Here is a 72,089-nt window from a genome sequence, read left to right as displayed (position 1 = left end):
CATAGAGAGAGAGAGAGAGAGAGAGAGAGAGAGTAGAGGAAAGAAGAAGAAGAAGACAAAGAAGAAGGAGAGGTAAGAGAAGAGGGAGAAGGAGATGAGAGAGAGAGAGACAGAGACAAAGAGAAGAAGAAGAAGAGAGAAAGAGATAGAGAGAGAAGGAGGAGGGAGAGATTTGGTCACTATGAATTTCTTGTTATGCCTTTCGATTTGACTAATTCACCAGTTACATTCAGTCATATGATGAATCGTATATTTTTGAAGTATTAGAATTGTGTAATTGTTTTCTTTGATGATATATTGGTTTTCAGTAAGAATGAGAATAAGCATTGTGAACATTTATCTTTGGTTTTCAAATTATTGAAAGAGAATCAATTGTATGCTAACCCTAACAAGAGTAATTTTCCCAAACTCAAATTGAATATTTAGGTCATATTGTTTCTTTTGATGGTATTCATGTTGATTCTAAAAAGATAGAGGTAGTTTTGAATTGGCCAATCCCTAAAAATGTGCATGAATTACATTCTTTCTTAGGTCTTGCCAGCTTTTACAGAAAATTTGTGAGAAACTTTTTATTGATTGCATTGCCTTTGACGAAATTGTTAAAGAAAGGTGTTGTATATCATTGGTCTGACAACCAACAAAAGTGTTTTGATTTATTGAAACATGCTTTAACACATGCGCCTATCTTGCAATTACCTGATTTTAATCGACCATTCTTTCTAGTAGTCACTGATGCTAGTGGATCAGGAATAGGTTTTGTCCTCATGCAAGATTCACATCCCATAGCCTATTCTAGTTGCTGATTCATTGAGTAGAAGACCAAGTATCCATAATATTTCCGTTGTATCTTTTGATTCCCTTATTCCTATGAAGGATACTTATGACCATGACCCCAATTTTCAAGTTGATTGAACCAAATTAGTTGCTAATAATTGAATTCCAATTGATTCTTTGTCTTATTATGATGGATTTATGTTTTATGAGAAAAGATTGTGTGTCATTATTCCATTTAGATCCTTTGTGTTGCATGAAATTCATTGTCCTCCATATCAAGGCCATAGAGATATCATTTCTACTTTAAGAGCATTGGTTGAAGATTTTTACTGGCCACAAATGGGATCTAATGTTTCTAACTTTGTTTCTGAGTGTTTAATTTGTCAAAGAGTTAAGTGACACCATGGCAAGCAATATGGTTTGTTAATGCCTTTATCAATTCTTGAACGACCATGGAAACATATTTTAATGGATTTTATAACTGGTTTGCCTAACACACAAGCTAATCATAATATGATTTGGACTATAGTAGATTGATTTAGTAAACAAGCATATTTCTTACCATGTAATAAAACATTAACTGCATCTCAAGCTGCACAATTGTTTTTTAAGATTGTTTTCACTAACCATGGTTTGCCAAAAGTTATTATTTCTGATTGTGATTCTAGATTTTGTAATAATTTTTGGACTATATTGTTTGCTAATTTTGATACTAAGATTGATTTCTCATCTGCTTTTCATCTTGAAACCAATGGGTAAACAGAAGCTACTAACAGTACAATTCTAGATCTCTTGCGTGCATACATAATTTCAAAACCACAAACATGGGATACACACTTGCATCTACTTCAATTTGCATACAATAATACATCACACACAGCTACATACAAAAAGCACCTTTTGAAATCATTTATGGACATAGATTGCCTACACCTGTTACATCATTGTCGAGCAAAGTTAAAGCTCTTGATGATATTGCTAATACGCATGCTACTATTTTTGCTAAAGTCAAAGATATGATTGCGAAAGCCTAGCAATCATACACTAAATAAGCTAACAAGAAAAGAAAAGCCATGAGTTTCAATGTTGATGATTATGTTTGGTTACACATTGAAAAGAGAATATCGCAAAGTATTGAGAAACACCCTATTGTTAAGTTAGCCCCCATATTTTATGGACCTTTCAAAATAATCCACAAGATCAATGACAATGCATTTAAATTAGAACCACCCCAACATTGAAAAATCCATAATACTTTTCATATCAGTTTGTTACGACCTTTTAGAGGCCAATTACATTTCCACCATGTCTATGAAAACTTGCCTTTGTTAGAAGAAGAAACTAAAATCCTTGAACCTGAAACTATTCTAGACACTCACTTTATGACCACTAGAACTAGCCGTAGATATTCTAGATATTTGGTTAAGTTTTAAAATCATCTTGTTCAAGAAGCCCAATGGATGCACGCCCGCATCCTAAGTGCTTACCCCTCACTGTTTGCTCCACATTGAGCTAATAGCAATTGAAAACAATTGCTATCCCACCTGGGGATATGATGCCAAGAGGCATATTCCACAGTGGATTCCATGAGACCACGATGGATTCCGTGAGGTTTTTATTCCACGGTGGATTCTGTGAAGTTTTTCGATGGATTTCGTAAAGCTATATTTATTTGTTGGGGCTTGTCACAAGGTGGATTCCTTATGTAAGAAGTTGACGGGGATGCCTGTCATTTTCGGGTGTTAGATTAATTTAATGTGCACATGGGTGATTCTACAATGAGTGATTCTAAAAAATACATATTAAATTAATGGGTATTTATGAGTCTAGAGTAGTGCACTCGTATTAAATTAAGGTTAGGACAGTGTTTCAATCTATTTATTTATTTTGTAGCTAAAGACTACTAGGGATTCACTTTTGTCGGTTTAATTTTATTATTTTCTAACAATTGTGAATGCTTCAGTTGATGTGTAGAGCAGTCAACGGTGGCGTTGAGAAGCACCGGGCGATGGCATGTATTTAAATTACCTAGAAGAATTATTATTTTTGATGGGCGTGTGCCTTATCATTAAAGGTGTGGTATCAATATTTATTTAAGCGCGCTTATTTATTAAAGTGCTTGACAAAAATTTATTATTTTATATACGCATAGGCACTCGGTTTAAATATTTCATTATTGGACATTGTATTTGGGCACATCCCGATCTTTGGGATACCCAACTGCTTTATTCTTTATTTGGGCAAAAGCAAACACAAAAGCCAAAAGCATGCTAATTATAAATTTGACTATTTTTTAGCTTAGTGATTAATAAATCTATAAATACATGCCTTATAAAGCGCTCACACAAGGCATGGAGGGAGATTGTACCCAATTTGTCTTTTTGCCTCATGTCATGCAAATCTTTCTTCTTGCTTTATGAACTTTTGTAGAGTTCTTTGTTCTTGGGGACCTCCGGCATCCACTACGTGCGCATACAACATCTGATTTGTGCACCAGTAACATCAATCATTATGTCTCGTTGTCCTAATCAACTTGTAATGTGTAGCTCTTCCTCTGAAAGAATTTTGTCATACAAGGGATCAAGTTTAGCCAATTTAGAAATGTTGATACCACGGACAAGTGCAAGTACTTGGAGAGATGTAGGAGCAACATATGTAGAATCATGAATTGAAGTCTGAAGGCCTTTCTTTGCTCAGCAATAGTAATAAGGTGGCTATCATATAGTGCAATTAACCCTCAACTAAAATACCATTTCTGTTCAAACTCACTTTGTTGAGATGGCAAGCTCAACACGTGCAGACATTGATGATGGACCACCTGGCTAGATGGGTCCGCACGTCTACACTTAGCATGTTGGTGGTCATTATGATACTCACATGGCCACTGACTTATCATTTATTATATTTATTTTGTTACACCTACCTACAGCTAGCAAAGACATAGCACCAGTCGATTAGTATAGTCGGTTATGCACTGTTTGACTTAGTAGGCCACTTTCCTTTATGTTATATCTTATCTATACTTTGCGTACATTATATAGTGTGTGAAAGAAGAAGAAGAAACGTGCAAGAAAACGTTTTGGCCTCCATCTCTCTTCTTGTGTTCTTGAGTGAGCTTCCTCTTGTGTATACAGAGTGTGTTTGGCACCGTAGCTCAAGCAAATCTCCCCACCATGTGATTCTTGATATGGTATCAGACCCACACCACTGAGAGAGGGTGATTTCGAAGGCTGAAGTGAAGAAGAAGAAGCAAGGTTTGAGCAAGCAAGCAACGAGTAAGAAGCTCTCCCATTCTTCCACTCTCTCTCTTAGATAGTGCCTGTGGAGGCACCGGAAGCATGGTCGAGTAAAAATCTCAAATTGCTGTGAGATTTGGTGTGCAAGCAAATCACTGTAAATTCTGCATGTTAGCCCCTTTAGGACTTTTTCGCACTTATTTTGGGCGTTTGAGGCCATTTCAGGCCCCGTTTTAGAGCCGTAAGGTTGCGGACAGCAATTTCACGGTACACAGTGATTTCGACTGTATTGAATGAAAGCGGATGCACAGGTTACAGATTGCGAATCAGTAATTTTTGAGGTGTTTGTAGGAAGCAAACATAATGATTATATGCAAACAGGTTGCAAATTACATGTACTATTGAGCAATCAGTGAAAAAGGTTGCTTGGTATAGTGCTGTGGACGTGTTGTGAAAGATTGCAGAAGGCTAGCTTGCTGTGTTGTATCCTTGTTTGTGATAATGGCAGAGAACAATGGGAATCCCATTATTGAGAAGCTCGACAAGAACAACTACCCTTCATGGAAGTTCCATGTGACGAACTTCCTCATTGGGAAGGGCCTTTATGAATTTGTTTCAGGTGAAGAAAAGGAGCCAAAGCTAGACCGACTGCAGATGAGTTAAAAGCATGGAAAGAGTGGAATGCGAAAGACAAAAAGGTGATGTACTGGCTATCTACAGTCATTGATAATACTATGCTGGGACATATCAAAAATGTAGAAACTTCACATGCAGCTTGGACAATTTTTGAGAGCACGTTTTCAATAAATACAAAGGCACGAAAGATTCAACTCAAGCAAGAGTTGAATGCCTTGAAGAAAGGAAAAATGTCTATCAATGAGTATGTGTTGAAGGTGAGGAGCATTGCAGATGCTTTAGCAGCGATTGGTGCAATGCCGGATGATGATGATTTGGTTTCATCCACTCTAAGTGGCCTTAACAATGAGAAGGCATGGAAATCATTTGTTACTTTAGTATATGTACGGAAGCCATTTCCAAATTTTGATGAGCTGATCTCTCTCATGATTACTGAAGAGATCAATATGCAGGGTGATTCGTTTGAAAGAAATGGTGAACAGGTCCAAGCATTTTACTCGAGTTCAAGAAGGGGACGTGGTAGATCCTCTTCGACAGGCCGTGGTATGGGACGTGCTGGCGATAACCAGCAAAACAGGTTTAATCAACAGTTTGGTGAAATTCAGGTTTCTGGAGGCAAAGGAAACTTTAGAGGCAGGGGGAGCTCTAGAGGAAGAGGTGGATGGCAGAATAGAGGTTCTGGAAATTCTACTATTGTTTGCCATTATTGGGGCAAAACAGGTCATATTACAACCCATTGCTATGCAAAGAAGGATGATATTCACAGTGGTAAATTGCAGCAAGGAAACTATGCATCGTCTTCATGACAGAATGAAGACAAAAATGAGCATATGTTTGTTATGCAGCATATGATGAATTCAGTTACAGGAAAGGGAACACATGATGATGTATGGTATATCGATTCAGGTGCATCTAATCATATGACCAGTCATGTTGAATGGTTTGGAGAGATACAGGACTTACAAAACCCAGGTTATGTGCAGACGGGTGATGATTCATGCCACCCAATTGCACACATTGGAAAGGTTCCCTTGTCCTTGTATGATGGCCAGACAAAGAGTCTGACAGATGTATTACATGTGCCATCAATTACAAAGAATCTAGTATCTGTTGGCCAAATGGTAGAGTAGGGGTTGTAGGTCCGATTCAATGCAAAAGGTTGTTCTGTAGAAGACTTTAATGATAAGTGCAGGTTGGTCACAAAAGGAAGTAGAGTTGGCCGAACGTTCACTTTAGATGCTGGAATTCCTGCATTGGATGCTGCTATGTATGCTAAAGGAAAAGGAGTAGTTGCAGATATTGAAATATGGCATAAACATATTGGACATACAAATGTGCAAAGGCTGAAATTAATGCAGTCCAGAGGATTGGTTACAGGGTTGCCTTCATTTAGAGTTGTAGAATTGCATAAAGTCTGTGAAGCATGTCAATTTGGTAAGAATGCAAGACAACCCTTCAGCATGACAGAGAAGTGAGTAGAAAAATACTTGATGTAGTGCATACATATGTTTGGGGGCCTACACAGAATGTATCTCTTGGTGGCAACAAATACTTTGTCACATTTATTGATGACTATTCAAGGTAGTTATGGGTATACTTCATGAAGGAAAAAAGTGATGTGTTTGAGCACTTCAAATATTTTAAGACAGCTGTTGAAACAGAAATAGACTTAAAAGTAAAGTGCTTGAGATCAGATGGAGGGGGAGAGTACCGCTCTAATGAGTTCAGTGGTTTCTTGAGGACTCATGGGATAAAGAGGCAATTTACTTGCAGGTATACCCCACAGCAAAATGGTGTTGCAAAAAGAAAAAGCAGGCATATTGTAGAAGTTGCACGGGCATTAATGGCTTAAAAGAATATGCCCAAACATTTTTGGTCTGAGGCTGTCCATACTGCTATTTACATTATGAACAGAACTCCCACAGCTGCACTTCATGGAATGACTCCTGAAGAATGCTTTACTGGCAAGAAGCCTGATGTATCACACTTGAAGGTATTTGGTTGTGTTGCATACGTTCATGTGCCACATGAGCTACGGAAGAAGCTTGATCCAAAGGCAAAAAAATGTGATTTTATTGGATACTCTTTAGAGCAGAAAGGGTATCGCTGTTATAACCATGTCACAGGTGAGTTCAGAGTGAGCAAGGATGTTATCTTTGATGAGATGGGAAGTTGGTATACACTTGCTCATGATGTTTTGGATGATGATAATGATCAGGACAACTATGTGAGATAAACAAGAATCACGGAGTCTTAGTGGACCAGAAACATCATCTAGTACTACACCTACAGTGAGCCCTTGGTCTGGGAGACTAAGGAGTATCCCCATATCTTCAGGTGGATCTATAAGTGTTACAGGGAAGGACAAAGGAAGGAAGAAAGTGATGGATGGTAATGATGCATCTACCAGTCATTTGGGATTTGATGGAGATTCTAGTGGTTCGGAGAGTTTGGATGATGAGCTTGGCATTGCTTCAGTCGGGACACCAGGTGTACAGAGAGCTCATAATAATGTAAAGGCTCCATTGAGTGATCCGATGGTACGCAGATCTAGCAAGGTCAGATACCCTATTAAAAGATTTGGTTTTGAAGGTTATCCAGCTCACCATTATGCTTATATGGTGAAACTAGTTGAGGATCTTGAGCCCATTTGTTTTGAGGATGCTGTTGGTCATGCTCATTGGGATGCAGCAATGGATGAGGAGATGGTTGCATTAGAAGCCAATAAGACTTGGGATTTGGTACCCTTACCTAAGGGTAAGAAAGCTATTGGCTGTAAGTGAGTTTACAAAGTCAAGCATAATGCAAATGGTTCAGTTAGTAGGTATAAGGCTAGGCTAATTGCAAAAGGCTATGCTCAAACATATGGCATAGATTATGACGAGACATTCAGTCCAATTGCTAGGATGGCAACTGTTAGGTGTGTGATTGCCTTGGCAGCAACCAAAGGTTGGGTTTTGCAGCAAATGGATGTTAAGAATGCCTTCTTTTTGCATGGTGAATTGCAAGAAGAAGTGTATATGGAGCAACCAACAGGTTATGAGGATTTAGAGCATCCCACATATGTGTGCAGGTTAAAGAATGCGCTCTATGGGCTGAAGCAAGCACCTAGAGCATGGTCTGACAAGATTGGAGAGTATCTTGTCAATATTGGATTTTGTATTTCTGATGCTAATCACTCACTTTATGTGAGAAAGGGAGATGCAGGGTTGGTCATCATAGTCATCTATGTGGATGACTTGATTATTACATGTGATAGTGACAATGGGATTGTTGAAGTTAAGGACTTCTTGAAAAAGAAGTTTGAGATGAAAGATTTGGGTGAGCTGAGATACTTTCTTGGTATTGAGGTGATCAGATGTGATGATGGTATATGGCTATCCCATAGCCAGTATGGCTTGGATATGTTATCCAAGTATGGTATGGCATCATGTAAACCTCTTTCAGTACCATTGGAGCAAAATGTAAAGCTGAGTGCCGATGTTGGATATGACATAGAAGACCCTACTATGTTCAGGAGGATAGTAGGGAGTTTGATTTACATGACTATCACAAAGCCAGACTTAAGCTGTGCTGTTGGCCTTGTCAGTCAGTTTATGTAGATGCCTAGAAAGCCTCATTTGGATGCAGTTAGACGTATATTAAGGTATGTGAAGTCCACTTTACATTATGGACTTTTTTATGAGGCAGGTAAGGACATATAGGTCTTTGGATACACAGATGCAGATTGGGCTGGTAGCATGTCAGGACAGAAGATCTACAAGTGGATTCATGTTTTCCCTTGGTAGTGCAGCAATTACATGGAGCAGCAAAAAGCAACCTACAGTTGCTTTATCGAGTACAGAGGTTGAGTACAGAGGTGCTGCTATGGCAGCATGTGCGGTGATATGGTTGCAAAAGTTATTAGGTGATTTGGATGTGCAGGGGGATGGTCCAGTTGTCATTCATTGTGACAACATGAGCAGCATACAGCTAGCTAGGAATCCAGTGTTCCATGCTAGGACAAAACACATTGAGGTGCACTACCACTTTGTGAGAGAGAAGGTACTTGCAAGAGAGATTGACTTGACATATGTCAGCACACAGGATAAGATAGCTGACATTTTCACAAAGGCATTGGGTGCAAAGAAGGTTCGAAAGTTTCGAAGCTTACTTGGAGTTGCAGAGATAGAGTTAAGCTTGAGGGGGAGTGTTGAGATGGCAAGCTCAACACGTGCAAACATTGATGATGGACCACCTGACTAGATGGGTCCGCATGTTTACACTTAGCACGTTGGTGGTCATAATGATACTCACATGGCCACTGACTTATTACTTATTATATTTAGTTCGTTACACCTACCTACAGCTGGCAAAGACATAGCACCAGTCGATTAGTATAGTCGGTTATGCACTGTTTGACTTAGTAGGCTACTTTTCTTTATGTTGTATCGTATCTCTACTTTGTGTATATTGTATAGTGTGTGAAAGAAGAAGAAGAAACCAGCAAGAAAACGTTTTGGCCTCCATCTCTCTTCTTGTGTTCTTGAGTAAGCTTCCTCTTGTGTATACAAAGTGTGTTTGGCGCCGCAGCTCAAGCAAATTCCCCCAGCACGCGATTCTTGACACACTTTGTCCTTTTTCTTTCTTGGCCAATGCTGCAACATCTTCCCAACTTGTTGTGTGCTTCCCAATGTAGAACACCAGAATTAAGTGATAATTCTCTTACTCTACCTTGGTCATTTGCTTTATAAATTCTCCCATGACTACTTGGTAAATCCAACAAATTTGTGATTGCTCTAACCATGTCAAATATTTTTCTAAGAGTTCTTGATGCTCAACAGTCTAAATTCCAAGGTCAGCATGAACATATGCATGAGCAAGTGAAGTCAAGAGTGTTTCATCCAGTTCTTGAGAGCTCATAGCTTCTGATTGATCTCTATGTTGCCCCCTCTTTTCTAATATCTCCATGATCAATTGTTTTACTCGTTTCAAGTGTATTGGAGCTTTTGGTCTAGAAGAACATGACTTGTGAATCAATGGGCTCATTATGCTCTCTGCACTAGATTCTATATCCTTGTGTGAGACTAAAGTACTAGAGAGTTTTTCTTTAGCTGAAGTGACATCCTTGGTCACAACTAAGGGTTGTGATTGTATGAGTTCCATCTCAGAATTGGAAGTAGTAACTTTCGATTCAGTGGAGTGGTCAATCATGACAGTCAAAGATGACTATGCACTTGGGTCCTCAAACTGAGTGGAAGTATTCATGGTCTTGGCAGTTCCATATTTGCTTGTGACAACACTCGTAGAGGGAGGTCATCGCTCTTTTGATGTTTTCATAGATGTCCCTTGTGGATCCTTTTCCTTAGATTAAGCAGCTACACTAGGCTCCTACTCTGCTAGATTTTCTGCTTTGGTTTGGGTGACAAAGGTTCTTGGTTTTGAAAAGACTTTGGTTGTTTTGAAGAACCAGCAACAACTTGGGGTTGTTGCTTATCAACACTTGAGGGCTTTATCCCATCTATCCTTGGACTTTCCGTTCTAGCTTGAGTAACCTCACATGGAAGTGGCTGCTTTGGCTTTAGCTTTTCCTTCCTTGCTCGATGACTTTTTGGACACTACCAGTTCCTCTTGTGGAGTGGTAGCAACTTCAAGTGGTTGATCTTTTGGAATTGTGGGCTCGAGTGTCACAGGAACTAGCTCGTCAGTCACTAACTTATCTAGTGTTCTCTCCTCGAGTATCTTGGTCCATGACCTAGATCTATGTGTGGGTCTCTTTCGCTTCCTCTTGGATTTGTATGGGACTTGGCATATGGTCACTGGAGGTGGCTTTACAAGTGGTTTTGGTAACCAAATCCAAAAATTTCCCGCATAAAACCCTTGAGCACAGAGCAACACTTTGGACACCGATCACGGTCTTGTGCTAGCTCTCCATCGATGCTTCCGATTACTTGCCCTAAACTTCTTCCCCCTTCTAGATACAGTTCTATTCCCAACAAATTGAGAAGCCGTGGTAGTGTTTCTAGTAGCTTTGGTCTTTCCTTTGGTTCCAGGAGGGTTCCTACTAAGCGGTTCCCTCTTGTTCTCATGTGCCTTGAGTAGTTCATTAAGATCTCTCTCACTATCCTTTGAGACAAGCTTCTTCCCCTTCTCTAGAGAAGAGACAAGGTTCCCTTTGTTGAAAGTAGTGACTATCTCCACGTCTTGTAAGCTTAGGTGTATACAGTGTGCTGTTGTCCACAATGCATGTGGTTTGTAGACTTGAAAGGTCTTCCAAGAGAAGAGACAAGGTTCCCTTTGTTGAAAGTAGTGACTATCTCCACGTCTTCCAAGCAAGACTTCCTTTTTCCCATATCTTCTGGATTTGGAAGCACATAAAACACTGTGGGCATGCTTTTAGTCTCAATAGTCAAGAGAATTTTGCATCGTCCTAAGAGGAAATAGGCTGATCCTCCATACAGCTCGATAGCTACATTGGTTGGGACGAGTTCATCAGGTTGTCCCTGATCTCAGTCCATACCTCATAAGTCAAGATGTTGTAATCTGAACCTTCGTCTATAAGAGTGTCAATGATGAGCTCTCGCTTGGTAGTTAGTTTGACCCTAAGATATGTAGGAGGGATTAGCTCTTCATCTTCTAGGTCAGTGTTTGTAGCTTAGACCTTTTGTATATTAGCCATGGTAGACCTACTTAAGGTACTACATGAAACCGGCATGTTGGACACTCATGATACATGGGAGTGATGCTACACTCAAAGCATCTAAGGTTAGCCCTTGGAAACTTATGTAGCACCATCCGGTCTACTAGCTTTGGCCTAGGCTCTTGTGTTGCTAGCACTAGCAACATGTGAATGGATATATGGATGGGAATGTTCACTCGTTTGTGTTGACTCATCATGTTTTAGGACTTCGAGACCTAAGGTTGAGTCCACTATGAGGCATGTCAACAGAGTTTAAGGCTCTTAATAGCCAGATGACAAACTCTTCAACTCTTCTTGCAATGGTCTTGTGTGGTTCTTGGTGTGGGCGTTCTCGTTCAACTCTCTAGGCTTGTCAATTCTTCTTAGATTTTGCAACTTCATTTCTTGGAGTTCTTATTCTTGAAATTTGTCTCTTGTGGTCAATTGGTCTTGTGACCTTGCACTAAGTTCAAGTGGTGAAATTATGGGCTCAATGGTTAGCTTCTCCTCTCAATTGTTGCAGTCTTGGCACTTTCTTTGAATGTGGTTCAAAATGATTCAAAATGGGCTTAGGACTTACGGAAACTTGGTCAACAATATTTTACTCATCATGCCCTTATAATGATTGGAATGGAGCACATGATGATGGTGGCTTGGTTGGACGATTTCTCCCCTAATGACTTGCAGTGCATCCAATATGTAGATGTGAAAGTGACTTTTGTGGTTGTGCACTATGATCCTAAATGACCTAATGTAATGTCAGCCCAGTATGAGTCCTTAAGATATTTACTTCAAATGCTTGACTTCAAAACCTACAAGTTATCAAGGCGCTTTGCAACACTTTGATTCAAACAAGAGTGAGGTGTGCAAAATCAGACTTTCTTCCTTTCCAATGCAATGTGCATGGGTGCAAGCGATTCCTCAAAGTATCACAACCATGTCATGCTAACAATATGGCAAGTAAGGACGGCACTTTGATGCAAATATGTAAAGTAAGAGGTTCAAATTTAGATTGTAAGTAAGACAAGTATGAGTGAGCCTTAAGGCATAGATTGTGTGTAAGTGGGAGTGTGAGTGTGTGTGAGTGATTGGTTAGAGTGAGTGAGTGAGTGAGTGAGTGAGTGTGTGTGTGTGTGTGTGTGTGTGTGTGTGTGTGTGTGTGTGTGTGTGTGTGTGTGTGTGTGTGTGTGTGTGTGTGTGTGTGTGTGTGTGTGTGTGTGTGTGTGTGTGTGTGTGTGTGTGTGTGTGTGTGTGTGTGTGTGTGTGTGTGAGGGATAAGTGAGGTGTAAGTGTGAGTGAAGGATAAGTGAGATGTGAGTGTTGTGGGTATGAGTGAGGGTGGCGGTGGAATGCATGAGAATGACATTATGGGAATGAGCAAGCAATAGTGAACTCTGCGAGAGTAAACTCCATGAGAGTGAACTCCATAAGAGCAAGTGTACCCTAGTGCAATAGTGAATCCTAATGCCTAATGCAAGAGTGAACCTCTACTTAACTTAGTGCAATGCAACGTGCTAAGTGCCTATCTATAAGAATGCGTGTGAATGGTGTGAGTGCTAGAGTACAAAAAGTGTGTGCATGAGTGCTACCTAGGGAGTGTGTAAGGGTGACTATGAGACAATGAGTGAGTGTGAGTGAGGGATGAGTGGGTAGGATGTATGATCAAAGTAATGGTATCTCTATCTCTTCTTCTTCTTCTTCTCCTATCTCTTCTCCCTTCGCCCCTTCTTTTCGACCTTCTTCTAATACTTTTTCCACCATTAGATGAATTGCAAGCTTTCCAAGAAGACACAAAAATTGATAGCATATGCACAACCTTGCCACACAAGAAATCCAACAAGGAGAGTATGTTTGTGTTTTGTGTTTGAGACTTGAGTTTTGAGTTTTCTATTTTTTTTTTAAGTTTGTGTTTTGTGTTTTTTCCTACCCTAACAATGCCTATCTTCGAAATGCTAGCCACAAGTGCGGACAATCGGAATCCCATCGATCCCATCCACATCCATGCATAAGCCTCCTATTCCGCCACACGATAGGAGTGTGAGAACCTTGGTGGTTGCACCGTCCTAGGTCTCGATAACAACAAAACCAAAATGTGGAGTTAAACGCATCAATAATTGGGACTTTGGACGAACTTCTATTGGATGAAGTTCTATTGTTTTAGAAGCTGCAATTCACTTTGGTGATAATCTCTCACATTGTCTCTCAACACTATACTCTAACTAACCAAGCATCCTCCTCTCCAACCCAAGAAAGTAAGAACACAAGACTAGCTCGAGTTGTAGTGAACTCACCTAACTTACCTTCTTGTGTTTGATGACTCGAAGGCTCAAAGATGGTTCCATGACTACAATCAGCATGATCCAATGCCGTCACTCATTCACATCCACCACCAAAGCACATCAATGAGTCAAAGAGCTAGTAGAGAAGACGAGAAATGCAAGACGATGGCGAAGAGCTTCACCTTTCCTCAAGTCCCTCACTCAACACACCTCTCACTCTCTCCCTCTTAGTCACTCTCAACACAATGGAAGCAAGATGATAGAATGGAAAGATAGAATAGAAAGCTTGAGTAATCACACTGACAGAGCTTCCGCAGCATGGATGTGCTAAAAGGGGTGAATACAACTGAGACATCCTACCCTTATATGGACCAAGAATTAGGGTTAGGATTATGGTTTGCGCCCCTTTTGCATTTTACATTTAGGGTTTAAACCCCTTTTTCATTTCGTGTTTAGGGTTTCCACAATTGTGAATTAGAGTTTGCACCCTCTCTTGGGCATCCTACCCATTTAGTGAGCTCTAGGCCAATCAATCATCATTGCATGCTTCAACTTTGGCCTAATTCAACCAATCCTAAGGTATTCTAATCACAAATAATGTGTGCAACCCATGCAACACTTGTGGGTGTGACAAATACAACTACGGGAGATAAATATAATGTGCACAGGAGTGAGCCTAGCTCTCACAAAATAATACATCCATGATAATATGATGATATCCATAAGTACAAAATAATACACATTCCCAAAATAATACACTGAAGCTCCACAAAATAATAATCCCAAAAAAAGATACTTCCACTTTTGCAGTCTTCTCAAAATACAATTAATAAGCACCCACAAACATCAAATGTTTGCTCTAATACCAGTTGAAAGGTGGAGCTAGAGCGGAAGCACGAGCGGAAGTAAGAGCTATGGAGATTCAAGCAAGAGAGAGCAAGTAGTATGTGGGAACTTCAACAGTCTCAATGTGTGACCTGTCTTCTCTTATTATATTGTCAAGTAAAGAATTAACAATAGAATGACAATAATGAACAATCGCCACCTGCAATGTACATGTGTGTGAGCGATAACTAAATATAAGTAGCTAGGCACATGCGGCCTCTAACCCCCTATCATGAAGGAGGCAAGAGAGAGAGGAGAGGAGAGAGAGAGGGTGCAAAAGAGAGAGGACTGTAGGAAGAGAGAGAAAGAGAGTGACGAGGAGAGAGAAAGACTAGAAAAAGAGGGAGAAAGACAAAAATAGAGAGAAAGAAGCCATGAGAGCTTGGAGAAGGAGATGAAGATGATAGGAGACTTGTATTATAATCTGATGGTCAAAAATCAAGTCCCTGACACCTTATATATCAACCAGTGTAGCTAGTATTTCCCCATTATTAAATCCCCCTCTCTTACATTCCTTCCCCAACCGAAGGTTTTTGCTCTCAAAAACAATTTGGGCACTTATGATAACTGGGCAAGAGCAGATCAAAGTACTACTTTGCTGCATTATTACAGGGGTATACAAATGAATGAAGAGATATTATTGTGTATGATGGGTCATTGGGGTATGTACGTTACATGGGCCTTATTGGGGAATTATAAAAAATGAATTTTGACCCAAGTATCTTGAGTAAATGTGAGTTGCAGACAGTGGACAGCAAGCTGTTTACTACAGGACCCTGCTGTAGTAAATCTATCATAAATTTTTGTAGGAGACTCCGATCGGGGTGGGCCATCTATCAAAACGGAGCTCTCGAGGAGTACTTTTAGCCCATGTATGGTGTCCATTGCTGTCCATAGTGTAGAAAAAAATCTGCTCTGAAACAGAGAGTTGTATGCAGTCAATCTGAGGGAAAACATGGCCATAATTAGCTATATTTTAGCCAAGTCTGCTTCTAATAGGTATGGGAACTCTTCCAAAACTGAAGCTGGCCTCCAAGAAGCTTCCTCAAGTGGTAAATTTTGCCTTAATCAAGTATTCCATGATGGAGCAAGAGCGAAGCTTCTTTTCCCTTTGTCCTATGATTTGCTCGGGTATGTATTGAATGATGCCTTCTTCATCTATCGGTGGTAACTCCTCAACATAATCCACTGATGATCCAATGAAGGGCTTCAATTGGCTCACATGGAAGACATTATGAAATTTCGTGGATGGGGGTAAACTGATATGCCAAGTCTCCCACTCTTTTGACAATCCGGTATGGCCCATAGAACCTGTGAGCCAACTTATTGCTAAACCCATCCTTAAGGGTGGCATATCTGGACTTGGGCACCTTCAAAAGCACCAAATCCCCTTCTTGGAATTGAAAATCCGTTATTTTGTCATCAGCATAAAGCTTCATTTGATCCTAAGCTTTCTTCAAGTTGACTTTGCACTGCTGAAGTAAGGTCTACATTCTATCCAATTCCTCCTTGCTTTGTGGGTTTATTTTATCATTGAAGATAACCATGGGGAGGGGCACCTTATAGTCGTACAATGCCTCGAAGGGTGAAACTCCAATGCTAGAGTGTGTAGAGTTGTTATAGGCAAACTCAGCCAGATGCAACCATGAGTCCCAAGCATTTTGTACATCATAACAGAAATGCCTCAAGTAAGTTTCCAGCCACTTGTTAACCCTCTCTGTTTGGCCATCAGTCTATGGATGGTAAGCAGTGGAAGGGGCTAACTGAGTGCCCATAGAGCTGAAGACTACCTGCCAAAAGTTGCTCATGAATTTAGTATCCCGGTCATGCACAATGACATGTGGTAAGCCATGCAATTTGAAAACATGTTCCATGAATTGGCTAGCTACTTAATAAGCATTATATTGAGTCTTTGTAGAAATGAAATGGGCTGCCTTGGTGAGTCTGTCCACAACTACATAGATGTTGTTCCACCCCTTCTTGGTCACCGGTAGGCCGATTATGAAGTCCATAGTGATGTGTGTCCATTTGCCTTCAGGCATAGGCAATGGCTGCAGTAAACCAGCTGGTTTTAAGGTGATGTCCTTGTTTTGTTGACATGGCACGTAGCTCAAGACAAAATCTTTTACATCCTTCCATAGGCCCTTCCAATGAAAGCTTTTAGCAATTTTGTCATAAGTTTTAAATATGCCCAAGTGACCAGCTGTAGGTGAAGAATGCATCTCTTGCATGATCTTTTGCTTGAATGGGAAAGTGTATGGGATGGCAATCCTGCCCTGAAACCATAAGAGACCGTTCTTAAGCTGATATGGAGAGTTTTCTTCTACATGCCCTTGCTGTAATTTCTGGAAAATGTGGTTGAAATCAACATCTAACAAATAGGCCTCCTGAAGCTCTTCTATCCAATCACTATGAAGTTCCATGATGGCTGAAACTTTACAAGCCCACATTCTAGATAATGAATAAGCAACTACATTGTCTTTCCCCCGTGTATGTGTAATGTCAAAGTCATAGTTCTGCAATGTAGCTACCCATCTGCGTTGTTTGGGGATAAGATTAGACTAAGAGAGGAAGTATTTGAGGACCCTATGGTCGCTCTTGACCCTAAATGTGCTGCCATACAAGTAGTGGTGCCATTTCTTAATGGCATGAAGGATGGCCAGCATTTCTTGGTCATCTCATTTTCAGCAAGTTTACAGCTCTCAAATGCTATAACCCCATGCTCTTGTAACAATGCAGCCCCTATGCCTCTGCCACTGGCATCACTCTAAATGGTGAATTCTTTCAAAAAATCTGGGCAAACCAAGATGGGCGCCGAGGTAAGCAATTCTTTGAGCTAATTAAAGCTCTTATCAGCTATGGTATCCCAGAAAAAGGCCTCTTTCTTAAGCCTATCCGTCAAGGGAGCTGCAATATTGGCATAATGCCTAATGAATCTACATTAGAATAATGAGAGACCAAGAAATCCTCTAAGTGAAGTGGTATTTGCATGTATATGCCAGTCTTTTATACACTGCACTTTCTTAGGATCAACCCTAATTCCATCTTCACTAACAATGTGTCCCAAGTATTCCACCTCCGTCTGCATGAAATAACATTTTGTCTCCTTGGCAAAGATCCTATGCTACCTCAATACATCAAACACCTACCTCATGTGCCAAAGGTGATCCTTCAGTGATCTACTATAGATGAGGATGTCATCAAAGAATACCAACACAAATCTGAAAAGAAAGGGCTGAAGTATTTTGTTCATTAAGCTCTGGCCAGTGCATTAGTTAACTAGAAAGGCATGACCAAGAAATGATAAAGCCCCCGATCAGTCCGAAATGCTGTTTTGACCTCATCCCCTACCCTCATGCGAATCTGGTGATAGCCTGACCTCAAATCTATCTTCGTAAAGTACTTAGCCCCCTTGAGCTCATCCAGCAAGTCATCTATGCGTGGAATAGGATACCTGTTCTTCACGGTGATCTTATTAAGATCCCTGTAGTCTATGCACATCTTGAAATATCCATCCTTCTTTTTGACCAATAACACAGGGAAAGCATATGGTGAAGAACTGGGCTCAATGAATCCCATGTCTAGTAATTCTTTGACTTTTTTGGCAACTTCTTCTCTTTCACACCTAGACAATCTGTAAGGTGGCTTGTTCACAGGCTTTGACTGAGGCTCCAAATCTATGGGATGATCAACCGCCCTATTAGGGGGTAGTGTTGTAGGTACTTGGAAGAGGTCCTTGTACTCTTCTAAAAGAGTTTTCAATGCTGAACTATTTACTGTTTTAGTGGACTGATCTGAATTTTCTTTATTTAACTGCAATACAAAGATTTTGGACCGTTTCTTGAACTCTTTCTTGAGTTGTTTGCTAGTAATGAGTTGAAATTCACTATCATTTTGAATTCCTTGCAAAGTGAATGAGTTGCCCCGCACTGACAAACTCCATATACAGCAAGGAAAGTTCCATGGTTATAGTGTCCAAAGTTTTCAACCAATCACAACCCAAGACGACATCTATAGGCCCCATTTCCAATGCAATTAAATCTAATTGCTGTCCAAAAATTTTAGCAAGCTGAATATGAATAGCAAGGCATACTTGTGTGCTAATTTCTTCATCCCCATTGGCAACTTGCACCTTCAATGGATGCTGTAAATCAGTGAGAAAACACTTCAGCATGTCCATGACTACTATGTTAATGAAACTATGAGTACTACCACTGTCCACGAGTATAAACACATCCTTCCCATGAATTTGGCCCTTAATACGCAATGTATTAGGGCTTCTAGATCCTATCCAAGCATCCATTGATATGGTATAAGCAGTAGCAGCATGTGGTTCGATTTTTCTACCCATACCTCGTGATAAATGGCCACCGGGATCAAAAGGAAAAGAGTCAGCATGGTCAAAGAACTCTTCTTGACCAAACTCTTCATCAGCATCATCTGTTTCAGCAGTCATCATAAAAGCATGTGTATCCTCAGGGTCCTCCTCTAAGTCCTCAAATACCAACATGATGTGAACCCGTGTCTTAGCATTTCTAAAAGCACATTTTGAGGCATGATCAGCTGTATACTTCTCGCCACACTTGAAACAAAACCCTTTTTCCTTTCTTTCTTTATACAAATCCATGGGAATGGACCTTGGACTACCAAAGGCTGAAGCATTCGTATTTTTGTTGTCCCCTTGCCTATTATCCATTCTTGGGCTATTTGCTATCCTTAAATTGTCTTGTGGACTTGAGGCATTAAAAGTGGGGTATGTGGGGATTTTTGGAGTGCTGAATGGCATGTTACCACCACCATAATTGGCCCCAAACTACCCCAGCCTTACAGCACCTCTTTCCTTTTCAGAATATGACTGCATGTGTCCTCTTTGCTGCCCAAACACTGGTTGAGATGCCCCTCTTTATTGTCCATACTGAAATGAAGCATCCTGGCAATACTTGCGAGAGTACCTCTCAGCCAATTCAATAGCTTTGAATAAATCCGATGGGTTTTGAGCTGAAACATCAGTCGAAAGTTGGGGATCCAGCTCGTACACATACTTGTGTAACTTGGCATCATCACTAATCGACTCAACATACATGGTAAGATTGAGGAATTGATTTGTGTATTCTCTCACAAGAAGACCACGTTGTTCAAGGCTATACCATCGGCGGGCAAGCTTTTCTTTCTCCACTGGTGAGACAAATACTTGCACCATGAGTGCCTTGAATGCTTCCCATGAGTTCAATTGCTGATTTTCTCTTTTAATGTACCTCCACCATGTATGTGCAAATCCTTCCATGTGGATTGTTGCAAAATGGATCTTTTGGTCATCATTACGGGGCAAGATGTCAAAATAATCCTCAAGCTTGGAGAGCCACTCTTCAAGTTCAGCTAGGGATGACGACTGACCATTGAATTTTGAGAAGATAATCTTGTCTCTTAGCTCTCTTTCATGATTAGGTGGTTGTCCCACATATCCAAATTGAGGCCGATCCATGTGGCTACCCAAAAATGAACCATAGTTAGAGAAATTTATGCCAAAAGATGGTTGAACTCGCATAGATGGCATGGGCCCTTGTGATGACTAAAAATTTCCCCTCATTGCATTGTTCATGGGTTCCTCCTATCTATGTGAAGGCTCTCCATGTTCAAAAGTGTTGTTAGGGATGCCCATTCTCCCCAAAATGCCTTGAGAGTTCATATTTGCTACATTCACTGGTGGGCCCGTCACTCGTTCAGCATGCATACCCGATCTATCCTCATGTTCCTTCCCTTTCATTTGGAATTCCATCCACTTAGTGAGCTGAGCAGCAAGGGTTTCCATAGTTGTCTTCATTTGACCAATGCCTTCCATCAATTCTCTATGCCTCTCAGCATGCCTTGTCTCATGCGAACTAAGGGTGTTAGTGAGTGCACTGAGGTTGTCCATGCCATGAGAATAATCTTTGTCTTCCACCTGAAGGTTAGTTTCAGCCCTCGGGGCGCATGCATCCCTTATTTGTTGCTGAAGGTCATCATTTGCCTTAGTTTTTCCCTTATTCCCTGCCATGGTTAGGTATAGTCCCGTTAGGCCACCTGTCACTGTTTTACCCGTAACTTGAGCTAGGAAGCTCCGATTGACCTACTTTTTCAGTTTAAAAATCCAAGAAGCTTCAGGTACACAGTGACATGCACAAAAATGGAGGAGCATTAAAGAGCCACAGGTCAAGGACCAAGAGGACAGCAGTCAGGAGCATTAATGGAGTCCTTGGACCAAGTTTGAAGGCTGGAACACCACATTTAGCAGGTCGTGGATCATTCTGGGCCAATTTTTTAGAAACAATGGTCACAAGAAGTAGGGAAGAGTTAGTCTTGGTTACTTTTCATATGCAGCCTTCTCTTTCTTCATTCACAAGCTCCTGCCAAGCTTCCATGGAGGAGAAACAACAGTATAGATCTTCTTCCTCCCATCCCCAGAGATCAAATGCCTTCTACCACAGCTTCCAGGGGGCCCTGTGCTTTATTTTAAATACCTATTTGAGTGACTGAGCTGCCTCCTTCCTTTCTATGCACAGCCCATAATTTGCGGCGCAAATTTTGGGTAGCATCCTAAGCAAAATCAGCAGCATATGAGGCCTATTCTTCATCTTGGCCTTCTTCCTCATCATCTGGCAGTTGATTCTTGCAAGATTGAAGCCACCTTTTCATCCTCTTGAACATCCTTCAATCTCTGAAACCCTAACAGTTGCAGGCTATGGATTCTGCTTCAGCATTCACTAATTCTTGAGGGCTTTTTCCTTCCTTGGTCCTAGGAACTTGTGCCTATAGGAATCTTTGAAGAAGCAAGCATCAAGAGGCCCGTACTTGAAGATGGAGGTAAGAATGCAAGCTGGACATTTAGGCAGCCATAGCCATAGACCACGACCTTCAATTGCTTCAAGTTCTCTTCAAAATTGGGTCCTGGGGCTTCAAGATTGGACTCCTTGCCATCAATGGAGCTTGTTTACCCAATGGGAAGAGCTTTGGAGCACGGGAAGGCATTATGGGGTGAGATTTTGGGGCATTCTTCTTCTATGACCTTCAAGGCATGCTGAGAACTACTGAAGTTCAACCCTTCATTCTCCCATTGAAGAATCAAGCTTGAAGACTCAATTCTTGGCTGAAATTGTCATCATGGAGCTAATGGGAGCATCGGAGGGCAATCATGGGACATTGGCCATTGATTCTCAGCCTATCTTCACCAATCAAAGAGGTAATTGACTCTTGAGCTCTCTTCTAATTTCATCCTTTTGCTGAGCCTAAAAAGCCTATTGTTGGAAGAGATTCAAGTAGTCAATCATGCATTTTCTTCAAGATTTCAATGCTCACATGCTGCCAATTTAATTTCAGTCCTTTCTTAGGATTCCTTGCATTCAGAATGATCCATTCTATGCTGAAAATTCTCACTATTATTTACTAATTGCCTCACCCTAACCTATTGACTTGTGATGATTGCTTGAGAAAATATTAATCTTTGAAATCCTTTGTAAATGAGGTGAGTTAGCAATGAGTCACTACTTGGTAAGATCTCTCCTTATTCCCAACTCAATTCCATGCACCTCATGAAAAGAATTACTTCCAAGCCATCCTGCATAGCATGTTGATTGCTTAATTAATAAATGTTTGCCATGTATACTCCGGGTGAGAAAAAAGCCTGATGCCACGCGAGGTGGCAAGACAAAAGAGGGGTGACCCCCCCTTGCCATCAAAGACCCTGAAGGGGTGCACAACCCGGCCTGGGGGGAACTTTGCCCACCTCCCGATGATCCGGAGCCCAAAGTTGCTCGCAGGTGGTGCAGATACCCCCTTGAAGAACTGAGACATTGACTTAGCATTGATGTATGGATGTATTATTAGCTACAAATATATGGAAATCTCTATTGAGGATGTATTTGCAGATATGAGAATACATATGCAGTCAATGGCAGTGAATACAATGCTTGGGATGTATAAGAGATGCCTATGCATGGGAAATTGTGCTAAGAGATGCTTATGACATGCTGAGTTCTGGAATAAGGCTACATACAGTGAATTTGGATGACTAGGCAATGTATTATGCCACGTGGGATGACCCTTCAATCATGCATTGACAAGTTAATCCATTGCAACCCCTTTCTTAACCCTCACAGGGTGCTGTAAGCAATTTGCTTGCATTTACAGAGATCTACCTACTCCCAGGAACTGAGATGCAGGTCTTCAGAGTACCCACAGGTCCTACTAAGGACTTTGATTAGTTTTGGAACTCTATTTGGACTCCACAAGATACTTACAGGTCAAAACAGGTCTCCTACAAGTGTAGACAGGTTGTTGGACTGCACAGTACAGCAGTATTTTTCTTATTACAAAAATTTTTGTATAAAATCTGGGAGCGCATGCTTATGCTCAGGTCGAAGAGGGCATCCTTGGCTCTGATACCACTTTTCATGGAGGTAGGAGAGAGAGAAGGAGAGGAGAGAGAGAGGGTGCAAAAGAGAGAAAGACTGTAGGAAGAGAGAAAGAGAGTGACGAGAAGAGAGAAAGACTAGAAAAAGAGAGAGAAAGAAAGAGAGAGAAAGAAGCCATGAGAGCTTGGAGAAGGAGATGAAGATGAAAGGAGACTTGTATTATAATCTGATGGTCAAAAATCAAGTCCCTCACACCTTATATACCAATTAGTGTAGCTAGTATTTTTCCATTATTAAATCCCCCTCTCTTACATCCCCAATATTAACATATGTGCACATTTGTACGATGTATCTATGTTTTTTAATATGCCATATGCATGTGGAAACATGCCTTAATATGAAGCATGAGATTAAAAATATATACATGCAGTTCAATTTCAACTATCAATCCCACTTTAGAGGGTCTTAAATCCTCATGGGAGATAGTCCCATGGAGGAGAGAGAGAGAGAGAGAGGCTATACAACACTCAAAATGTAACGTATACACTTTTTTCTCCCTTTTATTAAATTCAATTCAATGTTTTAAATAAGCAAAAACCTTGATTAGCGCAACTCAATTGTAAGTAAAACGTTCCCCATCTCTACCTTTCTTCTCAAAAGCCTTCTTAGCTTGAGTCTTTATGATCTTGCTAAGAAGAGCCTCCTTTTGTAAATCCAAAGTCCGCTTTGCTTGCCTCACCGCTTTCACCAAGTCTTTCAAACTATTAACTCCTAAACCTTTCACAAAGAAGTTAATGATCTCCTATCCTAACTTTACTATAGAATTTTTCTTTCCTTTTTCACTACCACTCATGTTTATTGGACTAAAAGTGTCCCATAGAAGAGAGAGAAAGACAATGTGTGGGAACTCCAACAATCACAATGCATGACATGCCTTCCCTTATTATATTCCCATGTAAATAATAAATAATGACAGTGACGAACAGTCGCCACCTATAATGTACATGTGTGCAAGCAGTAAGTATAAGTAAATATAGGTTGCTAGGCACATGCAACATATAACCCCCAATATTAGCATATATGCACATTTGTATGAAATATGTGTGTATCTATGTTTTTTAATATACCATATGCATGTGAACTTAAGTCCCATGAGAGAGAGAGAGAGAGAGAGAGAGAGAGAGAGAGAGAGAGACCATACCACACTTGAAATGTAACGTATACACATTTTTCTCCCTTAAAAGCAAAAACCTTGATTAGCACAACTCAATTGTAAGTTAAGTGCTCCTCATCTCTACCTTTTTTCTCCAGAGCCTTCTTAGCTTGAATCTTTATGGTCTTCTTGCCAAGAAGAGCCGCCTTTTGTAAATCCAAGGCTCTTAGCTTGAATCTTTATGGTCTTCTTGCCAAGAAGAGCCTCCTTTTATAAATCCTAGGCCCGCTTTGCTTGCCTCACTGCTTTAACTAAGTCTTTCGAACTATTAACTCCTAAATCTTCTTCGTCTAAGAAGTTAATTATCTCCAATCCTAACTTTACTATAGAAATGTCCTTCCCTTTTTCACTACCCTTCGTATATGTTGGACTAAAAGTGTCCAATGATAAGCAAAACCTGTTTGCTTTTGTGGTCTCTCGTGCTAGTAGTACATTGCATGTAAAGCATGAGATTATTATCCCATCCACATTATCTTTGGCAGTAACAACCCCCATATCTCCATATATCATATCAAGTTGAGAAAGGTAGAGATGAAGGCCACCTTTGAAGTTTCCACCAACATCATAGCTATCCACAAACCACTTCAATACTTCTTTAGTTAATTCACAAGTTTTATCCACCTTGATTCTAAGAGCTATGCTTTTGATTTGACTCATTGTTTCAAGAGCATCCAATGTAAAGACTTCTCCACGCAATTGCAAGTTAGCCGTTGTGTTGCTGCTAGAATCCATTCTTGTAAAAAGAAAGAGTATTTCAAGCTTTACAAACAATATTGGCTATGAATTATAGCTCTCTATACCATTATAATATTATGCTTCGATACATAGTTTCCACATGTCCTATTCAACAAAAAACAAATGTCTTATCTACCTTTTATTGTTGACTTGCTCTTGTTGAGAACAAGTTTGATTAAGACTTTGGTGAAGCTTTGGATTGACATGCATACCTAGATGGTTGGATGCTCACTATGGCTTCCCTTGCAAGCTTCATGCTCCATCCCTAAACTTGACCTTTTTTACCTTGTAATTCTTACACTCGTTATCTATCAAACATGTTGTCATCTTGTTGGGTAGGTGATCAAGTATAGTTATCCAAACCATGTTGCCATCTATTGGAATGGCATAAATAATGTTAGTATAAAACCAGCTATATCTTTCTTTCATAATGCCAAAGTTATGGCATTCATAAGTTGATTTGCAGCTTCACCTGTTTCCTCATCTATGATGTTAGTTATGGCAATTGATAGCTTGTTTTTTAGCTTCATAGATATGACACAAATTGCTGGCTACTATGACATGAATTTCTCCCTAATACAAGGCTTTTATGTCTTCTACTCAACTAGAATACATTTCTTCTTTGGATATAGTGCATATGGCTAGATGATAACTTGCCTATAGGCTGTCAATCTAAGATAGGTTTTTGAAACACTTGGAAAAAATGCACCCTTTCCCATACTAAAAGGTGGTTGACATACCTTTGTGCTCATCAATCATGTGGCACAAGGGCTAAACGTGTGTTTTATCTAAGTTTAGATGGCTATTACTAACTACGTAGAAGTCTGAAGGAAGGGCGTGATAGGACTCAGTATTTGGCTAAAAAGTCAATAATTTCAGTTGACAAAGAGAATATCCAGGCCCTTCGTATTGAGGCCAGTATTTTTACATAAGATACACTAGGTTGGCTATATTTTAAGGCAAGTTGACAAACAAGGTCAAGGGGCTTTAAGGCAAATTGACAAACAAGAGAATGTCAAGGCCCCTGGTATTAAAGCCAGTCATGGCTCAAATTTGTACATAAGATACACTAGGTCTGATTTTACAAGCTGAAATATCATGAAGAGTGTTCAACCACACTCACTAAACAAGACTAAAACAAGATATACAATTCGTTTCTCAAGGGTTTGAAAGCATTTCCAAGTCATAGAACACTGCGCGCGACACTCCAAAGGACCGTGTTGTTGTCTTTCTCCAGGAAAGCATGTCCTCTGAGCCAAGCCTGATTACAACTCCCCATCTGACTCAAGTCCTCAATGGCTTCTGCACTATTTCACCTCTCCAAGCAGCACATTTTATGAGCATCTCTTGAAAATTGGGCCCAGGCTGATCATAATCTGGTACCAGATGATTAAGAGCACACTACCATTAGCCTTGCACTCCATTGACCTGTGCCAGCTACCTGTACCTTGACAACCATCAAAGAGGAATAGATTGTGTCCTCCAACACCAGTTTGTTGGTTGAACTACCCACTCTCCTATCTCATCCTCACATTCAGTTGGCTCAACAAAGCTGAAGTCAAGTGTCCCTTTAATATTTATATCGTTCACAGAGCTAGAAAGTTCTTGTTCCTGAGAGAAACTCAGTGCTATCTGTTAGTCCTCATCATAGGTACCAACCTCCCGTCTGGCATGGTTGAACTACCACTCTTCTATCTCATCCTCACATTCAGCTGGCTCAACAAAGCTGAAGTCAAGTGCCCCTTTAATATTTATATCATTCACAGAGCTAGAAAGCTCTTGTTCTTGAGAGAAACTCAGTGCTATCTCATAGTCCTCTTCATATATACCAACCTCCTGTCCTGTGAGACATCTCCAAGGATATGCCATTGCAGGATTTGAATTAGTTTGATTGGAGGATAAGATTTGCTTCTGATATGGTTGGTACTCAGTAGTCTGGACAATTCTGGTTACCATAACAAACCTCTCAACAGTTGCACCCCATGTTTTGGCACATAACTCAACCTGCAATATGTTTTATGCAAATGTTACTTCTCACAACACCAAGGCATGTTATAAGCAGAGTCAAAAAATGAAACCTTAAAATGACAGTAAATTGCTTTGCCTTGCACTTATTCAACTTAAAAGTCATTGTTGATCAACCTTCTTCTCACTCATAAGTCGCTCAACTTGCCGCACTGCAGGAGCTCGAAGTGCACGCCACCTGCTCTTGCAGGAACCATGCAACATTAAGCAAAAGGAAGTCCATTTTCCCCTGACTTCTGTTTCACCAACAGCCACGATAATTCTCAATTACCAAATGAGCACTACAAAACTCGAGTCATATAAGTACAACAACCTGTGCTTTCCTGGATGGGCATTCGCAAACAGAACTCCGCGCAGTGCCAAAGATCCAGCTGCTGCTTCAGCCACATGCCCTGGATCAAGCTCATCTGAGTTTGGTATGGAATAGCCTGATGAGGCTTTTGGTACCCTGTACTTAACACCAAGAAGACTATCCACATCACTCAAGTATGCAATGCAGGCTGCTGCATCTTCTATACCATCATCATCCACAAAATCTAGCACTGCATCCATATTTGTACCTGAGTGAGTCTTAAATGCCTGGAATTACTGTTTTAAGTAAACTTCAACAGAATCATGAGTTGTAAACTAAGCAATATACATCATATAACAATGGATGAAAACCAAATAATGACTTACGATTCTCAAAAAGAAACGAGGTGAATTTGGAAGTATCTGTGTGAACTTGTGATAGAATTGTCTCAGGTATCTCCATGTTCAAAGGATGTCTTTGTAGGTGATCTTTGAGGGTCAGGTTGATGCACTCTCCTATCATAGCATTCAATAGGTAAGAAACTTCAACAGCAAATGCACCTCAGAAGTAGAACAGAACGCTGAGTCACACTTCCCAGTGAGTACAATTAGCATCAACAACTTGTCAAGATTAAATAACAGAAGCATCATTAACTGAAACCCAGCTACGCCCTTTTTTTTATCCACAGTTGCTACTCAACATTATAAATATTTATTTCCCTTCTTTTAGAGAGAGTAAAACAAACAAAGGATTCTTTATTGGTGATCTTTGAGGGTCAGCTTAATGCACTCTCCTGTCATAGCATTCAATAGGTAAATAGGTAAGGAACTTCAACAGCGAAAGCACTTGAGAAGTAGAACAGAAAGGTAAGTCACACTTCCCAGTGAGAACAATTGGTCTCACTAATAATCCCTGAAACTTGTCGAGATGAAACAAGATAGGCATCATTAACCAAAACCCAGCTACCCCCATTGTTTTCTCCACAGCTGCTACTCAATCATGTATATATTTCTTTCACTTTTTTCATAGAAAGTGAAACAAGCTAGACTAAGCACCACTCCTTGTTCAGTAAGGATGGGAAGTAATCAGTCACCCACAAACTGAAATTTGCAGAGATGAATGAGCATTTTTTCAAAGCTAGAATGGAAGTAGTTAGTCGCTGCAAACTAAACTTTGCAGAGGCTGTCTGGGGAATAGTAGTGGACCTGAATCCTTGGCCTCCTCTAGAAGCCTCTTGTTGTAAAGCACTTTGCCCAGTGCATGAAACAAAGATAGCACACCATCCCGGCATGTAGTTACCATGCCAAGTTCACGTAAACAGTCCAACTCCAACCTGGTATCAAGACTTTTCAAAGCCTTTCTATTTAGCTCGCTGGGTATTGAAACTTTTCTTCGCTTTGACTTTTGAGGCAGACTTCTGACTCCTCCTGGGTCCCAAGTGCCCTCAGTTAATGTTTGACCCAAACATAAGAACTGTAGGCAATATATCGCATGCCGAACGTCACCCCCACAGCTTTCAGCAATAGAAGCCAGTGATTCTGAGGGAAGCAAACATTTTTCTGCCCCAAGAATCTTTGTAAGAACCTTTTTTATAGCATTCACTGTAATCGGATTGAATGTTACCTGAAGAAGAAGCCTGTTTTAGAAACTGAAGCGATCAAGCACAAAAATGTAAATTAAGATGGTGAATTATGAAAAATATAGAGGGATAATAAATCAAGCCACTTCTAACATGCATCGCAGGTATTGAGATACAGAGACTATTCTATAAGCATCTCGATTGGAGGATAACAGCTATACCTTGCTTGCTCCAGCACTTTCTAATGCCTGTTCGAGCTCAGGTGTCAGATAATTAGTTCCTTGTCCATCAGCAGTTTCTGAAAAATCAGTGAGAATAACAATTGTGGGGAACTGCACAGACAAGGCAAATTTGTGCATAGAGTAACAAAGTTGACTTGCAGCTTCTCTCCCATGCACTATAGGAAGGTCATCGAGTAAAAGGGCCTTTCCCTTTCTACAGATTCCCGCTCCCTTAAAAGAATGAGTGACCCTGTCAGGGTGCACATACATGGAAGGTAACATAGGATAGTTTTTCACACTTTCAAGGAACGCCATGAACTCTTGAAGCTTCGACACATACGCAGCGCCTGCTTGTGATAGACGATAAATTAAAGAATTTTCCATCCAAGAAATAGCAGAGACCTTAGAAGTTTTGAAATCTTCAATAATACCCATAACTTCCAAATTAGTCACATACACATGGACGTTCATGCACATTTTTTAACATGCACACAAGAAAACTAAATTTAACACCATTTAAGTACCAGAACTCATATTGTGCGCATGTTCTTTCCAAAGAGTTGGAACTGGTGGATCCCATTCACAAAGCTCAAGGTTTAGTAGATCCACAAGAACACGAGTTGTTGCCTATCACCACGATGTTCAACATAACTTCATGAGAAAACAAGTTGCCAGTCCAATCAAAAGAACCAACATTGAATTTCAGACAGGCTACCGACAGTCTTGCCAACTCCTGTGGGTCCTGAAAGCACAAGGACATTGCTCCCAGTATGCATCTGTAAAAAATGTCCATCGTTTATGCAATTTCAATCAACCCAGTTCTCATTCAAAATATCTCCGCATCCAGTTTGTAAATAAAGAATGGCAAATTAGATCAGTTGATTTAAGATTTTCAAAAGAAAAGGGGAAATCCATGTGCCATAGAAGGAAGAAGTCGCTTATAGTAAAGTCCCACCTATAGAAGGGAATGGTCACTCACATTGTCAGAGTTATTTAATTTGGCTTCCAACCAATCACGAACTTCTGCAACCTGTTGCAGTTCAACAATCAGAAAAATTCTTTTGGTACCTCCATAGAAATTTCCATAAGCTGCATGCACAACCAGCAGTGCACCAACTTAAGAATCTGTAAAATAGGAATTATCACGAGCATCTAAACATTCGAGTTTAAACTATGAACAGAGGCAACCTTTCTAGTATGCACTGCCAGCTCCATAATTTGTTTTGGAGAATATTTATCGACCCAAAGCTGCATGCTGGATACCTGGTACTGAACTTCTTCACACTCTGCAAGTTGACTCGCAAGGTTAAGAGGCCAAACAAGCTACAAAGTCAATAGATGTGAAGCATGCCAGACGCAGTAAAGACATATCAGCAATGGTACGTAGAGCTGTTTGAAACATTCTGTAGGACCAATAGAAAACTCTAGAAAACTCAGAGGATATTGCAAAAGACCATAATACATAAAGATTCAGACTGTTATATACTAAGTTATCTGGACAGATGATGGGAACAGATGCTGGATGGAAGACAATAGTGCAGAAAGCGAGTGCTCAATAGATGTGATATAGGGTGGCACATAATGTCTATATGTAGTGCTGGAGGTCAGCAAGTCATGGACAAGCAAATATTTCTTATAGCGTCAGCCACCAGGATAACCCACCATCTAACACAAGGTGCCTTGGGTGTCTACCACTCTACCTTCATTTATTCTTTCCCATTTGACCGAATGGTGGAGTCCACATAAACCATCCCCTAACCATTTAGTCTACTAGGCTAGATCCCTGTTAATGTCTAACATGGGAAGCCTACCAATCCAGTCGTGACTTGGACACTCAAACATAGGTTGATAACTAAGAAGTGAGCACTTAAGGATTCTCAACAGGCTGTTGTCATTTGTTGATGTTGATGAGGAACAATGTTGCCTGCCAAAATTTTAATTGAAGTGATGAATAGATATCTCCAAGTAAATGTTTGTAGGTTGCCTTTCAGTCTAGGGGTTTTGTCATGGCCGTTTTTGAAGCATGACTTCAGAGAGCTCTCAAATACACCTAGTTGATGTGGTGTTGACAGCAACCTCCCACTTGGGTATGGTGGTGTGGAATACTAGTTATATGCAATTAAGAATAAGACATGAGATGTCATCTCAATGGACCTTATGGACAATCTAAGTATTGGTGTTCTCATGTTGGCTGTCACTAGCATGTATATTTACTCCTATGCTTCTCTAGCCACAATGGACATGATAAACAATGCAAGATATGGGTAAGACCTTGGAACATGTACTTGCCAAAGGTTAGAATTGGACAATGTAGATGACATGAATGAAACTACAGCAGTTATTTCCGAATGGAAATTCGGGGATAAAAATTCCATAGCTTAAAAGAGCATTCCAATATGTTTCACTTGACTACAAAAAATGAGATGTAGCAATGATGATATGGCATGTTGACATGGCAATGATGATGTGGCAATGTGCCTCATGACAAGCATGCCAAAAAAATCATTAATGTTGCTGGTCATTGTGATTGATCAGTAAATGATGACATCAATAGTCTACTCCCTCTTTAACTCCAAATGTGATACACACTTTTCAAAGGAAAGTGAGGGTTATTATGCAAGACAACACCATAGGCTTCAATCAATGTGGTAGCAATGTAGGAGGTTATTCGGCAAAGCAGCTGTCTCAACTGCATTATTCTATGTGTCAGTCTGGACCTATGAAAGGTCAAGGGAGTTCATCTATGTTGATTGATTCTTGAGGGATACTTGTGACATCTAGATATACTTTCCATTCTGAGTCTCATGTATATCCATATATGGATGGATCTAGGGCAGTGTCCCGAAACGCCGTTTCAGCAGCGCCGAAACAGACCAGCTGTTTCGGACCGGGACGAAAACAAGAGACCGCCGTTTCGCGATCTTGCGGCCCGTTTTAGAGTGGTTATCCAGTGCCAGATCGCGATTCCACTCGTTCTCCTTCCCAATCGCACGCGCAGCACACTCCAGCAGCTCTCACCTCCTCCTCCTCGGACCTCCAACTCCCGCCTCCTCTTCCTCTTCCTCTTCTTCTTCCTCTAAGCTCTTCTCCTTCTCCTTCTCCTCCTCCTCTTTTCTTCTTTCTTCTCCTCCTCCTCCTCCTTTCTTCTTTCTTCTTCTTCGTCTTTCTTCTTTCTTCTTCTTCTTCTCCTCCTCCTTTAATCCATTACCTAGGTCCTAAAGGCTAATCATATCATGGTGCCGGACCCATATCGGAGGCACGTCACTCCAATCAAGGGATACGAGGGCTCCGGCGGATCAAAGAAGTGGCAATGCAACTATTGTGGATTGGAGAAATCGGAGAGTGTAACGTGCGTGAAAGACCACTTGGCATGCGTTCCCAACAAAGACATCGGGCCTTGCGCAAATGTGCCAATAGAAGTAACAATAAGTCTCCATCTTTGTCGCTGAAAGCGTATGGGTATTGAGCTAGAGGAGAATGAATTAACACCACATCGGGCTAATGAAGCACAAGTGGGGCAAAGAGAGGCTAGTGGGCCTAGTGGCGCTAGCCAAATTGGAGGTACCAGTGGCCCATAAAAAAAAGTGCATCCATATCCGTATCGGGTCCAAGTGCAAAAAGGACCCCGTTGCCATCTTCTAGTGGTGGTGGGCAAAAGGGATTCTTGCATATTGCAAGTGTCCATGCACGACTTCAAAGGCAGGCAATTGTGGAGGCAACTAGGAAACTCACATGCTTATTTATTCAGTGTGCTATCCCTTTCAATGTGGCCACTACACATCAATGAAAGAAGACAATCAGGGCAGTAAGCCGCATAGGGTGTAAGTGGGAAGGCCCATCCGTAGATGCATTACACACACGGGAGCTTTGAAAGAAAAAAGCATCCATAGAGGCTCAATTGGAGCCCTTGAAGGAAACATGGGTGAAATATGGATGCACAATATTATGCGATGGATGGTCAGATATGCGCCGAATGAATGTTTACAATGTTTTGGTGTCTTCATGTAAAGGTACCATGTTCATTAAGACCATCGATGTCTCTGCCTCAGATCTTACCTTCACAGGAGCTTTCATTTGGGAGCACATGCGACAGGTCATCATGGACATAGGAGTCAAAAATGTGGTGCAGGTGGTGACAGATAATGGAAGCAATTGTGTGTCTATGGGACGTATGCTTGAGGAGGAGTTTCCTAGCATAGTATGGACTCCATGTGCATCCCATTGCCTTGATTTGCTTATTGAAGATGTTGGGCAAATATCTTAGGTGGATGACATTTTCAAGACGACAATAAGCATGATAAGATTTGTGAAAAAGAGACCATCCGTCACAAGCATGTTTTGAGCCAATAGCACACTTGAGCTATTGAAGCCCTCCACCACTAGATTTGCTTATATATTTATCCTATTGGAGAGGTTGATACGAGTCCGTCCAAATTTGATACGGGAAATTGCATACCAGAAATGGCTCACATGGAGTGAGAGAGAATCTCCAAAGGCTCTTACTTTTAGGCGCAATATTTTAAATGAGAGTTGGTGGGTTGAGCCAAAGGCATTGGTGAAAAGTCTCACTCCTATTTACATTGTATTGTGCATCACTGATATGGAGGGAAGTACTTTGGGACTTCTATATAAGTATATGGATAAAATTGGCGAGGCCTAGCTTCGCAACAGCTTTTTTCCGCAAGACAAGTAAGTTTTTGTTTAACTTTTACACATGTAATTATTTGGTATTAAGTTTTAACGACTCCTTGTTGATGATTGATCATTATTCTAACTTTTAAGTTTTTAGCTTATTTTATCTATAGGGTTGATGAGATTTGTGCAGTGTGGAATGCACGATGGGATTGGTTCTATAAACCAATCCATGTTGTCGCACATATCTTGCATCCCCTTTGACGTAATGAGAAGCAATACACTAGCGAGGAGTTAGAGGAGAGCTTCAGAGAGTACATGAGGGCCTCACAAGGGATGATATAGATATGATGAGAAGAATAGAGGATGATTTGCTAGCATTCCATAATCATTCTCTTCATTTTGGCCGACCCACAACTAGGCTTCGAGAGACATAGCTTCAGCCTGTCTCTTGGTGGGAGAAATACGGCAATTGTGCTTCTACTTTGGTATGTGACTGGTGACTTTTATATTTTGAATCTTGATTATCTAATGCATTATGCAACCTAGGTAACAAGTTTTGTAATCTATTGTCCACTCAAATGTTGATTTTGCAACATACATATTAGCAATTGCCAATTACTTAACCTCAATCTCTTAAATTTGAATAGAAACGCATTGCCATTCGGATCCTCTCACAAGATTGTAGTTCAAGGCCTACTGCGAGGAACTGGAGCACATGGGCCCTCTTTCACACCAAAAAGAGAAACAAGCTCACAACTGCCCAGTTGGAGTGTTTAGTGTTCTACCATTGGAATCTCCAGCTTCTTGAGAGGACCACTGTGCCCCCTTAGCCTTCACATGTAAATTGGTAATAATTAGTACTATATATAATTAACTTTTTAACCTTGAGTCCTTGACACTTGACATTGCTAATTTTCTTGAAAGATGGATTATAAATTGTGATATGTATGAACATTGAACATATTGAATCTCCTCTCATATGATATATCTTTGTCTCGTTCACCTTTACAGATGAATGTTAACAAGATTGATATAGAGAAGGTACATGACATTCCGCAGATACCACAGGAGGAGCGGGATATCTACTCCATGCTCTATGAGGAGCTATAGGTACCGGCATATGAGACTCGTGCACAGAGGAGAGTTAGAGTGAGGGCCACACATCGTGCATCATAGGCAGAGTCAGAGCCAGAGTTTGAGGATGAGGCTGAGACTACTTCATCAACTTCTCGATTAGGGTCCTCAGAGTCGGACCAGGAGATGGTACACAGATCCTCAGAGTCCGGATGAGTCATGAGTCATGACTCGTGATATACATGAGTCAATTTAGCAGTGCAGAGTCCAAAGTAGAGTTGTCAATTGTTCATTGATATTGATACTTATAGCCTCACTGGACTTTGGAGTTTTGACAGATTATTCACATGACATAGTTACTATCATTGTATCTTGATCCCACTTATTATGTATCTTAATTCTTGTTCCATTCTTCTTGATGTCAATCTTCGCTGCTCTTTAGATCATAGATTTTTCATGAGTCATAAATTCTAATTCATTTTGTTGCCTTAAGTTTTGAAAATTGAGTCTTAATTGTGTTAAGTTGTCTTAAGTTTCAACCATTGAGTCCTCAGTCTGGACTCCTTAATCTTCACTCGTAAGTCGTGACTCGTGACTCATGAAATGTGTAATGAATCATAATTTCTATCATATAACATAAAGACTCAAAGTTTTGTATAAAATTTGGATTCATGTTGTTGTAGATATTGATATATTTACATACCCACATATTACTGTATTTTTTTTAGTGTACAATCCGAAATGCCATTTTCCCGTTTTCAAAATTTGGCCGAAACTCCGAAACTCCGGTTTTTCTCGTTTCCATTTTTCCCGTTTCCGAAACTCCCCCGTACTATGGTCTAGGAAGGCAAGCATAGTTAATTTGATCCAATCTGTTATGATGGAGATGGAAAATTTTGAGGCACGGAACAAGCTCAAGATAAAGGAAAGGGCTTCGAGAACTCAATACAAGTAGATTTAAAATTATGAAGATTGCACTTTGGAATGTGAAGGGAGTTGCTTCCCAAATTAAGTAATATTGGATGTGGCAAAGTGTAGTCAAAGGCAATTGGAATGCCTTTTGTGTAGTTGGATATAAACGATATTGTTTTACAAGCAACACTTATGTTCATTAAAATTATAGCATCCTTTAAAGTGGCAATGTATCCTATCAATGGGCGTTATGCTTGCCATCCAATCGTTGTTACAACCTTCTTTGGTTAGATTAGATATCCATGATAAGACTTCTCATTGTGAAAATCATGCTTGAGAATGAGTTGCTATGGTTAGTGAGTGTTTATGCTCCAAATTTTACAAGGCACCTTTGTCAATTATGGGCTGATCTAAAATTCCTTTCTTTGACTCATCTAGGTCTTGTTGAGGGTTTTAATATATCATCTCATTCTATGATGGATGATGGAGTGCCAAGCATGGAATATATTGGAAGTGCTATGTTTGAAACAAGACATGTGGTCCTCGCTGCATTCCTCAAACCGTAGGAGTACTTACCACTCTCAAAAACAAACTAGTGCATGGGCTCGTCTGGATAGGATTTATATATGTCAAAATGACTTTTCATACCAGAAGTTCTTAATATGTGGGTGAAAAGACAGCATGTTCTTTCTGATCATTATCGAACAGTGTTAGAAATGTTGCATCAGCTGGGTGAGGCTTTTAAAGCTTTGTTGAAGCATTTGCTATCATTTCAAACAAACTTTCCTACAATAAGATTCAATTTTTTGATTGTATACCGCACGTGGTTCTTCAATTCAGCAAGTATGTACATTGAGTGTTCCTTAATGCTTGGCCTATTTTCAGCCAAAATGCTCAAAAGTCGGCCCGCAAGTATGGGGTTTTATTGAGCTAAAACATGCTTTACAATTGATTAGCATCTTTAAACAACCCCAAAACACAAATGGGGCACATTGTATCAACTAGTGGTATTCATATGGACTCGACAAGCGTCAAGGCAATACAATCATGGCCACCTTTGACGAATGTACATGAGATCCACAGCTTTTTGGATCTATGTTAATATTATAGAAAGTATGTATGCAATTTTGCTAAAATTGCAACTCCATTGTATGCCTTGCAAAAAAAGAATGTGCCATTTAGATGGACAACAATGGAAATTTCAGCATTTGACAAGTTAAAGGAAAAGATGACTTCAAATCCTATGCTTGTGTTGCCCGATCTAAGGAAATCATTTGTAGTTCAGTGTGATGCATGTGGAAACAACATTGAGGCTGTTTTAATGCACGATGGCCAAGTTGTAGCTTATGAGAGCCATCTTCTCCACAATGCAAAGAGAAGTTTGCATATCTATGAGAAAGAGCTCTTGGTTGTAATTCATGTATTGTCTACGTGAAAACACTACTTGCCAAAGAAGCATATGAGATGGGTAAACATTCTCTCTATGTTTCATTTTTGGATTGCACACATTGATGGTTAAAAAAAATGTGACAGATGCACTATCACGTAAGCCTCAAATTTCAACCGTTAATATGGTTGGATGCCATGAAGGATCGGTATGCTGTTGATTCAGACTTTGCCAATGTGTATGATCAGCTTTACAATGGTTAGAGGCATGAGCACTTTGATGCCACAGTCAAAGCAGTGGAGCATTTCTTTTACTCGCCAACTTTGAGACATGATGTAGAGCAATTTGTCAAGACATGCATTGTATGTCAAAAAGTAAAGTATGATAGGCAAAAGATGTAGGTTTGTTGCAAGCCTTAACAAAGCATCGCTATGGATTTCATCTTTGAGCTTCCTAGGATACCTACAAGGAATGATGGGATATGGACTATCATTTGCAAGTTCAACAAACAAGCCCATTTCATTCCAGCAAGGAAAAAGACAAAGGCTGATCATCTCATATGGCACGTTTATTTTTGCAATATGTATTCTAAGTACCATGGTATGCAAGAGACGATCATCAATGATCAAGAGACTTGGACGACCAATTTATTTTAGAAGGGATTACTTGAGAATATGGAACCACGCTGAAATTCTCATCATCCTTCCATCCGCAAACAGATGGTCAATCTAAAGAGGCAAATTCCACTGTGTTAAATCTTTTGATGTACTATGTATCTAAGCATAAGACACAATGGGAGTAATATTTGCCATTGGTAGAGTTTGCATATAAGAATATAGTGCATAGTTCCACAAGCAAAGCTCCATTTGAGATTGTTGAGGGTGGCAAAAACGTACCACCTAACTTGCGCACTAAAGGATAAGATATTTGAGGCAAATCGCTATGTAGAAAGCTTGGATACAACCTATGCAAAGATAAAGTGTGCACTTCAAAGATCTCAAGAAAAGCAAAAGAAGGCAACTAATCACCATAAACAAGCTTTACACTTCACAAAGAGTGATTATGTATTGCTTTGGTTTGAAAAGGCAAGGCTGGCAAAAGATTAAAGGTAGAGAGAGATTATACCCAAAGTTAAGTATGAGGTACTATGGGCCCTTTCAAGTGTTGGAAAGGATCATCAATGTTGTAAATCGACTGAAATTACCTCCACATTGGTGGATACACAATGCATTTCATGTCAGTTTGTTCAGGCCTTTTCATGGTAATATACCAAAGTATATATCTGCTGAAATTCAACCTGAGATTGAGGAGCTAGATGAGATATTGGTACCCCAGTGAATCTTGGCACATAAGGAAAGAAAGGTCAAGAGGTAAAGTTTCCAAAAAAGAAATTTGGTAAAGTTTCAAAACTATTAACCAATGGATGCTAAATGAACAGAAGAGGATGACTTTGTCAAACTGAAACGGTGCAGAAGCATATGACCAAGACTGAGAGTGAACAAAGAGAGGGGGCAGAGAGAGAGAGAGAGAGAGAGAGAGAGAGAGAGAGAACAGTGGAACACAAAAAATCTGCAATGAAGAATGCTGTATAAGGACGCAAGTATGTACACGAGCGCAGAGTGTATGTCTGTGTATGTCTCCACCTTCAAGATCTCGTGGGCTGTGAACCTTGAAGTATGTGCAACAATCTCCACGATCAGCACTCTAGAAACCTATGATCAAAATATATCAAACTGTGTGCTGAAAACAGGCAATAAATAGCCTAAGGAAAAATGATGAAAATATGTTGTTAGCTGCAGCCGATTGTACTGTCCGACTGCACTGCTGATGTGGCGATCTGACCAGCGCTGCCACATGGCACACCTACGGCCTGTACGGAACTGCCAGCACACACAATTGACAAGAAACGCCTGTCCAAGAGATGACAATCTCTAACACCCCCTCTCAAATCCTAGACGGGGCATGAAGCCGAGGGATCTGGAATGATGCCTAGTAAAGCCGATGGAAGCGCCTTCATAAATAGGTCAGCAAGATTGTCCTCTGTCTTGCTGTAGACCACATCAATAGTCTCATCCAAAAACTTCTCCCGAATGAAATGGTATTGGATCTTGATGTGCTTCATCCTAGCATGAAACACAAGGTTCCAAACCAAGGCAATGCAACTCTCATTGTTGCATTGAAGAACAATAGGACCTATCTGCGGGCAAACAAGCTCCTCCAATAACCTACAAAGCCGCACTGTCTCACATGTGGTAGAAGACATCACCTGATACTCTGCCTCAATCGAAGATAGGGCAACCATGGGCTGCTTCTTGCTGCTCCATGAAACAACATCGACACCCAAGGTAAAGCAATAGCTTGTCATGGACCTCCAATGATCCACATTGCCAGCCCAATCTGAATCACTCCATCTTGTGAGTACCAAGTCTACATCACCTCTACCTGGCGATGTGGACCTCCGTGTTGAGAAACCCTTCACCCGCAGTTTGCGTTTTGCGTTTAGGGTTTGCAGCCCCAAAAAGGTGCCTATTTATAGGCCACTCTCTCATTCATTCCTCACGGCTGATTCATTTAGTCTGTCACCTCTTCTCTCCAGCCTCTCCACTACCCTCACACCCCTTCAAGAGGACATTGCGGTTCGTGGTCGTGGCTGTCTTCATCTTCCTTGTGCTACGGCACCCTTGGTCCCTTGTATCACATTCACTCCATGATTCGGAACTTCATCATTCCATTCATCAGAGTTTCTTCTCTCTTCTCTTCTCTTCTCCATGTTTGCCAAGTTCACTCTGTCTTCCTCCCCACAAACCCTCCTGTCTCGCTGGTACGTCATCTTTTGACATGGTATCAAGGCTGGATCTGCTCAAATAGCGGTAAAGATCCTCCACTCCAGTGAAGGCAAAGATCGGTGGCGGGTTCGGCATCCACTTCTCTTCTTCTTCTGCTGCATCAAAATCTCGTTTTTGCAGATTTCAGGTGTTTTCAGCTTGCTGCCCACACCCCTTTCGCGGAGGACATCGCAGTCTTAGCTGTCCCTTGCTGTCATCTACAATCTAGCACCTGTTTCCAGCCTTCCACCAGCAGTTTGCAGCTGTTTACAGTAGAACGACTGTTGTTGATCACTCTCCATTCAAAAAACAATCTCGTTTTTGCAGATTTCAGGTATTTCAGCTTGCTGCCCATACCCCAAACACGGAGGACATCGCGGTCCAAGCTGGCCATTGCTATCTAGAATAGTCTGGCGCCTGTTTCCAGCCTATCACACACTGTTCGGAGCTAATTTCAGCATATTGACTGCTGCTGCTGTTTTTTTCCTGCGTTTTTAGTCTTTCTCTCACCTGTTGCCTACGTTTTTAGTCTTTCTCTCTCCTGCAGGCTGTCCTACCTACGTTTTAGTCTTTCTCTCTCCCCACCTGCATTTTTCTACTGGTTGCAACCTCTTACTGCTGGTCGCATCCTCCTCCCACTAGCAACTCACTTCCAACCCTTCCACTACCCTCCCACCCCTTGAGGTGGACATTGCGGTTCGTGTTTCACACTGCCCTCACACCACTTGAGACGGACATTGCAGTTCGTGGTTCATGGTGGCTAATCTCTTCCTTCTTCAGCAAGGCACACTGGTATCCATGGCTTCTTTATCAACAAATGATCAAACTACTGGGTGCTTCTACTGTGGCATCACCGGACACACCACCAATGCTTGCTGACTTCGACCCTTGTTCCCCACCCCCCCGGAGTATATGCGTCTTCCACCAGGCACTCCTTGTGCCACCTCTCCTTTCTAGGCCATAGAGATTGTTCTGCATCGGCTATCAAAGTACTATGCTCAAGGCAATAAGACGCATCCGATGCACACTAAGTCCTTTCGAGCACATGGAGGATTAATTGGTGCTACGACCTCCTAGAGATCGTCGCAATGCCAGTAGCAATCTTCTCCCACTTATTTTCAGGTACAGTGGCTTCCACAACCTATGAATCTGCAGTCCGCTCCATCGAGAGACAGTGATTGTTTGATACCGTCTCCTTGTCAGTCTGCTCCTTCAAGAGACAGTGGCTGCTTGACTCCTTCCTCTTCTTCGGCTACCCAGTTTGCTCCACTGAGAGACAGCGACTGTTACCCACCTCTTGCTCATTCTGAGCCCCACCCTTCCCCACCCTCGACTACTCAGTTTCGAGAGACTATCTCTGGGAGCTCTTCGGCACCCCAGATACCTTCTTCAGTACAACTGGCGGCACTTCCTTCGTCATCAAACATTTCAGAGTCCATGATCCATGAGTTTTTGGATTCCCTATCTACTTCAAAGGGGGATTCAAAGGGAGATGTTATTTCTTTGCCCTCGGAGGGGGCATCTACTTCTTCGACTTCAGCGGGGGGCCCTCCACCTCCCACCTCAGAGGGGAAACCTACTCCACATGAAGTTCTTCACCCATCCTCTACTTTCTTAGGGTGGCTGTCTTTGACCAGTCATCTCTTCTACTGATACCCAGGAACTTCAGGTATCACCTAGATCGGGACCTCGAAGGTTCACTCGCGACTTGGTGACGAGGTCTTCATATTCCTTCCAACATGGATGCACGGAGCTAGTGGCTTATCTCCCGAGGTTGAGTTTCGGGTTCTCCAGTTCACTCTGTCTATTGTTCTTTACTGCAAGTTTCCTTTCCGGTGGAAATCTTGGATCTTAGGGATCCTCTACATCTTCTTCCTCCTCTTCTCTTCTTGCCTTGATCACTTGGTTAGTATGGAGCCACCTCTCCCGAGATTGAGTACGGGCATATCCTTATGGTTCTCAGCACCACACAAAGTCCGGCATTCCTCCTATGCATTGCATATTTTCATCATCTTTGTACTAGGGCACTTGGGCAAGTGAACAATTTTTCCACAAGGAACACTATCCAAGCGGCACCTGCTGCATGAGCATTCTTCAACATGTAGCATTACATCTCCGCCTCACTCTTCTCTTGTTCCCCTTTTCGGGCCTGAGAGAGGGTGTTGAGAAACCATGTACCCGCAGTTTGCGTTTTGCGTTTAGGATTTGCAGTCCCAAAAAGGGGCGCCATCCTAGACTAACTATGCCTATTTATAGGCCACTCTCTCATTCATTCCTCACGGCTGATTCATTCAGTCTGTCACCTCTTCTCTCCAACCTCTCCACTACCCTCACAACCCTTCAAGAGGACATTGCGGTTCGTGGTTCGTAGCTGTCTTCATCATCTTCCTTGTGCTACGGCACCCTTGGTCCCTTGTATCACATTCACTCCATGATTCGGAACTTCATCATTCCATTCATCAAAGTTTCTTCTCTCTTATCTTCTCTTCTCCATGTTTGCCGAGTTCACTCCGTCTTCCTCTCCGCAAAACCTACTATCTTGCTGGTACGTCATATTTTGACACTCCAATGATCCACATCGCCAACCCAATCTAAATCACTCCATCTTATAAGTACCAAGCTTGCATCACACGTACCTGCTATGATGGAGTCTAACTAAGCTGAGAGTGAACGCGATGGATAACACACACACAGAGGAGAGAGCAGTAGAAAGAAGAGAGAGTGAGCACTACACCTCTGATGTTCGGTACAAAAGACTAGTGTACCTCTTTAGGTTTCAAATAGATATATATAAAAGTACAAATGTGCTAAGGGTGTGTTCACACCCGTGCACATATAAAAGCACGATGACCCTTTATTCCCAACAACCTCCCACCTAAAGGCAATGTGCCTTAAGAGGAGAAAAGAATCAACTAAGTCTACGTATGTACAAAGCTGAAATATATATATCTATCCAACTCCCATCATCTGTCGGCAATGAGCAAACCGCTCTGCTGGAAGACCCTTCATGAGAAGATCTGCAAGAGTATCATCTGTATGCACTTTGACAAGCTCAATGCTCTTACTGTTAAGTACATCTCTAATGAAGTGATACTTCGCCTATATTTGCTTCGTCTTCGCATGAAAGACGGGATTCCATGCTAGCATGATGGCACTCTGACTATCACAATGGAGAACAAGTAACTCTGTAATGCCAAGCTCTCCTACCAGACGTGAAAGCCATAAAGCCTCTTTGCATGCCTCAATAGCAGCCACATACTCTGCCTCTATAGTAAACAATGCAACACACTTTTGTAGCCTGGAGATCCAAGAGATTGCTCCTCCTATGAAGGTAAACACATACCTAGAAGTGGACTTTCTGTAGTCCGCACGACTAGCATAGTCTGCACCCGTAAAGCCAACGACAGATGCCTTCTACTTTCCAAAGCAGATACACAAATCCTTTGTGCCTTTGAGGTATCTCATAATATCTTTCACTGCTTCCCAATGCTTTTTACCAAGGTTTGCCATATATCTGCTAACCACTCCCACTACAAAGGTAATGTCAAGGCGTGTAGCAACTGAAACCGGTCTATGACTCACATAAAGCCGTAGTTTCTTCGATTAACACATGGTCTTACACACACACACATAAGCACACACCTCACTTCCTCGCTCAATACCAGATTGGCCCCAAAGACCGGTGCTCCTCTCGGTATTTCTTTATCAATTAAAAGACGGAAAATTACAAAAATGATAATGTTTTAAAATACATAACGTGTGAACATTTGGTTTTCATCTCTTCTAAGTAAATCCCAGCTGCATAAGAACAATACAACATGTCCAAATCAACATCCCTTTTAGGAAAGCATTTTTTGTGACCAAAACTCCATGATTCCTGTGCAGAATTGCAACCTGCAGATCTCTGAATTCACTGTTCTTACTATCCAGCATGTCCAGAGTTCACTGTTCTTACTGTCCAGCACACTGTTCATACTATCCAGCATGTGCAAAATTCATTGTTCTTACTGTTCAGCATGTGACCAAAACTCAATGATTCATGTGCAGAATTACAATCTGCAGATCTCTGAATTCACTGTTCTTACTGTCGTGCATTTTCTATGACCAATGCTCAATGATTCATGTACAGAATTTCAAAGAAAACACAGAATTGTACCTTCGATGGAATCAGCCCATCATGCGAAGCATTTCCTCTGAGAATAGAGAGAGAGTTTATCAAAGGGAGCAAGCTCTACCTCCGTACTTGAGTCAGAGACTTTTATTCCGTGAGCATTTTAACATATGCATCTTCTATCTTGGCCAGGCTTATTGTCCTGCACCATCTCCAGTGGCTAAGCACACAATCCCAAACCACTGGCATTCTATTCTTCAGTGCCTATTCAATATGGAACTGGTTCTAAGGCTCAAACAAACCATTAGTCCAATTTGTCCCAATGGCTACCTCTTCTAGCCATGCAAAGATCCCGACTTATTCCAAGAGAACTCTGGGGATAAGAAGCAACAGCAACAAAAGAAAAGAAAAATAAAATATGTATATAAGTAAATAAGAAAAGCAATTGTAAAAAGTATCACCACTTGGTGACAGCAACCATAGCATACATCAAATTGCCAACAGCTGAAGTATATGGTATCTTAGCCATTTCAGCCTTCTCATCATCAAATGTAGGGTTGTCCTCTGAACTGAGTTTCACATATGGAGACAATGGAACCCGATTTTGCAGCGTTTCAGTATGGAGGGGGGGAAAAATTTTGGGGTTCCATTGCCTCCATATGGGAAACTCAATGTAGAGGACAGCCCTACATCTGATGATGAGAAGGCTGAAATGGCTAAGATACCATATGCTTCGGCTCTGATACCAGTTTGATGGAGCCTCACTGAGCTAAGAGTGAACGCGATAGATAACACACACAGAGTAGAGAGCAGTAAAAAGGAGAGAGAGTGAGCACGACACCTCTGCTGTTCGGTACAAAAGACTAGTGTAAAGTACAAATGTGCTAAGGGTGTGTTCACACTCGTGCACATATAAAAGGCACGATGGCCCTTTATTCCCAACATGTTGGATAATAGATCTCGAGATTAAGAATCCCCCCAAAGGAACTGCAAAATTCTCTGAGTAGCCTATCAATGCAACTTGGGTTCACTCATGAACCTAGCCAGCACATCTACACAATAATATAAGTCAACATGAGTATTGAGAAGCCAGATCAAGGAGCCAACCAACTGCATGTAACAGGTAGCATCCGCCAAAGGAGAATCGGAATGGGCCGTGGCCTTCCAGTTCGAATCCACAGGGGTCATAATAGACTTACATCCCTCCATCTCATACGTAGTCAGGAGCTCCTACATATACCGTTGCTAGGGGATGTAGATCCCCCCCCAAAGTCTAATAGATCTCGTGACCTAGAAAAAAGAAGACCCATATCCGTCATCTCAAACTTCTCATAAAGTGTTCCCTTCATCTACTCAACCATCTGGGCATGGTCACCTATCACAATCAAATCGTCCACATAAAGGGCAAACACCACACGACCTCCACTTGAGATGTAGAGATAAAGTTGTGGATTAGCCTTGAAACGCCGATACCCCAATTGCTCTTGGAGAAACGAGTCAATCTTCTCACTCCAAGCACGCGGAGCCTACTCAAGGCCATAGAGGGCCTTTCTCAACCTGTATACCTTACCATCAGAAGAATAGAAACCTGGAGGCTCAACATAGATCTCCTCCTTCACTCCCTGTTCAAGAAGGCAAACTTCACATCCAACTAACAGATTGGCCATCTCTTATAGCTAGCCAAGGCAAGAATTGCACGAATAGTAGCCATCCGAGCTATAGGGGCAAAAGTATCATGGAAATCAACGCCTGGGCACTATGCAAAACCTTTACTAACAAGATGGCTCTTGTGTTTGTCCAACGTGCCATCACTGTAGTACTTGGTCTTGAAGACCCATTTGACTTCAATGACCTTTTTATGAGAAGGCTTACGCACAAGGTACCAAGTGTCGTTCCGCTCAATCAACTCCAGCTCTTGCTCCATCGCTCGCCGGCAATGATCATGTTGTAAAGCCTCCTTCGCAGAGGTGGGCTCCCGTTCTTGCATGGCACAAGTCATCAAACAATAATTAGTTTACACAGGGTCAGTGTAATGTGCCTAGTTCCTTTAAGAACACCATGCGCCATCTTGCGGCTACCACTCATCAAGAACACCCTCCATCTACACGTCACGAAGAGTGTCGCGTGCCCAACGAGGAGACCGAATCTCTCCTCGCCGCTCTCCATCTACTAAAGTCTCTGGAATGTCCACTAACTCCTAGGGCTAAATCGAAGAGTCCGGCGGCAAAGAACTAAGCTCCTCATCCGAAGAAGAATCCTCAAGAGGCACAGGCTCCAAAGGGACAATTGTTGCCACCCAATTATCTCCTGGATCTCCAAGAACGAGATGCTCCTCACCCTCCTCTGAGGCTGGAACTTCCACAAACCAAACATCACAGCTCGTGTAGACTATGTGACAAGAGGAATATTAAGTGTCAATTGACCACCACCTATACCCCATCCCAGAATGGTTTGGCTGAGTGGATGAATAGAACCATCCAGGAGCGTGTACGCAATATGCTTAGTCATACAGGCCTATCATAGAGCTTTTGGGCTGAGGCAGTCAGTACAGCTGTGCATATCATAAATAGATTACCTTCCAATGGTTTGGGTTTTCAGGTTGCAGAGGAGATATGGATTGGAAAACTTCTGTCTTATGCACATCTACATGTCATTGGATATGAGGCATTCTGCCATGTACCCAAGGACAAGCATAGTAAGCTAGATCCGAAGAGTGTCAAATGCATTTTCCTTGGCTATGGAGATGCAGGTGAAATGGATTACCGCCTCTAGGATCTGCAAACAGGCGCAGAAAGTCATCCGCAGCCATAATGTAGTCTTCCATGAAGACAAGATGCATAGACAGCTTGAGAAGATGGTCGAGATACGTAGGGTTATATTCTAGGAGCAGCCCCGTACTCCAGTACAACCACAGGATCATACAATTGATAACCCTAGGACTACGAGCTATAGCCACAAACACCTATTTTCAAGATGTGAACATAGGCATCACACCCAAATACCCTGAAATAAGAAACATCTGGCTTAGATCCAAAATACACCTCATAAGGTATCATACCAATAACAGTGGAAGTAGAAGATCGATTAAGAATGTGGACTGCAATAGCCATAACCTCAGCCCATAGACACACCGAGATGTCTGTCTATGCTCCATCATACCAATAACAACGGAAGTAGAAGATCGATTAAGAATGTGGACTGCAATAGCCATAACCTCAGCCCATAGACACACCGAGGTGTCTGCCTATGCTCCATCATGGTATGGGCCATCTCGATCACACTGCGATTCTTCTGCTCCAATATGCCATTCTCCAAAGGGGTGTTTGCGTTGGCAAACTCCTGGTGGATACAACAATCTGCACAAAAACGAGCAAGCTCATTAGAAACAAATTCTCTGCACTTATCCGATCATAAGGTCTTCAATTTCCAACCCAATCGGTTCTCCTCAAAGAGTAACCAATCCGTGTAGTGGGAGAAAGCCTCCGACTTCACCTTCAAAAAATAAGCCCATGTCATCCTACTATAATCATCCATAATTAGCATGAAATACAAGCTCCCTTTAAGGGACTCTGTCCTCATCAGTCCACAAAGTTCGGTAGAAACAAGCTCCAAGGGTGCTAAAGACCGCCTCGAAGCCTTGTTCAGAATAACATCAGGAGTTTACTTTCCACGGATACGCGATACACATGACTACTGGTTCACCATAATATCCAACAAACCTCAAACAAGCTATCCTTTAGCCGCCTTCCGAAGGTAATCATAGTTGAGGTGGCCAAACCGAGCATACCAAAGCTCAGATTGTGTCTAAGATGTATGAAGAAGAGAAGTCAAGGCAGAAGAAGACTGCAACTTGTAGATTCCATTCTCCCTATAACCTGAAGCAAGGAGCTATCTTGATCCACGATCAAGAATCTGAAAGAAATCCACATCAAACTCAACCAAGAGGCCAAGGGCACAAATCTTGTCCACCAAAAGCACATGGTATCCCAAGGCCGGCACATAAAGCACCTCGGATGTATGGGCACCACCCTGTCCATCTGGAATAGGATGCATGTTAACCCGTCCCTAAATAGGGATAGAAGAACCATCACCAATGAGAATTTTTCCATGCAAAGGCCATAAATTATCAACACCTACAATTGAAGGAGTCATGTGCCCGGATGCACCACTGTCAACAATCTACTCCCGAGTGTATGGGGCCATCAACGCAACATCAGAGGCCTTCAAGGTCAATATGCCTCAACCACCTCCAAGTGGAAGAAAGCAGCTGATGAGGGAGCAACACGACTTCGGAATCCTTTGAAGATTTCTCGTCCTTCTCCTTTTCTTTCTTCTCCTTGTCAGGGTAGTCCTTCCAGTGATCTGTCTTGCCATAGATGCGACAAGTGGACTTCTTTTCCTTGTCCTTTGATTTGTTCTCTTCTTTTCGATCCTTCCCCTTCTTCTAAGAAGACTGACCTATCAATGCCTCCGATTTAGAAGTTGTTGAGCTCAAAGGGCACAAGGATCGAGACACGTAAGGATTATTAACAACAGAGAGACACACAGAGAGAGAGAGAGAGAGAGAGAGAGCAGAGTTGAGAGTGAGAGTAAGCACGACTTGTGGGTACAATCCAGTGTGTACCTCTTTAGGTTTTTAGATAGATATATATATGAAAGTACAAGTACTAAGGGTATGTTCACAATTGAGCGCATTTAAAAGGCGCGAGGGTCTTTATTCCCAACAACCTCCCACCTGAAGGCAATGTGCCTTAAGAGGAGAAAAGAATCGGCTAAGTCTACGTATATACAAAGCTGAAATACATATATCTATCCAACTCCCATCATCTGTCGGCAATGAGCAAACCGCTCTGCTGGAAGACCCTTCGTAAGAAGGTCTGCAAGATTATCATCTGTATACACTTTGACAAGCTCAATGCTCTTGCTATCAAGTACATCTCTAATAAAGTGGTAATTTACCTGTATGTGCTTCGTCTTTGCATGAAAGATGGGATTCCGTGCTAGCATAATGCACTTTGACTATCACAATGGAGAACAGGTAACTCTGTAACGCGAAGCTCTCCCACCAGACATGATAGCCATAAAGCCTCCTTGCATGCCTCAGTGGCAACCACATACTTTGTCTCGGTAGTAGACAATGCAACACACTTTTGTAGCCTAGAGATCAAAGAGACTGCTCCTCCTGTAAAGGTAAACACATACCCAGAAGTGGACTTTTTGCAGTCTGCATGACCAGCATAGTCTACATCCGTAAAGCCAATGACACATGCCTTCTGCTTTCCAAAGCAAATGCACAACTCCTTAATGCCTTGGTATCTCATAATACCTTTCACTGCTTCCCAATGCTTTTTACTAGGGTTTGCCATGTATCTGCTAACCACTCCTGCTGCAAAGGCGATGTCAGGACATGTAGCAACCGTAGCATACATCAAACTACCAACAGCTAAAGCATATGGTAGCTTGGTCATTTTAGCCTTCTCATCATCAAATGTAGGGCTGTCCTCTGCACTGAGTTCCACATATGGAGGCAATGAAACCCCAATTATCCCCCCCCCCCCCATATTGAAACCCTGCAAAACCTTGGAGGTATATTCCTATTGAGATAAATAGAGTAATCCTTTCAACCTATCTTTGAGTATTCGCATGTCAAGAATGTGATTTGCATCGCCAAGATCCTTCATGTCAAAGCTGCCATGAAGACTTTGCTTAAGTGTATCCAAGGCATGAGTATCCTTGCCAGCAATCAGCATGTCATAAACATGCAAAACCAAGATAATCAAGCTGCCATCTGCTACCTTCTTGGTGTACAAGCAATGATCCACTTAAATTCTATGAAAACCTTGAGACTGCATAAATGTATCAAACTTATGATACCATTCTCTTGGTGCTTGTTTCAGCCCATACAAACTCCTTTTGAATTTACATACCATCTTCTCTTTCCCTTTTTCCACAAACCCTTCAGGCTATTGCATATATATGCCTTCATGCAGATCACCATGTAAGAATGCAGTCTTTACATCCATTTGTATAAGCTCCATATCTTCAGCTACAACCAAGCGCAAAATGGTTCTCAATGTAGTCATCTTGACTACAGGAGAGAAGATCTCATCAAAGTCAACTCCATGTTCCTGCTTGTATCCCTTCGCAACTAATCTTGCTTTGTACTTTGGTGAGGAACCAGAAGTAACCTTCATCTTGTAAACCCACTTGCATGGAAGGGTTGTTTGCCCCTTAGGCAACTGCACCAAGTCCCAAGTGCCATTTTTCTCAAGAGATTCCATCTCTAACAACATGGCTTTACACCATTTCTTGTTGTCTTGTCTGTCCATTGCTTCCTTGAAGCAAGACAATTCACCACAGTCTGTCAACATGACATAATCAACCACATTGTTTATACTAGGAATGAATCTATCAGGTTGTCTAGTAGCCCTAGACGATCTCTTAACCCAATGATCATTGTTTGTTGACTGTTGAGCATTTTCAGCTTGCTATCCTGGCATTTCAGCCTGCAAATCAGCATTAACAGCTTGTTGTCCTGGCTGTTCCTACACATGTAGTGGCTCATTATCATGGGCAATAGCTAGCTAATCATTTCCAGCATTATTTTCTGCATTTACAGATTCATTTACAGCACGTATTTGCTGTTCTACAGCGAGAACATTTTGTTGTCCAAAAGATATTTCTTCCCGGAATACAACCCTATGGACCTCCTCAGTCTTTTTGGGTTGTTTATGCATGCGATCTTCCCGGAAGATAACATCATTGTCGCATACTACTTTCCTTTTCTCAGGATCCCATAATCTATATCCCATTTCCCCCTCATCACCGTATCCTAGAAAAATGCATTTACAAGACTTTGGCTCAAGTTTGCTACCTTTTTCTTTACGAATGTGCACAAAAGCCTCGCAGCCAAACACTTTCACGTGGGCATATGAAGGTGGCTTGCCCAACCATGCTTCCAATTCATATGCTCTGCAATGCCATTTTGGGGTCGATAAAGAGGGGCACTGAGCTCTCTCTTTATCTCTCTACTATCACAAAATGCCTAAAAGGCCTTGGACACATATTTCCCACCATTGTCAAAGCGAAGACAAGTGTCTTATCAGTCTGATTTTCAACCAATGCCAAGAATTTTTTAAACTTGTCAAGCACTTCATCCTTGCTACAAATAGGATAAACCCATACTTTCCGTGTAGCATCATCGACAAAGGTGACAAAATATTTCTTTCCCCCTAAAGATAATCCTGGCATCTAACATACATCAGAAATGTACTAACTCTAGAGAAGATTTCAGCGAAAGAGGCTTTTTATGAGATGTATGTGCATGTTTATCATAAACACAATGATCACAATGCTCAAAATCAGCATGACAAAGACTAGGCAAGTAACCCAAACAAGAGAGCACTTTCATTCCAGTTTGATTCATATGTCCCAACCGGCCATGCCACAAAGAAACACTTGGTTGCTCGGTCACGGCAACGACATGATCATTCACACTAGATACATGGAGAGCATACAAGGTATCACTTTTACAACCTCTGGCAATCACTCTAGATCCCTTATAGATCTTCCGTTTCCCATCACCAAAGGTGGTATGAAACCCATCGTCATTTGGCTGCCCTATGCTAATCAAGCTCTTCTTGAGCTGAGGTACATGCCATACATGCTGAAGTGTGAAGACAGAACCATGCTGAAACTGCAACCGCATGCCAATACCTACAATGACAGATACATAGTTGTCCCCAAGATGGACAACACCATGTCGAACCCCTATATAAGCAAAGAACCACTCACGATGAGGGGTGACATGAAAGGAAGCACCTGAATCGAGAATCCAAGTATGCATGTCATCATCTATATTTGTGAGTAAAGCATGTGCACCAAAGTGTGAAGAGACAAAGAGTACACCATTGTCACTGTCATTATCATGAGTGACTACATTCACCTCTTCAATTTTGACACTGCTCTTCTTAGGCTGGCTCTCTTTCTTCTCTTCCTTGCTATCATCTATCTTCTTACCCTTTCCTTTTTATTTCTTCCATTTGTAGCAGTCATATTTAAAGTGACCCTTCTTGCCACAATGATGGCATTCAACATCTTTGCCACGTGATTTACCGCGTCCCTTGCTATCAGATTTCCCTTTCTACTATAATCTGCCTCTAGTATGCAAAGCACTAGAAGACTTACTGGATGCATTGTTTTGACGATTCATTTCTTCCATGAGTAGAATACTCTCTACATCAGCATACAAAAGAATCACATTAGAATTGCTCATAGCAGTCCTGAATATATCCCAACTCTTTGGCAGAGTGCAATGCAAGAATGTAGCCTTAAATTTTTCATCAATCAAGAACTTTAAGGCAGCCAGCTAGCTGAAAATGGAGTTAAACTCACTCAAGTGAGTAGACATTGTTGTATCCTCTTTCATACGCAAATCCATAAGCTTTTTCAGTCAATACACTTTGCTTGCGGCACTCTTCTGTACATGCAATTCTTCCAGTCAAGTCCAAATAACATATGCAAAGTCCAAACCTTCAATGTTAAACAGCAAGGCATCAGAAATCGATAGCTCGATAGTTGAGCGTGCCAGCTCATTTAACTCATCCCACTCTTCATGTTCCATGTCTGCGGGCATTGCCCCTTTGGCCTTAATCGGCTTTGCCTGCTTCTTCTGCAACACGATATTATAGCATTGTTTTTGCCAAACTACAAAGTTATGTGCTCCTTCAAGCTTCTTAATGTGCATGAGATTACTCCTGTCACTGCTGCCAGCCATGATTTTCAGCCCAAATGTGACCAAAAATTCAGCAAATGCAGGCCCAAACTGTCACAAGTGACCAAGGTACAAAAAAGTAACAACCAGCAATAAATGACCATGTAGAAGCAGAAATTTCAGATCTGTAAGTAAATTTTCAAAATCACCAAACCATGTGCTATAGCACTCCACAACTGATTACAATTGTTCCAAGGGCAAATACATCACATTACATAAGAAGTCCCAAGTTTTAACTGCAATTTCTGTTGTACATGTACCCACGGGTATAAACTTTGACACGCACGGTCAAAAGTGCCAAAATTTTTGTGCTCAAAGCATCAACCATACATCTGCACTGTCTCTAACATGCATAGAACAGGCCAATTTTGCCAAAATAGAGCACTTTCAGCAAAACCCCCAAATTTCACTCACCAATCTGTCCCAATTGCATTAATACATGTTCCCGAAAGCATAAAACAGGCAAAATTAGCCAAATTTCACAAAATTTTGCAAAAGCCCAAATTTCTGGAGTCCAATGTGCACCAATGTCAGCCAATCCAACTCAGTTGAACAAAATTTCACCAATAAAGTAAAAGCCCCAATTTTTATGGGTCCAATGTTGAGAAATCTCACTCAAATGAGTAAAATTTCAATAATTTTGGTGAAGACCCCATTCAAATGCGCACAATGTCTGCAATTTTTGACGCATATGCCTCAATTTTACATAAATAGCACTCAATCTGGAAAAGCCCCAAATTTCTCGGCTTAAATCTGCACAAACCTGTGCACTGTGCTTGCGTGCCCGAACCCTTGGTAGTGGAACACGAATTTTAAAAATTTTTGAAGATAAAAAAAATGTTGGATGACGGGTTCATTGACCCGTTAGGGCTGACAACGCCCGTTCGCACCCGTTAGCTGCCACGTTCATCATCAGTCCTGTAGCCCACCACACACACCATGCAATCTTGTCACGCAAGACAGACGCCCGTCAATCCCGTGGCGCAAACGCCCGTCAGCACCTTGTTGGTCGTCACCACACAAATACAATTATAACTATAACTTTTGAGCATCGTTGATGTGTCAATCTCTGTAAACGCCCCGAACAACGTAGTATGCTTAACAATTATGATATTCGCTTGTTTTCGAGATTTAATATAAAAGAGAATGAACACTTAAAGCTGAAAATGAAAATTACTCACAAAATTATAGCCATGAAAATGTAAAAGTAATGGAGACAAGATTGAGGGTTGAAGATGGGCAACCCCCCCCGAAGGAATGTATTTCTGCTCAACCCAAGTCCCTTAGGGAAGAGCTCAGTTACAATCAACCTGAGAGTGAGAAGAAGTAATTCTCACTCTCACAAGATCATGCAAAGATGTACAAACACACATGCATTATCTATTATGCAATGATAAGAACTGATTTCTTTACAGTATGAGAGAAGAAAAAGGGAAATTCAGCCTTTCTCCATCGTTGATCAGCAGTACATGGACAGGGCTTGCTTCTTATAGCTAAAATGGAAGAAAAAGCTCGAGAAGGAGGTGTTGTGATGAATTTACAGGCTTGTTGTCCTGTAAACAGCAGTGATAGAAGAGGGAATATGGAGGAATTTGATAATGGAGAAGTGGGGGATGATGATGGGGATGGATGGGGCCAGTTTCTGGCTATCTGTGGGTGCTGTACATGAGTTTACAGCAAAGAAAAATGATGTTGAATGAAGAAAAACGAGCTCTTATTTATAGGAGAGGGGAGAGCTAGTACAAAAGGGGAAAGTGGAGTAGCACAAGACAAGTGTCCAGCCACATGTCATGAGATGTGACAAGTGGTGGGACACTTGGAAACTTGTGTGACAAGTGTCTTGACACTTGTCTCTTCTCTATGGCCTTCCTTCTTGGGTTGAATACTGTCAAGAATAGAAACAACCAAATTTAGTAAGCACAGTCAGAGTACAGAACTTACTATTTTTAGAATGACATCCCTATTTTTTAGGACTAGCATTTTTAGGCTAATTCGAGGCTCCTAAAATTTATGGACCTCCTAAAATTTAGGGATCTCCTAGAATCTAGGGACCCCCCCAATATGGGTATCATATGAAAGCTTTTTCCGTGTACATCGCAAAAAATGGTATCCGAATCTTCATGTGACTCCCCTATGCAAAGAAATGTGCATTTCAAGCTTTCAGCCCACACATGCACATTATACAAGCATTTCATGATCATGCCATCTTGTTGATTGTAACTGTCTGTTCTGGTGGATCTAGCCCACACTTCAAGGCATCAATCCTTTCTGTGTGCGAGTCTAACCCTGATATGCGTGAGTTCTAGTCACAGGCGCCCAATCGGGTCATATAGGTGGAAGTGTGAACTATCTTTTCTCTAACCCACCGTGTGGGTCCACCATAACCTATGACCACTCATCAGTGGCCAGCTCCAATGCACTTTTCTTTATATCTAATTAGTGCAAAGAAAATAAATTTAATAAATCATTATATAGACAAATTAATGAAAAAGGATACAAATTCTGTTTCTATAGAGTTGTGACAGCCCTCTGGCTTTTATTCAGCTGTCCTCAGCTGAAAATCTTCTTGATATTGTTGTAGAATATTTGGGTAATCCTTCATGAATTTTTCATCTACCCACTGTGCATCTGTGGTGGGTAGATTCTTGAATTTTAGCAAGAATTTTCGTGTCACAAGGCCACTTCTCGTGGTTCGATCCTTGAGAAACAAAATCTTTTCAGGTTCCAAGAGTTGCTCTGTTTCTTCAACTTCTGGGGGATCTTCAGTAATGGGTTCCTTTGGTTCTGGTCCTATGTAAGGTTTTAGCAAACTTACATGAAAAGCATTGTGTATTTTCCAATGAGTAGGAAGCTCAAGTCGATAAGAAACTTCATTTATTTTCTCAATCACTTTGAAGGGTTCAAAGTATCTACTGGAGAGCTTTGGAAAAGATGAATTTTGACCAGAACCTTGTTTGAGCCTGCTTTTATCAAACTTTAGCAAGACATATTGACCTTTTTCAAAAGCCAAAGGTCTTCTTCGTTTATCTGCTTGCTTCTTTTGTCGCTCTTGCGCAACTTTGATAGTGGCTCGAACTTGATCCATTGTTGTTTTTAAATCTGAAGCAAACTCATCGGCAGCAAAAATCTTATCTTTAGTGCGAATAATTGGAGGAGGAATCACTTTTACCCTGTACTATTTCATTTGGAGCTTTCCCTGTGGATGAGTGCACTGTATTGTTGTAAGCAAACTCCAATAATGGAAGATATTTCTCCCATTGTGACTTATGTTCACTAACATAAGCTTTCAACATATCCAAAAGAGTGAGATTCATCACCTCTGTTTGGCCGTCAGTTTGAGGATGAAAAGCTGAGGAGAACTTTAAAGTGGTTCCCAAATTCTCAAATAAAGCACGCCAAAAGTTACTTGTGAATTTGGAGTCTCTATCTGAAATGATCTCAGAAGGCATACCATGTAATCTGAAGATATGTTGAATGAAAAGTCTTGCAGCTTGTGCGGATTTCAATGTTTTATGACATGGAATAAAATGTGATTGTTTGCTGAATCTATCAATTATGACCCAAATCATATCATGACCTTGAGGTGTTCTTGGAATACCTGAGATGAAATCCATTGTGATAGATTCCCATAGATCTTTGGGCACTGGAAGAGGTTATAACAATCCTGGAATCTTCTGCCTATCATATTTGGATTTTTGGCATACCAGACAAGCCTCAATGAAGTTATGTGTATCTTTTCGTAATGTTGGCCAATAAAAGTAGCGCTCAATTGCACTTAGAGTGGCTGCCCTCCCTCTATGCCCTGCATAAGGGGGTTCATGACTTTCTTTAAGCACCTTTTGTCGAACAGGAAGAGTGACACAAAGGCGATTGTTCATGAGAAGGTAACCGTCTTTGATGGAATAATCTGGATGAGAACCTCCTTGCTGTAAATTTGACCAAATTGCTACAAAATCAGTATCTTCATCATAAGTATTTTTCATCGTTTGAAAATCTTCATGATGAGCCACTGTAATAGTTGCAATGCGAGGCACTCTAGAAAGTGCATCAGCAACTACATTTTGTTTCCCGGGAGTGTTCATAATTTGAAAATGAAACATAGACAAGAAATTTTCCCATCTTGCATGTTTCTCCTGCAAATGCTTTTGAGTCTTGAAATACTTCAAGCTTTGATGATCGGTTTTAATAAGGAATTCATTGCCTAAAAGATAATGTTTCCATATCTTTAAAGCATGAACCACTGCTAAGAGCTCCTTTTCATAAATGTCATACCTTTTCTCTACATCATTTAGACGGCGGCTTTCAAAGGCTACGGCATGGCCTTCTTGATTTAGCACTGCACCAATACAATCACCGCAAGCATCTGCTTCCACCACAAATGGTTTTACCAAATCTGGAATGATAAGAACAGGTCCAGAAGTAAGAGCTGTTTTCAGCCTTGTGAAGGCTGCCTTCTCTTTTTCCTTCCATTGGAAAGAGATCTTCTTCTTTGTAAGGTCATGAAGTGGAGAAGCCATATGTGCAAAATGCTTGATGAAGCGGCGGTAATAAGAACATAAGCCAAGAAACGATCGCACCTCATATACATCACGAAGATGAGGCCATTCTTGGATTATCCTGATCTTTTCAGGATCCATCTGAATCCCTTCAGAAGAGATGACATGCCCAAGGTAATTTATTTTATGCATGAAAAATTCACTCTTTTTACCATTTACCAAGAGTTGATTTTGTTGTAGTAATCGTAGAACAATTTCCAAGTGTTGATGATGCTCCTCTTCATTCTTGCTAAAGACAAGAATATCATCAAAGAAAGTACCGACATATTGTCGATGCTCTCTAAAGATGCGCTCCATCATTCGATTAAAGGTGGCTGGTGCATTGGTTAATCCGAAAGGAACCACCAAGAATTCATAAAGACCGTATGAAGTGCGGAAAGCAGTTTTGTGTACATCTTGTGGTATTACCCTAATTTGATGGTAACCACTCTTTAGATCAATGCGGCTGAAAACCTTTGAGCCTCCTAGACGATCCAAAATGTCGTCAATTCTGGGAATAGGAAACCGATTCTTCACAGTGATTTTGTTGAGGGCTCGATAATCAATGCACATCCTGAATGTGCCATCTTTCTTTTGAACAAGAAGAACCGGTGAACAAAATGGTGAGCTACTTGGCCTAATTAGCCCACGGTTGAGTAGGTCTTCGACTTGCTTTTTGATTTCTTCTTGTTGAGGACGGCTCACACGGTATGGTGCTATATTAGGAGGAGAACTGCCCGGGATAATATCAATATGATGGTCTTCTGGCCTTTCTGGGGGAAGCTGATAAGGAAGATCTTCCAAAAAACAATCTTTATACTTTTCCAAGAGCTGAAGTTGCTTTTGGTTTTCAGCATTCATATTATCTTTTACATCAGTGACATAAAGTAGACAACATTGAACACAATCCTTAATTGCTCTAGAGACTTGCATATGGCTTACCATAGGTATGGTGTCTCCAGAAACTCCAGCTTGGATCTCGTACTTCTTGCCTTTGTTGGTGAGTTCTACCTTCTTTTTCTGAGAGAAGATGGTTGAATCTACTCTATGATTCCAGGGCATGCCAAGAATCACATCGCAACCATCAAGGTCTCCGATACAGAAGGTATCTTCGTCACTGTAGCCTTGAATTTGAAACTTGAGCTTGCCAATGTAGGGTATCACAGTCTTCATTGTGTCACCTTCATCAACATTTAAAGCTTGGCGAACTTCTACCGGAGTGTCCATCTCTTCATTCTTTAATCCAAGCTCTTTAGCTAATTGCAAGGAAATAATATTTTCATTCGCCCCAAGATCTATCAAGAATAGTGCTTGCTTACCTTGCAACTGTCCCCAAGCTCTTAATAATTTGCGCGTCTCTGGAGTGTGAGTTGTGTTTGCAACTACATCACTGATAGCATTGATTTTCACTGGCGACTTAGGCTTGTTGTCAGAAACCTTGCTTTGTCCCTTGTTTGGACATTGCTTCGCTATGTGGCCTGTTTGTCCACATTTAAAGCACTTCCCTTCTTTCATGAAGCGTTGCTTTTCTTCTTCGGAAAGTTGCTTTGCTTGTGGGTATAGATTGGAGCGAAATTGAGGAGCATTAGGAGGTGCATAGGGCTTCATCTTCTTTTGATTTGATGGCTGCTTTTGCCGCTGTTTTTGTCCTTCATTTGGGGTTGAATACTCCTCATCATCAGCTACTCTCTTCTTATCATTCTTTTGGAATGATTTGTTGCCATTGTGCTCCATTTTCCATGTCTCAGCATGGTCAATGAGTTCCCTGAGACTAGAACAATGATAATGATTAAGAGCAGTACGAAGTTTAAAATGCAAACCTCCTTGAAACTTCCTAAGCTTTTCCGAACTGCTGATCTTCTTGAAATATTGGACCTTCAAAAGTAGCTCCCAAAATCTCTTGGTATAGTCACCAAGTGACTCATTTTTCCTTTGCCAAAGCTGATCCCATTCCATTTTTACATCTCTTTTGAAATGAACAGGAAGAAATTGGCTTTGTATCAGGCGAACAAAGGACCGCCATGATTTTGGGGCAGCATGATTATATTCCAACCCCGTCCACCAAGTATGGGCTAAGTCGGTTAAATGTAAAGCTGCAAACTTAATCTTTTCTTTTTCTTTATACTTGTCACGACCATACAAAATTTGAAATTGACGAATAAACTTCAGAAGAAGATCAGGATTTCGGGAACCATCATACATACTGAACTTGATCTTCTTTTCAAGTTGAGATAGTGACTTAGTCTTCTTCTTCTTCTTATGTCTTCGTCCATGCTCAGATCTTGAGGTTGAAGATGATGAAGTGCTTGATGGGGATGAAGATGGAGACGAGGGTGAAGAATGTCGACGCCTTTGACGATGATGAGGTCTTCCACGAGAAGGGTGTGACTCTTCATTACTAGAAGAGGATCCATCAGAATAGGCGCCAGATGACTTTGAAGAAGAGGATGAGCTTCGACGCGATCTCTTTCTTTGTCTTGAAGTAGAATGGGACTGCCTCTTAGAAGTAGTTGGACTTCTTGATCGGCTCCTTTCATTGGTATGGCTTTGTCTTCTTGAAGTAGATGGGCTTCTTTCCTTGAATTCTTTGGGATTCTCAATTTTTTCTAGTTTGAGAAGTTGCTCACGAATTTGCTGATTCTCCTCTCTAAGACTTTGAATGGCTTGAAGGATAGCACTCGATTGATCCATTGAGACTAAAGAAAAAAAATATGCTCAAGCACTCAATGCAAGGGCTGAAAACAAACAAACTTATAGTTGTAAGCACTACCAGTGTTGGGGGTGAGGACCGAGCCAAAGCTCCGATACCACTGTAAACGCCCCGAACAACGTAGTATGCTTAACAATTATGATATTCACTTGTTTTTGAGATTTAATATAAAAGAGAATGAACACTTAAAGCTAAAAATGAAAATTACTCACAAAATTATAGCCATGAAAATGTAAAAGTAATGGAGACAAGATTGAGGGTTGAAGATGGGCAACCCCCCCCCAAAGGAATGTATTTCTGCTCAACCCAAGTCCCTTAGGGAAGAGCTCAGTTACAATCAACCTGAGAGTGAGAAGAAGTAATTCTCACTCTCACAAGATCATGCAAAGATGTACAAACACACACGCATTATCTATTATGCAATGATAAGAACTGATTTCTTTACAGTATGAGAGAAGAAAAAGGGAAATTCAGCCTTTCTCCATTGTTGATCAGCAGTACATGGATAGGGCTTGCTTCTTATAGCTAAAATGGAAGAAAAAGCTCGAGAAGGAGGTGTTGTGATGAATTTACAGGCTTGTTGTCCTGTAAACAACAGTGATAGAAGAGGGAATATGGAGGAATTTGATAATGGAGAAGTGGGGGATGATGATGGGGATGGATGGGGCCAATTTCTGGCTATCTGTGGGTGCTGTACATGAGTTTACAGCAAAGAAAAATTATGTTGAATGAAGAAAAACGAGCTCTTATTTATAGGAGAGGGGAGAGCTAGTACAAAAGGGGAAAGTGGAGTAGCACAAGACAAGTGTCCAACCACATGTCATGAGATGTGACAAGTGGTGGGACACTTGGAAACTTGTGTGACAAGCGTCTTGACACTTGTCTCTTCTCTATGGCCTTCCTTTTTGGGTTGAATACTGTCAAGAATAGAAACAACCAAATTTAGTAAGCACAGTCAGAGTACAGAACTTACTATTTTTAGAATGACATCCCTATTTTTTAGGACTAGCATTTTTAGGCTAATTCGAGGCTCCTAAAATTTAGGGACCTCCTAAAATTTAGGGATCTCCTAGAATTTAGGGACCCCCCCAATATGGGTATCATATGAAAGCTTTTTCCGTGTACATCGCAAAAAATGGTATCCGAATCTTCATGTGACTCCCCTATGCAAAGAAATGTGCATTTCCAGCTTTCAGCCCACACATGCACATTATACAAGCATTTCATGATCATGCCATCTTGTTGATTGTAACTGTCTGTTCTGGTGGATCTAGCCCACACTTCAAGGCATCAATCCTTTCTGTGTGCGAGTCTAATCCTGATATACGTGAGTTCTAGTCACAGGCGCCCAATCGGGTCATATAGGTGGAAGTGTGAACTATCTTTTCTCTAACCCACCGTGTGGGTCCACCATAACCTGTGACCACTCATCAGTGGCCAGCTCCAATGCACTTTTCTTTATATCTAATTAGTGCAAAGAAAATAAATTTAATAAATCATTATATAGACAAATTAATGAAAAAGGATACAAATTCTGTTTCTATAGAGTTGTGACAATCTCAGTTTCCAAAATGATAATAGCTTGATTCCTATGTGGGCATATATGATGAAACATATTTTAGTTGCCAAACAGCTTCGCAGATATGTATCTCATTCCAATGTTAGGCTTGCAAGCCCCACTACACAAAATGCTATAGGTTCATCTAGTTCATCCACTATCAACAATGGATCTTCCGCACCAATCTCTACTATACCTCCCACTGCTGATCAATTGAGATGGGATGGATGTTATGCCTAAGCACATGCTTTGATTGCACTCTCATGCAAAAGGTAAGTTATCCCATATATTCAGTCATGCACAACGGCCAAGGATACTTGGGATAAACTTGCCTCATTATATCATGTGTGCAATGTGGCTTGTGTAGCCTATTTGCGCAAGCAACTTGAGATGGAACACATGACAAAGGATGATTCCGTGAATGTCGATAGCTTGAGATGAAACACATGACAAAGGTGAATGCCTACAACTTGAGATGAAACATATAACAGCTTATAGCTCGTGTAGCTATTTATACAAAATAGCTTGAGATGGAACATATTACAAGGGGTGATTCAGTGAATGCCTTCATCACACCTATCAAGGACATAATGGAGCAACTTGCAAATATTAATGAGATAATTCTTGATGCTTCTCTTGTTTCTACAGTCTTGGTTGGCCTACCTAACACTTATCAAAGTTTCGCCACTACACTTCGCTTACTTGCAAAAAGAGATGTTGATACATACACATTTGATGTGTTGGTATCATTGTTATTACAAGAAGAGCAATCATGGTAATCACTCTAACATAAGTATGAAAAATCAAGCACTTGTTGTTAGCAATCATGCCTTGTCATCTCCTACCTATGAGCCTTAATTTGAGTCAAATGAGGACTTTAGGAGCTCTAACCTGACTATCACTTGTTTTGACAAAGGAGATGGCTCATTCTAGAGTACTCAGTTTATTGCCTTTCAGTGCATTTTCTCCTCCAGTCGAGATTTTGTGTGCATTTCTCGAGCACTTACTACTTTTCACAATCTACCTACACTTGTCGGATATTGTCAATGTCATCTAGGATTTTTCCAATGTCACTCCTATTTTTTGAGCATTTTATTCATCATCGACCAACATTTATTGCTGGTCAAGCAACATTTATGGCTTCCCCTAATACAATTGGGCATATTTGGCTATATATAGCCTACCACTCCCATCATTCATTCATCTTTCCTAGCAAGTTCACCCTCCAACTCCGTCATCTTCCTCCTTCCCTAGCAAGTGCATACTCCAACTCCGTCATCCTCCTCCGTCTAAAATGCTACCGTCATCATCAGCCTGATCTAGTGCCCTCACTAATGTTGTGGGCTATATGCAAGGACAGATCAGTCTCCTTACACTTTCCCATTTGTATGAATATTCTTTCTTGTTCAGTGCAGATATCATTCTTCTTTCCTTGCAATCTATCTCTTTGTTCCTTTGTCCCTGTGTTTCCATACCTTTCCATTGCACACTCTCACATGGTATCAAAGCATGTTATCATTTCCTAAGAGAGACACAGAGCTGATTTCTCATGGAGGAAACCACCACAAACTACCACGCAGCCTTGCCACATCAACATTTTGTTAAAAACGCAACTTTCTTCTTGAAGGCAACAACCTCTTTGTGCAAGCGATAGTATTTCTCTCCTAGGTGGACCCTCTACATCAACTTGTGATCTTGTAGTCATTTCCTCTTGTTTCGAGGCTATCTACCGCTAAAACGTAAATTTCTTGTGGGTGTCCTATAGGATTTTGAAGATGTCTTACCACCAATTTTGCGGCTTTGATGTTGCACATGAGGAGCTTTCTCAACACTCCTCTAAATGGCAGCAAGATTATCACGTGGATCGTGAAGAACGAAGGTCACCTAGCTCGTTTGTTCAAGAACCCTCTCCTCCCCGTACTCTCCATGTCTCACAAAAGGCCCGTTCTATTGGCCTTCATATGCCATTCCTAGCACCCTCTATACAAGTTCCCGTACTCCCTTCTCTACCCAAAGAGGACCGGCTTAATGGTTCAAACTACTCGCTTTGGTCGTGTAAATTCAAGTGTATCCTTGATACCTTCAATCTTTAAGAGTTTGTTACCCACCCAATTCCCCATCCAGTGGAGCATCCCACAGTTGGATCATCGATGGATCATGTGGCCTTATGGAATCGGCTCAACTCTAGAGCCCAATCTTTCCTCTTTCTGAGCTTACAAGATTTTGTTCCAATGCATGCGCACAAGTTGCGAAAAGCAATGGAAGTGTGAACAAAGCTTGCTTCTTTGTACCATCAAAAGACATTTGCCCACCTGATTACTCTTGAGAAGAAATTACATATGCTCGTTGTTGGTGATTCTCCTTTGAAGGATATAATGGATAAGCTTGTGTCCCTTGCCAGGATGATCCTTTTAAAGGATATGGCTATGATTCTTTTAACTCATCTGCCATCTCCCCAGTTTTATGCCTTCTACACTAGCCTTCTTACATCAAGGACCTCTGAGAAGCTTCTATGGAAGGAGCTTATCTCACTTGTTTTGAAGCATGACGAGCATCCCAAAGAGGTTGCCAATGGATCCACCTCCACCAAAGCTTTTGTTGCAGGTTCAATAGAGGTGAAAAAGAAGAAAGAAAATTCAAAGGCTAAAAAACAAGAGAGTTCTTTAAGCTCTGACTCCAACTCGAAGCCTACATGCCCATATTGTGTCAAGGGGACACATCCAAAGGAAAAATGTTAGAAAAAGTACCCTCACCTTCATCCAAGAGCGGAGGATAGAGCTAAAACATCCAAGCCTTCTACCTCTACTCCAACGATTACCCATGAGTCAATGTTCCTTCATATTGTTGAGTTGAAGGAGCCTTCTTCAATGGTTGCCCAGTCTTCTAAGAGACCTTGGTTGGTTGATAGTGAAGCTTCTAGTCATATGACTCCACAAGGTAATTTGTTGCAGAATCTCCACCCTTTTGAGGGTTAAATCACTATTGGTGACATTGTACCAGCACCTATTTGTGGTGTTGGCACTTTGCCTTTGTTTCCCAATCACACTTCGAGCTCCCTTTCACAATCCCTTTATGTTCTGGACTGAGACTTTCCACTCCTCTCAGTTTATGGCCTCACTAGGCTTGGTACCCGAGTTATCTTTGCCGAGCAGGCCATCTGTATTGAGGATTCTTCTATAGGGACTGTTATTGCGACAAGTTAGCAAGAGATTAGGCCTTACAAGCTCCATTCTCCTTCTCTTATGCAAGGCTCTCTGAGGCAATTGTCTATTGCTACACCCATTTCCACTTGTGCACCATTATTCCACTTCCCATCCCCCACCCCCTCCTCCGGAGATTCCCTCGTACCCCCCATTCCTTTCAAAGGGAGATGATCTGCTAGTTTTATTTCTTTAAGTAATTATGTTGTGCTCTTGCCATAGGTCTTTACATTTTATTCATTCCATTGACATATTTTGATTGTACTCTTTGATGAGACATCATTGCACTTGTACTATATGCTTAGGTCGCATAGGCTACTTTGGCCTTTTGCTGACATAATATTCTCTCTCTCTCTCTCTCTCTCTCTCTCTCTCTCTCTCAGCATTGCAAGTGTAAATCTCTTTCTAGCACACCATGCATGCAAACAGATATTGAGCTGACCTCACCTAACTGCTTTAGCTGACCTCACCTGAAAGTTAGTGCTTTTGGTGTTTTAATAATCAATTTAAAACTTAGCGTGAAAGTACCAGAAATATTCCAGAAGTCTATCGTCTTATTGGACTGATGTGTAACGCCTCGGCGTGACTCAGTAACAGATAAATTCTTCTTCTTTTCTGCAAAGACATCAAAGAAGGAATTAAAACAGAGAGGCCAAGGGGCAAAATCGGACCTAGTTCAATTTTCTATAAAGTGGAGAAGGCGAATACTTGAAACGCTGAGTTGTTTATTTCGCTTAGGCGCATCGGTAGGGACCAGTGTCTCATCCTGTACGACCAAAACAGGCGGTAAAAATGTTCAGTAAGAAGGACGACAAACGTTTGCAAGCTCCAAAAGGACAGTATGTTGCGCGCATGCACCTGTGGAGGAAAGGAACTGCAAGTGGCGACGCCATGGTCGTCGTCTCCTTCATCGTCCGACAGAACGACTAGATGCCTAATGCGTTTCGACATGGAGGCAGGCGCCAGATCACCGGCAGCAGGAGGGCTGCAGTCCGACGGCCGCTGGGAGAAACCTGCCGCGCAGAATGAGGGCCAACCGGTGGAGCTCGCCTTCTAGATTCTGCCGAACGGCGGCACCAACACTCAACTCGTGCCAATGAGAAAACACCACCTGGAAAGGCCCGAGCTTCTTTGCCTAAATTCTCCTATTTAGCTTTAGCTAAAATCCCTTCACAAGCTCCGGGAAGCTTGCGGTCTTTTTCTAATAAGACAATGAAGTACTATGTAGGTCCCTCGATCTCTTCCATGGACGAGCAACGGGAGACCCTCATGTGCTTAGGCCGGATACACATTGGGCTGTGGATGGACGTAGGGTGGAAAAAGAGGTGTCCGCTGTCTTATGTGTCAAAAGGCCATTGGGCCCGATTTTTGCAGGTGGCGGATACTTCTAGGCGAGGGATCTTCCCCGTCCCAAAATTCGGGCGTACCCAATGTACAAGACAACAACACTTTTCTCCAAAAAAGTGACCTGTGAGACTAATAGGAATTGAACCCCCACCAATCCCCTCGCACCTCTCATTCATTAGCAATGGGCCAACATCCTTTTCGTGATATTCATGGGCGTAGTTTAGTGTGTAAACAAAGTAATGGACAGCTTGCATCTCCTGTCCGTCCCGGCCTTAGGCCAGTTACACACCACATGGCATACACTCACTTTGTAAGTTATCAAAACATTTATTTAAGGGTTAGGCATTCGTAGTCCTTTACACATTGGAGAGAACATGACCAGTTATTTACCTACTAAACAAGTGAACTCCCCCGCCCACTTTTAAACAAGGAATCTTACCTGCCCACTTTGTAAAGTGACGGACAAGGGTGCACTTTTTGTATTTACGATCAATTTAAAAATTTATCAGTTTATTATTTTTTATTTTTTTATAAACTATGTCAGTTTGGTGTGTAAAGGTATGACGCCCATGTCCGCGCCCAATTTCAAAAAGTGCATGCCCACACTCTAGGAAGGGCTTGGCCGTTTGTCACTTGGTATGTAACTAGCCTAAGGGTCCCTATGTCTTGAGGGGTGTGGATGTGCTTGTTTTTGCCTTTGTGTGTGTATCACTTTTCCCTCTTTTGGCCCAAGGTTGACCCTAGCATCATTTAATTTGAAAAGAAAAAGCTTGAAATTTATAAGACGGTTTTTTAATTTTTGAATCTTTGGCCATTGGCCCTACTCTTAAGAGAAGGGCCATACTATTCAAGTTACTTGTCCAATTTCCTTTGCAAAAGTCAAGAGGGCAGTTTCAAAATTCTAGGAGGTTGTGGAATTACACATGGCAATTCTGATATTCTTTTGAAGGTTCCTAAATAAGTAATAGGAAGAAGTATAATCTTTGTTTTTCTCTCAAGTCTTTTGTTGTTCAACTTTAGGGTAAAAAGTAGAGAGTGGAGGAAGAGAGACCTCTTCGTGTGTTTTGAGAGTAAGGAAGACTCTGAGAGAGAAAGAGAGAGAGAGAGAGAGAGAGAGAGAGAGAGATTGCATCCACTACAAGATATAGACCTTGTACCGACGTTTAAAGCGACGAAAATACAAACAACAAAATTTGCCCCCATCGTCGCAAAAGCGTCGTTATTGACGACGCCATAGAAACGTCGCTATATGCGTCACTATTTAACCAGTAAAGTTGCGACGTGAGCAGTAAATTTGCGACGCAAATAGCGACGGTAACAAGGAAAAAAATTTGTGGCAGGGCAGATATAGCACTGTGTGCTGTATGAGAGCCATACAAAATAGTTTCTGCACTGTTGCATACAAAGTGCTTGCAAACAAAAAGAATGTATACTGAAATCATAAAACTGATATATGAAATAAATACATGATTGCATAAAATGCGATTGGTACAATCATGAAATGATATCACTAATACATAGAAAATGTCTACATAGATCAGGCGACTAAAAACTAAAGGTGTGTGAGCTCTAAGGATCCAAGGTCGAGCTAGAAATCCTCATCCCCCGAAAGCTCGTCCCGCCGCAAAGGAGCATCAAACGGATTCTGCAGAAAAAGAAACAACATATCAATCCACCATACAATTATGCATTCAAATATCTCATGGTAACTACGGACAAGAAAGATGAGTGACTTACAAGGCCGCCGCGTCTATACAATCGGTCGATCAATGCCCTGAGACTGTGCCTCTCTGCATATCGAGTCTCAAGGCCTTGCGGATCGCAATTTGTAATGGAGTGTTGCAAAGAAAACAAAATGCTAACTGTTAGAAACATGATTGTCAGTACAAAGAATATTTCAAAAAAAGCAAATAAGCAAAACAAAAGAGAAACTTACAAAGTCCTCCAAATATGTCATGTGGCCGCCACTCCCAAGATGATGCACCGCTCCGGCCTCGATTCGTGCCCTCACCGCCTCCCATTGCTGACTCCAACATCCTGGTGAATCTATAGCCTCCTCCCTCAGTCGACGCCAGTCGTCTGCATCTAACCACTCGAGCTTTGGAGCCCCACTCTTGATTGCCTTGCGTGCGTCGGATCGTCTATGTGACATGTATGCATCTAACCACTCGGGCTTTGGAGCCCCACTCTTGATTGCCTTGCGTGTGTCGGATCGTCTATGTGACATGTATGCACGCATGCAATCCATCATCCAGCCCGTAGAGAATCTATCTACTACGGCTGGCACCGGAAACTCCTCGTGCAAGGATGCTACTATGTAGTCCTTGCTCCCCTCTGGTATGTTCCTCCAATGATCCAGGACGTTGTGCCGAAAAACTTGTTGGCACAACTCCCTCATGCAAGCCATCACCCTCCTCCCCTCATCATTCATGATGATGGCTCATGACCTACTATCCACTAGGTATCCATAACCCCTAGGAGTCTGCCTAAGATGGGCCCTCTCCCATCTCCATCCACGCTCCTGGGCATATCCAGGAGACCCCTGTACATCCGTTGTACCGACGGGGGTACCCTCTCCCGGAGTGCCACTCAAAGGGGTGCCACCAAAGGGGGTGTCACCAAAAGGAGTGCCACCAAAAGGCGTGCCACTTGCTGACGGCTGCGCAAAAGCCGGAGTAACTGGAGTAGACGTCCCCACAGGTGTGACAAATCCTGGAGGTGACGCAGCTCCAGCTGAACGACGAGACAGAGACACCACGTCCGTGTCTCCACAGCAGCACCCCCCTGATCCTCCTGCAATCCCTCCCTCTGGCCCAAGTCGTGAGCGTCGAGATCGTTTGCTCGAAGCTGAAGCATATGATCGCGCTGAAGTAGATCTAGCAGAGCGCCCTAACGAAGAACGAGACAGCTCCTAGTCTGCCATCTCTCTGAATCTCGCGAGCTGATCTGGAGACATGCGTGCCATCATGTCCTGAAACTCCTCATCGCTCATCCCTCGACTCATCCTGAAAATGTCACCTACACAGATAAAAAATGATGTTAGAATAATCAATTTAAACTATACAAAGCACATTAATATAAATCATTTTTGAAAAATCCTTCTTAAAATGCATATCTTATGTACCTTTATAGAAGATCTAAACAACGAATTGAGTAATATAATTCTCTAAGAATGAATTATTCTATGGTCCCATGTTAATCTCCTGACACAACTCTGCATACACTGGAAGGTCGATAGACATGTCACCATAAAAGAACGAGTCTGTATTTCCATCATTGTTAGCCGATGCGGGCTCCAAGCTTGCGGTGGCCTCCACCCCTTGTAATATCGACCCCTCTATTTGCATATATTCTTCATCTATGCCTGGAATATCGCTTTGATCATATACTCTCGCACCTCGAGAAGTTGAAGGTATAACATACCACCATCGAGGTTGTCGGGGGTTTGGATAGAAGATTACATGTTCACAAACACTTACAAAGCGAGTTCAAACCATTGTGACATAAACCATGTCGTATTACAATTAGCAAGCAAATGACTCTTTGCTCCTATTCACAATGGGCCGGCAACACAAAGGTGTCGCGCAAATCTGTCCATTTTTTTTCTGAATCTATTTCGAGAAATCCAGATGGACCTCATCGAACTGTTGCCCCAGCTCCTCCAAGTACCACTTTGAACCACTGCACATCGAATAGTATCATGGAGAAGCTACAGTAATCCACCGTAATAATACTTTTTAAGTTCCCAAAATACTCCATCTCATCCACAACCGTGTTCGGATCCGTTGCTCGTCGCCGGCTCTCTTGCTCAAACCTTGCCATGACACCACAGTCCATTGTGGAGCGCATTTTATCAATACGCTCCACGCGAAAATGTCATCCGCGCGACCACGCTGCACTATATATTTTGTACTGTACATTGAAACACTCAAATTAGATATAGCAAGCAAATTTAGATACGACACATTCTAAACCCCTCATTACCTTTGGACTACATTTCCTCGAGAACTCCCACTCCTCCATTGAGACCTCTGTCCCTTTGCTGGATGCTGCGGTCAAGGCTCCATGCAACCATCATGTTGACATAAACCGCGGCATCTCCTCCATGCCTTCGGGATATCGAATCGGTCGTTGACCCGTACTGCGTCGGAATTCAGCTCGCGCTTCCTCACAATCTTGCCTTGCAATTTGGTACTTGGCGAGCCACGTCTCCATGGAGGCATGGTGCAACATACAAAAGCGATTCACCTTCTCTTCCATTGAGGCACCCATTCTTTTTTCTACCCCATTTTCAACCACCACATCTCCAGTCAGCCTATCATCGTCCTTCAGCGTCCATGGCATTTCATTGTCTGGTTCCACCGTTGGTAGCCATTGTGAGATATGCACTAACGCCTCTGACACCAACCAACCTTCCGCCATGCTACCTTCTGGACGAGCTCGTTGTCGCACAAAGCCTTTCAGGGTTTTCATGAAGCGCTCCAGGAAGAACATCCATTGCGTATGGACAGGTCCAGCAATCTCCACTTGCTCCACAAGATGCACAAGAAGGTGAACTTGTATCGTGAGCATGCTAGTGGGCAGGTATTTCTCAAAGAGACAGACTGTCTCAACTGCTCTCTGCCTTGCGGATTCAATAGAGGACGTCTTAATCTCTTTTTGTGAGATCCATTGCACCAAAGTCGACAACTTGTAAATGGCTCCACAAATTTCTGGAGCAAGGCATCCTGCGATCGCGATCGTAGGACAAACTGCCACAAATGAGAAAGCATTATGAATAATGGTCACTTTTCAAATTGCAAAATGTCCACGCTAATTAAAATCCATTCTGTTCACAAACCTGACATATCTTATGCCAATCATGGGATTTTAGCCCAGACATTTGGTCATCTTTAGAAAATGTGGACCTGAGAGAACGCATCATACCTGTTAAAGTGCGGATAGACTTGATTACTTGCTTCACAATACGCTCTTCTTTGGTAGACAAAACCTAGGGAGCACGAGGAAGATGCACTCCCCCTTCAGCACTCGACTACGGCCAAAGCGCCTCCATCTTACCTACCTCCTTTAAATCCATTCGTGACCCTATAGTGTCTCTCTTTCCTATGATGTGGTCCTATAGCAAGCTGCCCACATTCTTGAAAATATGCATGGGATCCAACAAGTGGTGGACCTGTAAGTGGGTCCAATATGGCAACTCGTAGAAAACTGAGAATCGTCGCATTCCATTTGGATGTGATTCCGGATTTAGCATTTTCAGCTCATACCAGCTTGCAGCGTTCATACGTGCTGGAGGTCGTCCAAGAAAACCTTCCCTGAGTTCATGATCTTCCGGCAAGAAAGCGGCATGTCCTTGATATACCATCTTCTTCATGGTTCGTGACCTTCGGGAGTCTAACTGTGGCCTACACAATGGACATGCATGATAACATGAGGTAACCAGACCTGTAAGGCTAGCCACGACCTAGTGAATACTTGATTGAATGAAATAAAATATAGATATTACCAGCGAGAACAAAGGTCTGCTCACCTGAGCACTCTCCCAATCCCGAAAAGTCATGCATCGTCCACATGAGAATGGCTCGAATGTTGGCTGACCGCCAACCATCGGCCTGCTCATATCTTGCACAGTGACCCCCTCCTCCCACAAAATCTTAAGCTCATCGACTAATGGACGAAGATACACGTCCATATTTTTTACAAGCTAAGGATGAGATGTCCTTTCTTCGTAGAAAGCCATGGAGGGATGTTGTAGTTGACAAGCACTATAGGCCACACACTGTAAGAAGTCGAGCAGAAATGGGTTCACACCATCCATGGCGAGACCGAGCCGAAGATTCCTTGGCTCTTGCGCAAAGCCTGGGAAGGTAGAGTCAATGTGGCTCCATGCGCGTGAATCCGCTGATATTCGTTAAACTCCATCCGTGGACCTATTCTGCACATGCCACGTTGTCAAGCTTGCCATGGTAGACGTGCGAAACATGTGGTTTATGCGGGGGATGAGCGGAAAGTGTCTGATCACTTTTTGAGGGATGGTTTGCCCTTGCAAGTCCTGTCAATACCTGTGAGCACTACACTTTGGACATGTCTCCATAGTCTCGT

At 41.7% G+C, this 72,089-nt stretch overlaps 1 protein-coding gene and 1 pseudogene across 4 annotated transcripts; one reads left to right on the top strand and one right to left on the bottom strand.

Annotated features, from left to right (window-relative positions):
• Positions 1-25,664: 25,664 nt before the first annotated feature.
• Positions 25,665-65,772, bottom strand: ATRAD17 (RADIATION SENSITIVE 17). Of its 4 annotated transcripts, none has more exons than XM_087660688.1 (13): positions 65,499-65,771; positions 65,349-65,406; positions 65,169-65,255; positions 30,109-30,206; positions 29,900-29,950; positions 29,640-29,696; positions 29,445-29,547; positions 28,921-29,267; positions 28,326-28,743; positions 27,507-27,635; positions 27,142-27,370; positions 26,946-27,006; positions 25,665-26,807 (listed from the first exon to the last, which is right to left on the bottom strand). In XM_087660688.1, exons 1-13 carry the CDS (start codon positions 65,589-65,591, stop codon positions 26,484-26,486), a joined length of 2,055 nt encoding a protein of 684 aa, XP_087516814.1. In that variant the 5' UTR covers positions 65,592-65,771; the 3' UTR covers positions 25,665-26,483. The 4 variants fall into 4 exon arrangements, with proteins under 4 accessions (XP_087516814.1, XP_087516815.1, XP_087516818.1 ...); XM_087660689.1 differs by having other exon boundaries at positions 28,921-28,997; XM_087660691.1 differs by having other exon boundaries at positions 26,670-26,807; positions 26,946-27,064; positions 65,499-65,772.
• Positions 32,154-33,613, top strand: LOC148019161 (uncharacterized; annotated as a pseudogene).
• Positions 65,773-72,089: the final 6,317 nt, after the last annotated feature.

Source organism: Lygodium microphyllum, chromosome 20 (genome assembly GCF_053477565.2).
Source record: "Lygodium microphyllum isolate KBCC chromosome 20, Lygodium_microphyllum_v1.1.10, whole genome shotgun sequence".
NCBI lineage: Eukaryota > Viridiplantae > Streptophyta > Polypodiopsida > Schizaeales > Lygodiaceae > Lygodium > Lygodium microphyllum.
Note: the sequence above shows the minus strand (reverse complement) of the source record. Positions and strands in the feature narration are given on the sequence as shown.

Excerpts from the sequence above, each read along its gene's own strand:
- ATRAD17 (XM_087660688.1), bottom strand. The coding sequence starts at position 65,591 with ATGTCGAAACGCATTAGGCATCTAGTCGTTCTGTCGGACGATGAAGGA. Across the intron at positions 30,207-65,168 it reads AGACTTCTGGAATATTTCTG|AGTGTGAAGAAGTTCAGTAC; the intron begins GTACTTTCACGC and ends GTCAACTTGCAG. Across the intron at positions 29,268-29,444 it reads TGCGCACAATATGAGTTCTG|GCGCTGCGTATGTGTCGAAG; the intron begins GTACTTAAATGG and ends TATCACAAGCAG.